The sequence below is a fragment of the Carassius gibelio genome, chromosome B9 (assembly GCF_023724105.1).
Source record: "Carassius gibelio isolate Cgi1373 ecotype wild population from Czech Republic chromosome B9, carGib1.2-hapl.c, whole genome shotgun sequence".
Classification (NCBI taxonomy): domain Eukaryota; kingdom Metazoa; phylum Chordata; class Actinopteri; order Cypriniformes; family Cyprinidae; genus Carassius; species Carassius gibelio.
Window position 1 is genome coordinate 15,587,115 of NC_068404.1, and position 72,089 is coordinate 15,659,203.

The 72,089-nt window shown below is 37.2% G+C and overlaps 1 long non-coding RNA gene across 1 annotated transcript; it reads right to left on the bottom strand.

The window, feature by feature from the left end:
• Nucleotides 1-9,051: 9,051 nt before the first annotated feature.
• On the bottom strand, nucleotides 9,052-41,612 carry LOC127965519 (uncharacterized). The gene is made up of 3 exons (XR_008155316.1): nucleotides 41,501-41,612; nucleotides 9,798-9,866; nucleotides 9,052-9,179 (listed from the first exon to the last, which is right to left on the bottom strand). It is a non-coding gene; the product is annotated as an uncharacterized LOC127965519 (long non-coding RNA).
• Between the last annotated feature and the right edge of the window lie 30,477 nt (nucleotides 41,613-72,089).

A 72,089-nucleotide genomic window follows, 5' to 3' on the forward strand; every position in this document is an offset into this window, starting at 1 on the left:
GCTGGACCGCAGACAGAAGGGAAAAGGGCCAACAAGTGCTAAGCATCTCTCGGGGAACTCCTTCAAGACTGTTGGAAGACCATTTCAGGTGACTGCCTCTTGAAGCTCATCAAGAAAATGCCAAGAGTGTGCAAAGCAGTAATCAAAGCAAAAGGTGGCTACTTTGAAGAACCTACAATATGACATATTTTCAGTTGTTTCACACTTTTTTGTATAAGGATAAGGATAATTATGCTGGCTCTGTGCATTAAAATTAGTACACACAGCAAACATTGGGTATAAACTGCTAGCTTTTAAATGCATTTCTTGTTCTCTTTTCCCAGCTCATCTAGTGAAGGATTTTATCTTAAGCCATCAATATCATGAAAACATGAGACATGAGGTTTTACATTCTGTTTACCTTTTGGAAATGTTTTGGATGACAGTAGGCATCAGCATAGCAGCTGCATTCCCAGACAAATTCAGGGTAGGTTCCCTTTGAGGTCCACTATGAATCAGGGACATTTTCCCCACAAGTTTTCTCAAAGGGATTGGCTCAGTAGGTAAGGTCCATGGAGGATACATGCATCTGATAATGATGTTGATCTCCATGCCAGGAACTGCTGCACCAGTGCTACTGCATGATCACACCACCAAAAAAGAACAAGAACAAGGACGGTAAATTCAGAGAAAGTGCATGTTCACAAATACATAACAGCTCTTTTCCAATCTCAAAGTGATCCTCACTGTATCTGACTCAAAAACATATCTCACTCCTGCATTCAGTATTGATAAAATATCAGAGGTTTGGAAATGACAAGAGAGCCTCCTGTTTCTACAAGACTAAAGCATGTTTTTGGCAATCTGACCACATTTTCAGTGTGTAAGACAGCTATGGGTGAACAGTTCCGCTGGGAGGATCGATGTGTGTTAGATATGATAGATGTTCACGTTCTCAGCCTGTGTGAACTTTAAAATTATAACAGCTGAAGCCTTCAACTGACGTTACAGGAGACAATATGCATTATTTTGATGTAGCGCAAATGTTGTAGCTTTTTATTTTTAACACTCATTATAAGGGTAACATTTGGTACTTAATGTACAACTTAATTTATACTGCCAAATACAAAGGTTTCACATGTTTGGCAAAACAAGGTTGATTTAAAGCTGAATGTGTTTCATAAATTATATACTTCGGAACATTGACACTGTTATTGAACTACTTGTTACTAGACTTGAGTTGAATAATGACACTCTCATCTTCTGTAGAGCTGTTTTACAGCATTTGTTTACAGTTGATTATTTTGCAACATTAACATTGTCATTTGCCTGTGTATTACTGTGAAGCTGCATTTTAACAATGTGTACTTTATAAATTTCTATATAAATAAATGTGACTAAATACTATTTAACAATACAATGAACAAAGTGGTTGGTTTGAGACCTTAGAAGCATTGCACATGATTAGATTCAATCCCTTTGAGCAATAGGAAGCCCAGTTATTATATTCTGTACTGCAATTGATAGAATTCCCTAGCTTTCATATTGAGAGGTGGAGTTTTACATTTAAAACACTGACTTTTTTTTTTTTAAGTTAATCAATGTATTGCATGTTTCTGTAGCTGATAGAGCTGAATTAAAATACTAGGACTGATTCACATCGAAAGCACAATTAACAGATAAACAGTAGATAATGGCAGTGAATTCACCATTGTAGAGCAGTTTAACAGGCCTCGCTTCATCAGTAATGGAGGACAATGGCAAAGGACTGTTTGGCAATCTGTGTAAATGCGTTTGCATTCTGCTGCCCTCCATTGTCTTCAAGGTGGAGTCTGCGTTTGTCGGAAAGTGGCATTTGGCATTTTGTGATTGCTTTATAGATAAATTAAGAAGCATGTGTTTTTGATATCGCTCAGCTTCTGCTTCGTTTACATAACCAACTTAAACACAGTGTTGTCGTCTGTGCGGTATTTGTTTTAGATTAGTCTTGAGGCAGCGGCATGTGCGAAGAAAGAAGGATTATTTTGTTCTTAAACTCCTAAGCTCAGAGCAGCAAATGGAGATCCAAACAGATGAAGACGTTCTTCCCGCAGCATTCCTCCTTCCCCTGTTGCATTCAAGCTCTTCTGAAGCACGTCTCCAGTGGAGCGCCATCATTAACATAATAACCCCCTTCATCTGAATAAAGCAGCTACTGAATTGTGGGTAATCTTCAAAGGAGGGATCAAGCTTTGAAGGTAGCTGTGGTGGCTCAAACACTGTCAACATGCTGATCCCTATGGGCAGCCTGAGCGTGGTGATTGGTCCTTTTCTTGAAGGGGTTTCAACCTTGTGACGTCTTCTCTTGGAAAACAATTAGTCAGATCAAACCTAAATTACCTGATTTCCCATATCAGGGATTCTGATCACACAGAAAACCTTATGACACGGATCTGGATCACAGAGGGGATGATAATGTATCACATAGCGTTATCAGAGCTGTGTCAGATAAAACATTATCCTATTGCTATTTAATGTGGTACATTAAGAATTCAGGATTTAGAATAATGTGATTTACGTAGGTTCATTTGGCTCTCGTAGCATAACATCTAACAGGTGCTTTATATATATATATATATATATATTTTCTGCTTTTATATTTGTATTTATTTCAATATTTCATTTTTCTCTCTACCTTTTTATCCACATCTGACAATGCCTTTATACTGATTATTTTTTTTTTTAAATTGCATCTTTAAAATAATGACAGAGTTCTGTCAAATGATGTAAAAGATCTAGTTGGATACATTGGATTCATTTATTCATTTCCTAAAAAAAACTTCAAAAAACTTTAATTGTATTTATTTATTTTTATTTAATTGGATAATTTTTAGAAGTATTATTTAATATTTTATAGTTACATTAAACATTTTATTTATTATACGTTATAAATATCCCAATCTAAATCTTTTTTTTTTTCCTTTTTTTTTAGTTCAGTTAATTTAAAATGGACAAATGTTCTAAAATTAAATAAGTAATGTCAGTCAGGAGCTATTAGTTTTGTAGCTATTTTAGGTAAAATGTGTTATAATTTTTACTTTGAGACAACGGTGATTATGTTACATTTGTCCTTAATAACAACACAAAATTCACATGCCAGTGAATTTCTTGATGATTTACTGGGGACACGTGAAGCTCTGTCTCAGCAGGTGTTTATTAGGCCTTGTCTCTGACTGACAGATTAAAAGAGATCCACAAATAAATCCCCGCACAATTTCCACAGCACCATGGAAAAGCTCCAAAACAATCAATTTATGCAGCATTCTGCAGTTTGTTGATTTGTAGGAAGAGGATTAAAAGGTACTTTGAGCAACGAACACAAAGATTTTGATAAAGCCGGAAGGCACTTTTAATCAAGCCAGGCTTCCTGAAGTAAACAGGAGGCATAGTCTGGAAACTTTGGAAAGTACTGTGTGCCATTTTAAGAGAAGGACTGGTACAGTGATTGCTTCTCAGTGGTGTTTGTGTCCCTCTGATGATCTGCATATTTATGAGACCCACGCAGACTGAGAAGGCCTTTCATGATTTATTTCAGATTAAATGCTTGAATGCAATCACAAGCAAGTGGAGTGGTATTTATAGGCTGTGCATGTACTGTATGCACTGACTGGCATCTTTAGGACAGGACTTGAAGAGTGTAATTTAAAGGTGGAGAATGTAAGATTGTTTTATGTCATGTCTTCTTAGACAGTTTGCCCCCCCCCCCCCCCCTCCCTTAATAAAAGATGGTGGAAGTTGATGTAGTGTTTGGGTTTCACTTGAAACTCTTCTAACAGGTTATCTGAATTCAAGGTTACGCACATGACCAGGGACTTGGGTTGCAAATTAACCTATTGGCTAGAAACCTTTTATGCAACACATTTACACATTTTGTTATGGCTTTGTCTATGATAATTATGTATGAAACAATGTGCGCTGCATTGTCCCTGGTAAATAAATAACTTAATAATAATGTTAGGAGTGGAATAATCACAATGTGTTAATGATTGTGATAAGTATAAGGGCAATTTTACAATGACTGTTTTAAAAATATTCTTTATTTTAGTAAATTTTGCTAGGTGACACTATAGTAGCACAGAAACCGTATACTTTATCTTTAAATTAAGATCAGATGTTGTACAGCTCCTGGCTTTCCTTAAAAACATACATATGTGACCCTGGACCACAAAACCAGTCTTAAGTTACATTTTTCAAAATTGAGATTTATACATCATCTGAAAGCTGCATAAATAAGCTTTCCATTGATGTATGGTTTCTTAGGATCCGATATTTGGCCGAGATACAGCTATTTGAAAATCTGGGATCTTTGCAAAAAAAAAAAAAAAAAAAAAAAAAATCTAAATACTGAGAAAATGGCATTTGAAATTGTCCAAATTAATTCTTAGCAATGCATATTACTAATAATAAATTAAGTTTTAATATATTTACAGTAGGAAATTTACAAAATATCTTTATTTAATATCCTAATGATTTTGGCATAAAATAAAAAAATCTATAATTTGACCATACAATGATTTTTTTTTTTGTTTTTTTTTTTTGTTTTTTTGCCTATTGCTAAAAATATACTCCAGCAACTTAAGACTGGTTTTGTGGTCCAGGGTCACATATGGAGAACATCTTCTGTAACACAACTCACTTAAGAACTGTACATCCAATCAGAAATATAATGCCTAAAGATTGTTGCTTAATGTACTGTACATATCCCAATCTTATTTGACCTTAAATAATTTTGTCCCTTGTACTTATGTTTACATATTTCAGGATAATTATTGTTATTATTATTATTATTCATAAACATCATTAAGAGGACATTAAGAGGTAATTACAAGAGTTGTTATGCATTAATGATTAAATCACAAGTACTTTGATGAATAGAAATGACATGGAATGGACATATTTTGTAACATTATAAATGTCTTTATTTGGCACATTTAATCAATTTTAATTATATTACATAAATTAAGATCATATCAAAGAAAAATAAAATGAAATCTTACTGACCCCAACTTTTGAATGGTTCTGTATATGTGCAAAACAATACATTTTATAATAGAATACTGTTAAGCAAATTTATGGAAAATGTGCATATAATAATAATTATGAAATGGTTTTATTCTAGTCCAAAATATTATGACCTAACTAAACAAAACTACATTTAGAAAACAAAACAAAAGCCCTTTTTATAAGCTTAATCAGATAGATTACAGATTCTTGGTAGCAATTGTTCAGAATCTGTATATGACAAAAATAGTCATGAGACTGGTCTGCCCTATACTGGGCAATCAACAAACTTGCTATACTTAGCTGAATCACTTTGAATATTTGAGTATGATCATATTGGATTGTTGTTGAAGTAGCCTGAACTAAAAACCATCACCACACAGCACAGGACACAGTCAGACAGGATCTGAATACTACAGCATGTAATATAGCAGTGCTATCCTTATTGTGTTTTGTTTCCACAGTCTGAAAGGGGCACCATCACAAACAGGAAGTCAGGAGAGCCGTCTCTATGCATAATTCAGCCTCACCATGTCAGCAAGTGCATAAAAGCCTCTGAAGGGCTTGAAAAGGCATTTGTATTTCAGTGTGAGCTCCGTTCACAATAATGTATAGTTTCTGGCTTGAGGAAGGTGCACAGCTAAATGCCTGTCTCATAAACAACTCTGGCTTTCACAAAGTCATCTAGGCAAGGAAGCAAGGCTTTGGTGTTTGTCAGATCCAGTGAATGCATCATGCTGATGTGACTCTCTGGAAACTGCGGCTATTTGTCATGGGTTAGTTTTTGAGACTATCTGAAAGCTGGCGGACACGAGGTAAAGTGTTTTTATTCATTTTACCACATCGATGGATCAAAAGAGCTGACTCTTTGATGTGGGTCTTTGCTACTCCATAACTCACACAGAGCGTAAAGGTGATTTCTCTCTAGACCTGGACTAAGCTTCTGATTTTCGCCTCTATGTGAGATTTGATCTATACAAGCAGATATTTTATACAAATGTAGTTTCAGCCTAAGTACCACTGACTGGAGTTGAAAGTTCAGGGCCTAGCACTGGAGGAGCTGGTACAAGTGTTAACTCATAAACTAAACTTTACATGAACAGAACTGAAGAAAATGGAACACAGCTGACCATGAAAACCAGAACTTAAAGAGGATAGAGAATATAATTATCTCTGTTTAAAATAAATAGGAATCTGTGAAAATAGCCCATTTAGCAAAACATGAAAGATAGGGTGAGATTTGGATAGAAATCAAATCATTATGCCTATTTCTTTTTTTCTTTTTTTTCTCAATGGTATCAATGTATGTGTATGCCTGTGTTTTGATCAGTTCATTGTCACTGTAAAGCCTTTTTACCATGTTAATTAAACAACTTTGGTAGAGGAATATACTTATTTATTTATATATATATATATATATATATATATATATATATATATATACAGTGGGGATCGAAAGTTTGGGCACCCTCAAAATGCATCTCAAAATCATAAAGTCACTGCTGGAAAGGGTTCAAATATGCAAAGATGCTGGAAAACTGAAGAATCTGCAGGACCTTAAAGATTTTTCTGAAGAACAGTTCTCAGTTTAACTGTTCAGAACAAACAAGGGACTCATGCACAACCATCACAAAACAGAAAGACAGTCGAGGATCATCAGATGACCACACACAGTACTAAGAACCAAGGGTTCCCAAACTTTTGAATGGGGTTATTTGAATAATTTCAGCATTTTTTTTTTTTGTCTTGTGGACTAAATTTTAATATCTTCTATGTACGATATCTTACTCAGGACAGTACTAAATAAAATATAACATGTATTTAGTATGATCTCTCTTATTTTTTTAAAATCACTCATATTTTCACAGATTCTGCAAAGGGTGCCCAAACCTTCGATCCTCACTGTATATATATATATATATATATATATAATATTTTTTTTTTTCATTGCTATGTGTATGAGGTATTTTAGGTGGCCTTTCGCCTCCACTTGTAAGAAAGCTTTTTGACCAGGATGTGGAAGCAGAAGGTCAACTTTGAGAGCTATTTGACATCTCCCAGCACTGAACCTTCCTGTTCAAATCTATCATCATTTGTTATTATTGTGCAACCTTTGTTACATTACATAAGCACCATTAAATAACTACTGGCAAGTCTAAAAAGGCTGCATTATACTAGTATATATATATATATATATATATATATATATATATATATATATATATATATATATATATATATATATATATATATATATATATATATATATATATATATATGAAGAGTTCAGATGCAAAAGCCTCTAAATGCCATCTGAAATTTTCATCTAAAATTGGGATTTTTATCAGGCTCCTATACTTATGTTCAGTTATTTCACTTTAATAGTCTGGCAAAGGACCTGCACATTGCCATTAAAGTAAAATGACTCAACCTAAGCATAGGAGCTTGATAAAAATCCTAATTTTAGATGAAAATTTCAAATGGCATTTAGAGGCTTTTGCATCTGAACTCTTCATATATATATATATATATATATATATATATATATATATATATATATATATATATATATATATATATATATATATTTATTTTTTATTTTTATTTTTTTTACAGTGAAATCACAGGATTTAACAAATGACTGGTTTTAGCCAAACACAACCATTTTGACTAATATAAGGCCAAATATAATACTCAGTTATGGCTATTTGTGAAACGTATGCCTATGAAATAATGCATTTAATTTATGCATTAATTTAGAATGTATTAAGTAAATTATTCATGTTGATTAATGCATGAATCTTTAAGCTTTTTTTTTAAATGTATTTATTTCACTATTTAAAACCACACTTCTACAGCTTAAAGGGATCATATGATGTGATTTAAATTTGTAATTTCTCTTCGGAGTGTTATGAGCACTTGGTGCATAAAAAACATCTGTGAAGTTGCAAATACTAAAGTCTCAACTCTAAATAAATATTCTTTATAAAAGTTAAAGGGGTGGTTAAGGAATTTTTTTTTTTTTTCCAGGCTTGATTGTGTTTATGGGGTGCAGTCTGACGTGTTCATGTTTAGTGTTTTTTTTTTAAACATTATTTTTCCACACAATTTACTTTTATTTCACACTGATCTGTCCTTTCTCTGACAAACGCCTCAATTTATTTCCTGCTATTATGAAGCCGCTCCCTCAGAAATACACGATGGGCTAAGATTGGTCAGCTTGCTCAATGTATTGTGATTTGCTTAACCATCTTGAGAGCGTCTGAACATCCTGCCCCTCTCAAGCTCAGAATGTGCTCCGATTCTATTGTAAACAATGATGTCCTCCATATTGCTTATACATTTGAGCCTGATTGAGATGCAGAGAATATTAATGAAGATGATCATGCAGAACCTGTACCAGCACGGCTCTTAATACTATGTTTGTTTGTTGTTCCATACACTGTTGTTTGTAAATGCTACTGTTTCTGTTAGATTTTAATATACAGTTTTTATTTTGATTAAAGCTTTAATACATCACAGAAACAGAGAGAGAGAGATGCAGAGCAGGACGACCCGAGGAACAGGATTGAGAACTGCTGCTTTAGAACACTGGTTTTGGAACTTGCGAATCCATTAAAATCATTAGAAGACAAAATTGTGATTTATATATGCACATATTTTTAAGTGCACCCCTAGTTTTCTCTTCCTCTTCTCTAAAGCAGCACACCATGGTCTGGCCCCTTTGTTGTGTGTTCCCTGGAGGTGGGGTCACTGCCAGAATAATAATAATAATAAAAAAAAACAATATCTCTATATGCACTGAACTTTCAGTACTGCTACTTTGCAGCTATTGTTTATGCTGAAACAGCAACATTACAAACTAATTAACGTAAAAAATGTGAAATTGCAATCAACCACCCCTTTAAGAGTCAACCACACAAAGCTAAAATGGCTCCTTCTAACACCCCCACCCCCCACACACACATGTCTATGTCATGATATGGGAAGATTTGCATAATGCTGCCCAAAAAAATGCAAAGAAACAAGGGCCAGCTTTTATTCTCACTGTTGCTGCAGTCGCCATGTTGTGGAGATGATGTGTGTTTTGCTGTGAAAGCTGAACTACTTTTTTTGTCTTGTCACTCTGGGACACACGGCATCATCATTCCAGGAAACTCCTGTAAAATAGATTTTTAATCTCAGTGAGGTTCTCTCCTGGTTAAATAAAGGCAAATTACAGTGGTAAGTGGTGTAACATTTCAATCAAACTCTTGAGGAATTCGGCCAGTCGCAACGCACTGGACAACTGGCCAATAAGCAAAACTCCTCGCTTTTCAGAACGATGAGCTTTGTTAAAATCGACACATAAACATATTGCATTACACCAAATACACAAAATAATGTTATTTTTAGCAATATCATGTGACCCCTTTAAGAAATGTTGGATTAGGGCGTGTAATTAAAAGCTCATATATTGGAACCACATATATGGTTCTATTGTTTAATTATTATCATCAATGTTCCAATGCTTAATTTGAGCCTGCATGTGCCTGGAAACAAGCAGTAGTACTGAGGTGTTAATAAATATATTGGTAAAAGTAAGCAGAGTCAGTTGCATCTGCTCTCACCGAAGTAACTGCTAGCAGGAAGGGTGATAACAGTATTTATGCTTTTCAGTCTAGAGCACTGGTTGGGATAAACCCTGTGGCAACACACATCTTCTTTCCTGAGAAGTGTTCATCTCCCCTGCCACTTCATATTAAAAACAGATGTTTACAGAAGGATGAGATTCTTACCTGCAGTTAAACGTCATGTCTCTCAGGGCTGGTGGTGTTATACCTGAGAAAGACTGCCTTTAGTAGTTCCTGAAAGCATAATGACATAAACAGAGTATTTTAATCAGCTTTATACATTAATCACCGGGGTCTGTGTTCTTTTTCTCTGCACAAAAGGGACATTTTTGTGCATTCAATCAAGACAAAACCTCCTTTACCTAGCTATGAAACACCACTATATATATAAATATATCACAAGATCTTTAAGAAATCATTCTACATTTTACTGACTTTGTACTCAAAAACATCTCAAGGTTACACATGTAACCATGGTCCCCCGAAGGGAACAAGATGCTATGTCCAAACGCTATGGGAATGCCCCCAGAGTGACCACGCTCTGAATCACATGTGTATTCAGTCCAATGGAAAGGAGAGACATCATAGGTGGTTGACATAGCAACCAGGAAGCTATAAAGCATGTGAGGTAGAACCAGCATCAGCTTCATGGAATAAAGCAAGCACTGGCAGGGATGACAGGACTATGGCCCTGAGACGCAGCATCGGAGAACTTCCCCTACAAGAACTCAAGCTGCGTCGAAAAGCTATATGAATGAGAATGCCTATGCTGCCAGACTTGCAAATCCCTGTCTAGTATGGAAGAACACGGCTAAGATGAGAGAACAAAAGAGCCGGAAGTGCCTCGCATATCTAGACCATAGAATCTGAAGAATGTGAGGGCAGTGAACCATCCCCCTGCATTGCAGATGTCCAGCATAGACACACCTGCTAGTTAGGCCTTGGAGGTCGCCATACCTCGGGTGGAGTGAGCCTTGGCCCGCATTGGTGAGGGGAGATCAGAGGACTCGAAGGCAATAATAATGGCATCAACTATCCACTGACTGAGGGTCTGCTTTGTAGCAGGGAGACCCCTATGAGGGGGACCATAGCAAACTGCTCCGGGTGTGTGTTAACTGCTCTGTGTGTGCGCTTTGGATGCGTTAAATGCAGAGCATGAATTATGAGTATGTGCTTGCACTGGACACATGCAATTAAGCTTCTACCAGTATGGTGGACAAAAGTCCTGTAGCACGATAGGCTGTGGTGTAACAGAGGGGACCCTAGGGACATACTCTGCTTTCTTCAATAGGCTCGAATGGAGACTTACAAAGAGCTTCTAAAACCGCAGCCAGGTCCCACGTGGGGATGCAAGATCGTACTGGGGCCTCAGCCTCAGCACACCACGGAGGAAACATGTTACCAGGGGGTGTCTGCCCACTGACTGACGAACAACCTGGTTGATAGACCGAAAGCTGAGAAGTGGTGCCCCCTTCAGAGGCCACACCCATAATTTCCACAGGGTGGAGAATCGTACCCTCCGCCTGTGAGAGGAGATCCCTCCTGACAGGAATCTCCCATGGAGAGCCATCGAGAAGGAAAGTCCGAGAACCATACTCGACCCGACCAGAACGGGGCTACTAGTAGCAGATGGACCCCATCTGGGCACACTCTCTCCAGAACTCCCAGAAGCAGAGTGATTCAGAGAAAAGCATACAGATGAAGTTTCGGCCAAGTCTATAGCATAGCATCCAGCCCCAGTGGACCCAGATGAGTCAGAGAGAATGTCAGTGCAATGTCATCTGAGTAGCAAACAAGTCCACCTGAGCCTGGCCAAAATTTCTCCATATCTTCTTGCTCTGATTGAGCCAAAATTAACCAATTGTTGATATTATTTAATATGCGGATGCCTTGGAGTGCCACTGGAGCTAGAGCAGCATCCACACACTTCGTGAAAATGTGGGGTGAGAGTGCTAGGCCAAAAGGAAGAACTCAATATTGGTAAACTTCGCCCCTGAAAGCAAACCTCAGGAACTTCCTGTGAGTTGGAATGATGGAGACATGGAAATAAGCATCTTTTAGATCTATTGTGACAAACCAGTCCTCGGACATAAACTGAGACACGACCTGCTTGATAGTGAGAATCTTGAAATTCAGTCACATGACTGAGCAGTTTAACTGACACAGATCTAAAATAGGACGCAACCCTCCAAACCTCTTTGTAAAAATGACGTACCGGCTGTAGAACCCGGACTCTCTTTCATGAGGAGGGACCACCTCGATGGCCTCCTTCCACAAGAGGGTGTTTACTTACTTTTCTAATATCAGAACTTAGATCGTAGAAACCTCTTGATGGGCCAATGGATGTTTAATTTAGCTACCGCGCAAGTAACCACCTCTCCTAATACTGGGGTGACTGAGGGGGCGGAGGAAGATAGGCGGAGCTTCGTATGTGCTGATTTTGATACTTTGACAAACAACAGTAAATAAGACTCACAGAACATTAATAGCGACTGACACACACACAAAGCGCTTGCTGAATGATAGAAAGCTGACGCCGGTTCCACCTCACATGCTTTTATAGCTTCCTAGTCACTACGTCACCAACCTATGACGTCTCGTCCTTGATTACACTTACACATGTGATTCAGAGCGTGGTCATGTTGGAGGCATTCCCATAGCATTTCGATGTACCTCAAGTTCCTAAAGGAGAACATTTCTTAATATTATCAACATTGAAAACAGTTGCCTAATATTGCTTAATATTTTTGTGAAAACCATAACACATTTTTTTCAGGATTATTTTAAGAACATAAAGTTCAGAATAAGGGGATTCATTTGAAATAGAGATCTTATAAACATATGGCACTTTTGATCAAATTTTGACCATCCTAGCTAAATACTAGTATCAGATTATTTAGAAAATATTTTACTGACCCCAAAATTTCTAAATGTTGTGTAGATTTGAAATGATTAAAAATCTGAACTTTGACCCCCTTTCCCATGAGTATGAATTGTTAAATAATTTTAAGTAACCTTCACTTGCTGACCCTTTACTAGGGATCACATTCTAAAAATTTACAATTGAGTCAAATCAGATGAATAAATAGAGTCCATTCTCCCAATCAATGCCAATGTGACCTTTTCTACAAATACAGTTCATCCATTAAAGCTCAGTTATTTGAGGCAGGCTTTTCCCAAGTGAGTAATTACATTCATTACAGTCTGCGTTGCTCCTTTAAATGTGGATATTTACTAAAATGCCAACAGAGAAAGTGTTTTTGGTCAACTGTGAATAGGTTATTACCCCAGAGAGAATCCACATTTCTGAACAGGTGTTTGTCTACTGATCCTTAGCACATGCATGGAGGGCTCCAGGTTGCAAAATAATACCAACACACCATATGATACCCAATTCATGACAAAATTACACCTATGAACCATAGTTTTTATGAGTCAGTCAAACCCATTCAGCGACCTTGGTTTGAATCCTTAGTCAGTGTATCATTCAGAGCCATTACAGAGTTCACATCTGTCTTCCTCAATGAACCACCAGTCATTGCTCTCTTATGTTCTATTTAGTATGAACCAGTAATGTGATTTATGCTTTAGATTCAGTCTATTTACTGACTTGTTGTTGATAGGACAGTGTGTAAATACACATATTCACAGCAGAGAGTTATTGTATACATTAGTAATGGTATTTTAAAAGTCATTCAAATGTTTACAAAGAATATAGTTGGTTATTGTTTAACGTGACAGTCAGTAATACAAGGTTAAATCGACATTTGTTTTTCTTTCAAGAAATATTCTTAGAACACTTTTGAACAATTATGTTTAATGAGTGATTCGAGTCATGGTGTCATGCGCATGCATATATGGAAAAAGTCCAAAAAGCACAGCTTTATCACCATCATAGCCCAACAGGTAGCATGTCTTCCAGGTCTCGTTCTCATTTCATACAGTGACAGTGCGTCTACCCCTGGCGTGAGCCGTCTGTATTCACTTACTGTATGTCGGCTGCATTATCCATCATGCAAGGTGTTGATTGGATTACAGCAGTGGGGCGAGTGTGTGGAATGAAGCCGTTTATTCCCAGCGGTGTCAGCACCCTCACGACCAACCACTCACTCCTCGGTTAATACACCAATCCCCACAGGGAAGCTTCTTCACAGGATCCATCAGCTGAGTGCTAACCCAGGAAAATGGTTGCTTAATCCAACCACGTCCGTCACACTGGAGATAAGAGGGAATGTGGCAGCATATGGAATTGTCAGTTAAACATGTAGTTGGGATCCTGTAAAGGTCAATGGAGGGGTGAATTTGGAGGGAAGAGGTGTGACCATTTGAATTTGACCATCTCTTTCTGTTTCACCCTTCTTGTTTTCTATGTTTCCTTGGGTTTGTCTTTTTAATTCCAGAGACACCAAGCTGTTTCTGAGCATATGAACGATGGTGTTTCATGTGATGTATAATATATATATATATATATATATATATATATATATATATATATATATATATATATATATAGGGACGTGAATGAATAATTTTGTTGTTTTCATGTTGTTTTCATTGTTTCCCTTATGAACACATCATCACTATTGTCTCGGGTTAAAAAAGGGACCCCATGTCAAGCGTGGATTACATTTTGCTATAGCTGATTTAATGACAACCGACAATTTATCATATGTCCTTATATGGCATAAAGACATGTCTGTTTTCTATTCCCTTTGGCCTTTCATTCACACTGCAACAGCACTTTGTTTCACTGAATACAGACATTTTTTAAGATATCTAAATGGACACATTTGAAAAAAAAAATGTTTTTTTATTTTTTATTTTTTTATTTTTTTGTGCCTGTTTTTCATTTTAATGTTGCTAAAGATGAATGTTACTTTGTACAATCTTCATATTATATTCCTACAAAGATGCATAATATTTACTTACATTTGCTGTCTGTTGGCAAAAGATGATGGCAGTTTTTACACCATACATACCATGTTGATTTTGAATGTGACCTGGATGCATTAGTGAGTGGTGGGACTTTTGCAAATACAATTATTATGCTTGAAGACTAGTGTGAGAACTTTATGATATCTGGTCTCTCTGTGCCACTTAATTGTGTGTTATGATGTTTTACACATATGCATGCGATTTCAGTGTGGTAATTTAAGATAGTACAGTATGTATGGAGAGCCCTTTGAAGCAAAAACACTGTTTTCAAAATCAGACATCATTCCAGATTGAGTAGAACAAGAAAATCACTCAGCTGCAAACTATAAATTGGATTATATGTTCTGACCCACGTGGAAAATTAGAATCCAAATAGAAAACCATTATTCTGAAATGTATAGAACAAAACAGATTAAGAACTGTTAGATAACACACACTTTAGATGAATATGACATATAATAAGACATGCTCAATAATTTAGCACCAGAGAATGCTTGCGTGAGCACCAACCATGCATCATTCGAAATCAATGGACCTTTGAGTGCCTTTGATGTCTTGAAGCCATATCTTTGTGATTAAGACATCAAATGGCAGTGTGTAATTGGCTGCTCCTAAAGACGTTAGAATGTATATCATCTGTGAATGACAGCCACTCCGAATCTAGCTGAGAAGATGTTTAAATCATGATTTGGAGATCACTGATGAAGTGGAGGATAAAATAATTCAGAGCTCAGCTCAACTGCCATTCTGTTTCATTTGCTTTTGATCTTGAAGCTGGTCCATGTTTTGTACAGTTTTAAAAGAGAACAAGAACATTCAGTATGAGACTGAGAGCTCACATTAGTCTGGTACTTGGCAAGTGTAGAGACTTTCGACACTATGGTTCCAGTCCTTCTCCAAGACAACCTATAATCTGACCTGTTGACTCAGCTATTTTACCTTTTATTTTATTCTTACAATGTCGATTGTATTTTCTTCTATACACATGAATATATAAAAATTGCTATACTGTATATTGAAAAGCCAATCATTCTAGCCCCAAATGCATTTTCTGAGAAATAAATAATCCTCAAAAAAGTGATAAATGGTTTGAAATGATTTTAAAAGAAGTTTCTTATGCTCGTCAAGTCTGGATTCATATTATCAAACTGTATTAATATGGAAATATTGGGAAATAATATTTACCTTTAGCCTACTCCAGTCTTCAGTTTAACACAGTCCTTAAGAAATCTTTTTAAAATGCTGATTTGATGATCAGTAAATATTTTTCTATAAAAAAGCTTTATATATATATATATATATATATATATAAAAAAAAAAAACTATAAAAAAAAAAACAGTTTTGTAGATTTTCATACTTTTTTGTACAGTATATCTCTCCACTGTTTGCGTGAGAGGTAGGCCAGCATAACCGTATCTTCAAGTGTCCTCATTTGACTGACCTTCACAGGACAAGTCATTCATCAAGCAAAGCTCCTTGTCTTCAGACAGCTGTTTCTCTGATCCTCAATGTGATCTTGAAGAAAGATCAAAGTCCTTGTAGCACAGTTTCAAACAAACTTTATTTCCTTTGACCGTCTCCTTTGCCGAGTACAAGTCAGTAACTTTTACTGTAATGTTTTCACTGTCAATGCTCTGGGAATTTGTACTCATTTTCAGAGGAGCTTTATGTCATGTATATTCTCTACTTCTGTACAAAAACAAAGACTACCATAAGTAGGGTGACCATATGCGCCGTTCATACGGGACACGTCCCAGCCAGGATTTTAATATTGCCTAAAATATCCAGGTTTTGGCTATTTGTACGGTGCAGATTGATTGTTGTGAATCATGAGAACTATAAAGAGCAGAGCAGACGGCTCCTTATGCTTTTGAATCGCTTTTACGTGTATGTTCGTTCGTTTGACTTGAAGGATTGTGGCGCACTTTTGTTTTTTTTGGATTTGTGCGCAGCAACGCTTCAAGTCAATCGAACGAACAAACACGTGCGCATATTTGCATAGCTTTGATTGTTCCTTCTAGATCTCACCTTCTCACACGCAGCCCCACGATTGGTCGACTATGTACAATACCTGCATGTTATTGGTCAAGCTGCTCTGGATGTTTAAGGCATTATTAAAATTCTGGCTGGGACGTGTCCCGTATGAACGGCGCATATGGTCACCCTAACCATAAGACTTATTTGTCTTATTTCAGTGTTTTAATATAGTAACGTTTCCCGAGCATCCTGGTCATCACTAGATGATTTCTTATCCAGGGTATAAACAGGGTATAAACAGAGTGTAAATAGTCCATGGAGAGATATGCAGTGTTGCACGTATAAAAATCTAGATGGAAAACACCACAGGAGAGTTACATAAGTCCACACGCCAACACGTAACTGGAAGTCCATTAGAGCCTCAAGGTAGATGAATCAATCATATGCCGGATGACCTCACTCAAAACCTCACAGCTAAAAGCATGGACACGTGGACCACAGTAAGCATACAGTAAATGGCACTGAATATATTGACAGTCGTGTTAACACTGAAAACAACTGGAATATACTCTGCAAATCTCTGTCTGGTAAATAGTTACGCACAGTATCAGCACAGAAACCACTGATTATAGTTAACATAAGTGATAAGTACACCGTATGGAACAGAACTGTGGAATAAAGTGCTACTTGAACTTGAACCAGTATCAAAAATATTTTGCTGTGCAAGATTGTTTTCAGCTTGAACTCAAACATGGGGAGAAACCCTAGAACATTAAATAGAATCTGGTTTCTAACATTACAAATATCTTTACTTTCGACATTGATCAATTTAAGGCGTTTCTGCTAAATAAAAGTATTGAATACTTTCTAAAAAAGAAGAAAGTATTGTAGAGTATGTACTGTATATAGTTATTTTTAGTAAATCAATTATGTGGATGGATGATGTTAGTTAAAATAGTAATAATAATAATTATTATAATATTTGTATCAACATGTTTGTGCCTATCTGGATCTTTACTTCTGTTCATTCAGTATTTGCAAAATGTTCAAGAATTAAACTACATGTAGTCAATTTAAATAACTAAATTCTCCATGTTTCAGGATATACTGTATGTGCACTGACAAACAATTACAATTTAGATCAGTTAGTTCTGAACCTGTTTCCCATTTCTCCAACAGAAAATCTTACAGGTGTATTAGAGTCTGAGGCCCCAGCATCTACCTTAACTGAAATCCTGAAATCATCCCTAACTTAGTGCACAGTTTGTTTAGTATAAGCTGATATTATTCTCTACATTTCGTACATCTCCCTTAATTGCCTCCAGCAGTAAGTATATGATGAGGCAGCCTTTTTTTTTGTAATTGCACCAAAAAAAAAAAAAAAAAAAAATCTCAGCAACATCAATTTGCCAAGTGTGCTATCGTCCAACCTCAAGACTCATTGTGTATTTAATGAAACCATGCACAAATCACTGTAATATCTACGTACATTTTATGCTGAAACCTTTTAAGGCATGAATAAAACATGTCTCTAAGTACCGAAAAGTACAGCTTTGCTGTAGATGTGCCTCTCAGCACTGAGAGAAACACGCTGTAATGTATAATCTCTGTCTGGAAGATTCCCACATGCAAACCTGCGAGAGAGCAAGCTGCTCTGATGATGTGTACAGTAAGTACAGTATATACAGAAGTGTCAGATGAGTTGGTGTCATTGCTTCATTTAGCTTAGTGACAGGTTTTACATGATGCAAACAGATCAACAGTATTATATTATTTAGCAACTCTAACTCTAACTCAACTCTAATGATATCCACCTAGACGACATCTTTATTAATAAAGGTGATCTCCAACCCCAGCCATGCTTCACTTTACATCACTATAAATAATAACATTTTTGCTGCTCTCCATCAGCCCCAACAAAACCTTTATGTCACATGTGAGTCCAAAGAAAGGCCTCTAATGGCCCTCTAATGCTTTTATTAGATTACAGTTGCATCTCCTGTTACCCCAAAAGCAGTTTAAACATTCAGAACAAAATGGTTCTGTGAATGACAAATGTGGCTTGCCTGTTATTGACTGGTTGTTTTATTATTATTTTTTTCTTGTTTTATTTTTATTTTATTTTTTTTGCTGATGCTTTGAAGTGCTAATTGGATTTACCTAAGCAGACCAAAAGTTTTTTTTTTTTTTTTTTTTTTCAGATGAAACACAGATAAGTGGATTCTAAATTTAAAAGCAGGAAGCTTTTAAAAGCCTTTATATTATATTATGTGTTTTATTTTCTTCAGCACAGACACTAGTACAACGCAACTGAAATTTTATTGTTTTCAAATTTATATTAGTATAGTATTTTAATAACGTTCTCTTTACAAGGTTATGTTTTGACAGTTTTTAACTCTGTTGGACAGTAGAAAAGATTGAATAGAGTGCATTAAAAAAACATGTGATGATGTTGTTGTTGATGATGATGTTAACAATATTTATTATTAATTTATTTACTGACTTATTTGTTATTGCATATCCTGAAGATATTAATTACATAATACTTACATTTCTCAATAACCAAGCTAATTGTTTAAATAATTTACCTATATTCATATCTAAAAACCAAGCTCAACACATCCAAAAGTGTATTTATTCTACATTTTTTCTTTGCATTCTGGCAGTGTTTTAGTTTTTTGTGTGCATAAAAGACTATGAATAAAAATAATAATAATAAAGAAAAAAAAAAATAGCAAAAAAGGCAAATTACTGTACATTACATTCTCAGACATTTTGGTAATTTATGACGGATGACATATTTTATCCACATTCTTATTCGAGTATTGAGTGTGACAATTCCAAAAGTTGTAGTAGCATTGCAAGAGTTTTGTAATAATTTTGTTTGTAATGCATATTGAGACATTTTCGGTTCTGCAATTTACCATGATCCTGCTGTTAGCACCTTTTCAAACATAATCCTTGCTCATAAATCCATGAGATGTATATGTTTCTCATAATGAAAGTAAATTGTCTTATATCTTTATGAGTATTGTGGCCAAGTAGTTCTTATTAGGTGCTTCTCATTGATTGGGTGCTGCTGGGAGTCGGTGATGGAAATCTTTGCCAGTCAGTCATTCCCACATGACACTTAAAGAGGCACATCTTAAACCACTCTTGTTGCGGAAGCAATTACCGCACCGATGATGCAGATGGTAGAACCAATAAAGTGCTTATAATCGCTTAAAAGAATGATTTTTCTATTAGCTTAGGTCTTTTGTTTTGTGTTAGAACCACTGAAGACTCAAAGGAGTAGCTAAGAAGGTGCGTGATATTTGAAGATGTGTGTATTAAGGTGTGTGATATTTGACTGTGTGTGTGTATGTGTGTACATTGAGGTGTGTGGTATGTGATATTTGATGGTGTGTGTTGTGGTGTGTATTGTCTGTGATATTTCACTTTGTTTGTTTGTGTATATTGAGGTGTGTAAATGTTATGTCATATGATTGGGTGTTGTTGAGTTCTGTGAAACACACCCATGTGGTTAAATTTGAAAAACTCCTTAACCTCATTCATCAATTCGAAATAAACTTTTGCTACACCAGTCAATAGTTTGAGAAACTGGGAATTAAACTATATTTTGCATCATTTTAGGAGAAATAGGTAGCAACCTATATCTCCCATTCCTTGGAACAATAGTTATTTTAGTTTCTTAAGTAACTCCAAACTGAGTTCTGGAGGAAAATAAATAAGGTTCCAAAATGGTTAGACGATCCATTTTAGTTGCCCCAAGAACATTTAGTTATGTGAAAACATTTTAATTAAAAATAATCATAATAATCATAATAAAATCAATTTGTGCAGTGGAAAAGTTACATGGATGCAGATAAATAACCTTCATTTTAAGAGTGTATAAACTTTACATGTATGCACGCACTAACCCTTCTACAGTATAACTATTAGACACTCACATCTTAAAGCACTTTTATATTTGTATTGATTTGGTTCACCTATATCACTTTTGTCAGATTGTGAAAGATTCAGACTATTGTTTTTGTCATTTTAACCGAACATTATGCAGTTTCTAAAACAATTACCAGCCAAATGAATAATAAATCCATACTTGTCAATTTTTTTTGTCAAGTCATTTTGGCCATTAGAATGTTTTCATTTTGGACCCTGGGCATAAATCCCACAAAAGCGTTGTCATACAGACATTTTAAAGCAAATAAAAGCAGAAATTGATTTCTCGTGTAATTGCAAAATTTAAGCAGCTCACCTCTTATTTGCTATACACAACTGTAAGGCCTAAAGATACTGATATATTAGCATTATAACGTCATGATTTTCTGTAAATCTGACACAATGAAACAATGAAGGAACAAGCTGTATTGTAAAAAGGTGCTATATAAATATATATATATATATATATATATATATATATATATATATATATATATATATATATATATATATATATATATATATATATATATATATATACTTTTGACTTGAAATAGCTGGCAGGAATGTACAGTAATCACAATAGTAGGAAATTATGTATCATTAATTTTTTTAGGTTTAACCACTAGGGGAGCATTAGCCCACAACAACACCCTCCTAACTCTGTGAGGGTGTTTGTGTGTATGCATGTGTGAGTGTAAACATGTATTTGCATTTCTAATGGCTCTTGGCAAACACTCACAATCTGCAGTATGGGATCTGTTGTCTGATATTAGAGCTGTTTGACTTGATGTCACAAACCCTTCATTTAAGCATCATGAACATCATCAACCAAATCATCAAAATATCCTCTATTAGTATTATAAATGCTGGTATTGTTATCAACATACATCAATATACATCAATACAACAACACATCCCTCCATTTGGCAGATTCTTTCTGACTGACTTTAATGGTGGCTTGACCAGATTCTCCTGAGCCATTCACATTTACAAAAGACTCACTAATCAGCAACAGTGTCACTGGGTCTTGCCTGTTAGTAACTTATAGAAGCAATTTAGAGAAGCAGGTTATAATGGTTAGGTCGAGAGGGGCATTTGTGGAAAGCTGAGCTTTGTATCGTACTAGACGCCATTATTGAGACCGTAAATATGCCATTACAGCTGTTAAGGGTGAATTATAGCAGCAGAGGAACGCTAAAAGCTTAAAGTCATGTTGTTGTTTTGGGGTCAGTGGACACACACTCCAAAAATAAAGAGAGTTGACCTTATTGTTTATTAGCTTGTTTCTGCCTGTGGCTGTAGCGCAAATGTTAATATTTGTGCTAATAGCAGCAACTGAATAGTGAGCAGCCTGGAGAGTGCTAATGCAACCTTGATCAAAATGAATGAATCATTAAATAAAATGTCTAAAATAAGCACTTATAATAAGAAAAACTCATTTACAGAAATACTTTTCATGGCAATGCATTCATGATCCAGCCTTACAGGCTCTTGCGAAGAAAATTCATCCACGTTCTTACGTATGAAGCCTCCGGACTAGTAATTTTAAGCATGTCTTTTTTATTGAAAACTACATGTTTTCAGATGAAACACCTAAATCATTTTAATTATTGTATTGTTGTGGTTTTATTATTATTTAACCCTTATGCGTTGTTGGGGACGTAAGTTGAGTCTTATTTTGGCCACAACTTTCTCTGTGTTTGAGCTAATGGAATGATTTTTGGTGACAAATCTTATTTTGACCCATATTTTGGGAAAATGCTGAAAATTTTAATTTTTCAAAAACTTAACGGTACACTCTGGGAAAATTCACTACCCTTTTGTTTTGTTCGTGGATGAAAACATCCACTAAATTAAACTGCTGTAAAAATGTTTTTTTCAATTTTTTTTTTTTTTTTTTTTTTTTTTTGTGTAAATCTATTAACCAACCTCAGTCCTGATCAAAACTACCAAATGTTTAAAACAACATTTGGTTGTTGGTGTTGTTGGTGGCTGTTTTTGCCCCATTGACATCCATTATAACGACATTTTTTTTTTATTGCAAAGCCATGACACCATACAATCATGCATTCTTGATTGTTTGTGGTTTTCCCTTTTGGGAAGAGGTAAAATTTGTTATTTTTACAGTTGACCAACAATCAAGAATCTCACATACACAAACACTATAATTTGTTGTTATACTCCATATAACTCCATATACAAGCCAGAAACGAAGCCTTTTTTTGCACAGGCCTATCTAAAGGATTAATGGTCCCACCTAGTGATCAACTGTAAAAATAACAAATTTTACCTTTTCCCAAAAGGGAAAACCACAAACAATCAAGAATGCATGATTATATGGTGTCATAGCTTCACAATCAAAATTTTTTGTTATAATGGAAGTCAATGGGGCAAAAACAGCCACCAACAACAAATTAGGGAGAAAAAAATGTAAATCTAATGCTGCACAAAAAGTAAAAATGCATCAAAGCCAATGTTGTTACTAAACTTTGACATGCCCAAGACTGTTATAAAAAGTAAAAAAAAAATCCAGCCACAATTACTTTTATATTGAAAATAAGTCACTTTGTGTTTTTTTTCCCCCCCAAATCAGTGACATCATTTATGAACTTTGCAATTAAAGAGTTAAAATTTTGGATTTAAAAAAAAAAAAAAAACATTTGGTAGGTTTGATCAGGACTGAAGTTGATTAACAGATTTATGCAAAACAAAACTGAGAAAAAATATGAATCTGACACATTTTTACAGCAGTTTAATTGAGTGGATGTTTTCATCCCGGACATAACAAATGGGTAGTGAATTTGAACAATGTAATTACCTTAAAATGCAGTGTGTAACAACTCTAAGTGAATGAAAACATCCTGCAAAGTTTTAAATCTAAAAGTGCACCGTGTTTAAAGTTATTGTCTCTGAAAAGACAAGGGAAGTCCTGGCCTAGTGGTTTGACTCCTAACCTTAGGGTTGTGGGTTTGAGTCTCGGGCTGTCAATTCCATGGCTTAGGTGCCCTTTTTTTTTTTTTTTGCATTCGTCTGAATGAAAAAGCTAATAAATGTTTTGCCACTAGATGACGCTTTTGGAGCAGTAAAATATCGGTTTCCCCGGTAATGCTGTAGCTACACAAAGCAGCTTTATCAAGCATTAAAGGCATGATTAAATGAGACAAATCGGACCAATCACTGCAGAAAAGCCTCACGCAAAGGAAGGGTTTGGAAAAATGAATCGCTGAGCAAATCATTTAGGAGTCGCTGAGCAAACAAGGTAAGTTAAATGCATATAATAAGACAATGAAAGTGTTTTTGAATTGGCACGCATATCAACCTGTCAACATGTACTCCAAAAACCAGAAACTTTCATTACCCCTAATAGGCGCACTTTAATAATAATAATAATAATAATAATAATAATAATAATAATAATAATAATAATAATAATCATCATCATCATCATCATCATAACAATACATAATTGTAAAAAAAAAAAAAAAAAAAAAAAAAAAAAAAACATTAAAATTTCAAACTGTTTTTCTTTATAGCAATAGGTTTATATATATCAATACAATCACTGGTTCAGGTACGTTATATTTTGTAGTTTTTGCCAGTTAATGGATGCTGTTATCCACAGTGGCTTATAGCTCCCAGTGCAAAGTGGTCTCAAAAGCCATTTTCAAGGTTTATATGTCTCCTGTACATAGTAAGCTCCTAGGACCCGCAACCTTTGCTTTGGCAGCACAGATATTTAATCATTACACACAATATTTAACTCTTCTCAAACTCTGTCCATGTTAAACCATAGATACAAAGTAAAAAAAAATCTAACACTTTGTAAGGCTAAAATTGGGCCAGCACACAAGGTCCTCGGTCACCCATTAATTATCTTCTCTGAAGTGCAACAGACCTTCATTTAATATTAAACCTTCACAGTCCACTGTTTTTCTTCAAACATGGCTGGGGACATAAAATACATAGCAGATCTGACTCTTGTGATTAATATATAAGTTTTGTCCTATCAATCTCTGGATATGAGTTTTCCTTTGGAATGTGGGGGTGATTAATATCAGTTCCCAGTGCTCAGATCTCCCTTTGTATTTCATTTAATCAAAATGGAAGGAGGGGATTAGAAAGAAAGAGAGAAAGATGGGAACGGGAGCTGCGTGAATAATGCCATTTCTGGAGAGGCCTTATTTAATTTACTGCAGGTCGATGGAGGTTCTCCAATTGCCTCTTCTGGATTAATAAGTAACCCACACGAGCTGTCCATCAGTGCCCATCTCCCATTAGATCTCTGAAATGGGCCCCAAATTGCCTGCTTGGGACGGACCTGATGGAAAGTGCACTCTCTTGCCTCCTGCTTTCCATCACTCACTCTTTCTCCCTTTCGACGAGATGTACACATTCTCTATTACAGTCAAAAAGATTGAATGGAGATAGAAGGAATAAAACCATGCCATCTCATCAGTCTGCAGAATGAACTACATGGAACAGATTCAATATTGAAGATGTGGGCTGCTGTGCGATTTAATCGAAATGAAGCAGATTCTTCAAAGCCTTCAACTCGCATTTGGCTTGTTAGCACAGGCAAACTCAGTAACAAGCTCTGATTGAAGCGTTTCATGATAAGCATCAACAAATCAGGCTGCTTTATTTTCGTTGAGTCTTTTTATATCAGTAAACAGATTAGCATTAATTCTGTTGCAGGTCAAGGATGTAATATATACATACTGTACTTCAGAAGCAAGCCAGTGTTTGTATTCCAACCCATGAGCCATGAGTCCACAAGCAATGTATTTATGTTTTGCAAACCCATCATCAACCTGTGAATATTATCACAGATTTAATGCCCATGAAATCCCTCAGGTACATGAGGGTCCTGTTTATTTTCTTCACTAACAGTGATATCATGGCACCTGCTGCGGCATCAACATCCTACAGTGTTCAAAAGTCATTAACTAGTAAGGCAACAATGGCAGGTCTGGAGGACACATGTTATTACTAATGCAAGCCTGGGTTTAATTACCATCATTCACTGTCTTTGTCTCTCGCTCTCTTTTTCTCTCACACACACTCACTTACTCACTGTATTGCACACTTCCTCTCTGTCTCTTATACAAAAACACAAATTAGGCCCAAGCAGTAATTTTACAGCTGAATCTGATAAGATAAAACACAGATGAAAGGGGCTTTCTGAGCTAGTTTATCTGTTTAGGATCAGAATCGATGCACATTACCTAGCCATTGTGTATATCGCGTTTCACAAGTTTGGGACCAGTAAGATGTATTCACCAGGGATGCATTCAGTTATTTTCTAATCAAATGGGATAATACAAATATTTATAATGTCCCAAAAGATTTCTAATTCAAATTAATTTTTTGAATTAATCTAATAAATCTTTTTTTTTTACTTTATATTCATTAGAGAATAATAATAAAAAAAAAAGTTTCACAAAACTGTTAAGCATTTTGCACTGATAAAAAACATGGCTGCTTAAAATTCAAAGTAGGGGTAACTGCAGCCTGGAGCAATGGGCGTGGCAAAAGGTGGGCGTGTCGAAAGGTTTCTCATTGGTGGAAAGAAAGGTAGGGGGCATGGCAAAAGGTTTAGCGGAAACTGGCTGTTCCGCCTAAAGGCGCTATTGGCCTAAAACCAATTGAAATTCATCCAATGTAAAAACAGCGTTAATGACGTAAAGAATATTTATTTGAATTACTTTCGAAAGTATCTTCAAAACGGCTTACTGACGTAATCACCACCGCACGTTTAGGTCTTAGTTTATTAGTAATCAAAAACAGATTACAATTATTTTTGAGAATACAAACGTCTCTTAACACGGTTAGTCGCACTTGCTGTTCTTAAGTTAAACTAATTTAAAGTCCGCTGTATTTGTTAACATAAGTGAACTAACAAGAACAAACAACGTACAGCTGTATTTTTATTAACTAACAAAGTTTAATAAATACCGTATCAAATGTATTGCTCATAGTTAATGTTAGTTAATAAATCAGTCAACAAATGAAACTTTATTGTAAAGTGTTACACTAGAAAACTAGGTTTTGCCTGATGGAGAAAAATTAGTAAAAATTAAAAAACTAATACATTTAAAAATTAGTCAGAAGAGTTTAGTAACCTTGTTTTAAGTGACATTAACCAATTAAGCAAACAGACACAGCTTTATCTACTAAAACATTTATTTAGCTTTCAGTTTCAGTCACCAATTCAAGTAAATAGATAGATAAACCACTCATTCATTCATTCATTCATTCATTCTGTAGTAGCAGTCCATAGAACAGAATCCAGCAAACTCTTTATCTGAATAGAAAGCTGTGAAGATGCCCTTCTTTCCAAGAACACAGTATCTACAGGATTCACATCTGCTGAGCTCCAGCTCTACTCTGTATGTCTTCCTCACATCTGGACTGACAGACTTCCAGTCAACCATTCCTACACAAGAGAAAAACAAATGTTGAGAGATTCAAACAAGAAGTAACCAATAAGTAGAATAAAATATCCAATAAAAAAAGAAGTGCAAGTGTCTGAGAGTGCAAGTCTGCAGCCAGACCCTTCTCCATTATATTATAATACAACTGTACTACTGACTCTTCCCTGAGTACCAAAAGTACATATTCTTCCTGTGCATGGTTTCTAAAAGAATGGAATCAGAAAAAAGTTGACTGGCACTCATCTATACCACAGGTTAAACTAATATTTACATTTACATTTATTCATTTAGCAGACGCTTTTATTCAAATCGACTTACAAATGAGGACAGAGTTGAAGCAATCAAAAACAACAAAAAGAGCAATAATATATAAGAGCTATAACAAGTCTTAGTTAGCTTAACACAGTACACGTAGCAAGGGCTTTTAAATAATATAATAAATAAAAAGAAAACAGATAGAATAGAAAAAGAACAAAGCTATTTGGTTAATGTGCATGTGTCACTCCAACATGTTGTATTAACTTCAAAAGAGTGAATGTCCTTCGAGTGCACTTTGGGCAATGGTACAGTCAAGGCATGAGGATCTAATACAAGAGGCAAATCATTCGGAGGAAAGTTACTGACAGTGCTTGTCTCCATCTTCTAATGTAGACAATGTGCCTCTAAAGGAAAGTCAGTGTCTTTCTCAGGTATGGTGGATATGCAATGTTGAAAGCAAAATACATCCACAAGGCTGTTATGAAGCTTCATCACGGCTGATGCACTGACACACATCTATTCCATCTTCTGTCACCACACTGAGCCCTCGAACTGTGATTGACATTTTACAGTCAGTATCCATCAGGTGTATGGTAGGAAAGGTGTAGCGGGGGGCCCCCTTTCATAAAATAAATAAATAAAAAGAATAATAACAACAACAACAATAATAATAATAATAATAATAATAATGAGAAGAAAAAAAAGAAAACCCTTTTCAGATTCATCAGATTCTGTTGCATCCTCTTTGGCTCAGACAGTGTAGCTACATACAGTGCAGAACTGCAGAAACAATCAGAAGACTAATGCATAAGATTCACAATGTACAATGCATTTCATGTTCTTGTATACACTGATAAATCTTACATTGCTTTCTAAAACTATTGCTTTAAATTTTTAACAGATGGGCTAAAAAGGTACAGAAGAATAAAATATTACCTGAAAAGATTTGAAACAAGATATTTTCAAGGAGGATACATCCTCCTCAGACATTCCTTCCGTGCTTTCTCAGCGTTTCCAGGAGAATGTTCCTGCCGTGTGGTCTTTGACCGTCGAGGGGTCTGGATGTTTTTCTGATACTCACTTTGTAGCACATTCACATGTGCCTCAACAGACATTGAATCCTCCCCAAAACAAGCTTCCTTCATCAGAACAACAGAAGCAGATCATGCTTACACCATGACAGATGTGAAAAACATCTAAATACTTACTGAACAAGGTGCTTTAGATATAAAAATACTAAAAACATTGAACTGCGTAAACATTAAGATGATGAGTGAAGAAGTGGAGTACATACAAAAATGATTTAAATGTCTGTAGTACATTGTCTTCCTTACATTAACCTGCACTAAATGAAAATGTAAAATTGATTAACAGTGCACAAATAAATGATGCATATGGCAGTGTGCTTACATATTCTACAATAACCTGCAAGTGGAGCACATTCTGCTTTACATTTCAGGTTTAGGGATGTGTCAGATGTGCTTAAAATACAAATTTGACTGATTGTCATTTTCCAGCAAATAAAGATTACAACATCTTGTTACTACAATATTGTGTGTGATTATGTTGATAGAGATAAATCAATGGTTAAAAAACAATTTAACTTACACAGTCATTTATTTCTACATTTCTCCGGAAAGGGTTCTTCACAACCAGTGTGTTGGCAGCTTGAATATACTCTGCATTAGTTGCACACCTGGCAGAAAGGTAGAAACAAACTCTAAATTAGAGTTTTTTTTATTTTGTCTAATCATCTTCAGATCGTGAATTGATCATAGTACAGTTGTAATAGCAGAGGTGGTGATAATTATTATACTTACAGGATGTATTCTGTACTCTATTGTACAAAAAGGATGCAGATATAAACTATCATCTCTGAAGGATTTGCCGTCGATGCGGTCATCGTTTTGTCTCACTGTACATATGTCTGTCAACAACAATAAACTAATTACTAAAGTTGCAAGATATAACGCAAAGGAAAAATTATGATCGTATTGTAACAAACTTATCTTAATATACATATTTGTGGTATATAAAGTATAGATAAATGTATAAACGATGAATAATTACCTCACGTCTTATCGCCGCCACCTTGTCTAAGGAAATTACGTAAATGTATATTTACTGCTGATTGGCCAGCACAGTAAAACTCCTTTCACCAATGAGAAACCTTTTGGCACGCCCCTGCCTTTTGGCACACCCCTACCTTTCGGCGCACCCATTACTCCAGGCTGCAGCTACTCCTATCTCGAAAATTCAGCTTTGCCATCATATAAATAAATTACATTTTAAAATATATTCAAACAGAAAGCAGTTATTTAAAATGGCAATAATATTTCATAATATTAATGTTTTTACTGTGTTTTTGATTAAGCAAATGCACCCTTGGTGAGCAAAAGCGATATTGTGTGTGTATTTCTATAAGGGCATGTACACTTTAGCTTAATCGTTTCTAAAATCTGCAATAAGTTCATCCTGAACTAATATGGGTTGACACTGATGTAGCCATTTGGATCATATTTTAAAAACAACGCCAATGACAATTTATCATAAAGTGTCTTTTACGCTGTGGCACACTTAATTGTGGGGTTTATTAATGTGCTGCTCTCTGACTGGATCAGTCTGCAGTGACAAACTAATTCATTAGACCTCAGTGATGTAAAACAGTTTTACCAGCCAGTCTTAAAAAAGGTTGTGTTTGTCTGTTTTGAATTAAAGAGAAATTAATATTAACATTAAGAAGATTTAGTGTTTGTTGTGTTGTTCCGATGCATATATTTAACCAGTTTTAAAATACATAATTTACAGTAAAAATATTTATATATAGGTCTCCAGTGGTTAAAAACATTGTTAACACAGATATCTCTGGTTTGATCTCAGGGGGTGAATTGTTATAACACCTTTTACTTCTTCACCAGTGTTTATGCACTTGAGAAAGACACTTAGTCTATGGTTACTTGTTAATACAATACTGTACTGCAGGATACGGTAAAACACACTGTTGACTATATTAGATTAAGAAGGCATAATTCAATTGTTTCAGTTGGTTGTGTTAGCTTCTTGACGTGTCTGTTAAAATATCTTTCTAACACAGATAACTAATTTCAAACTTCTAATGATAATATGTGCAGTAGTATGGGCCAAAGTGTTCTATGGATCTGTATATATGTACATATGTATGTATATATCCCTGAGCCTAGACTAGGGTCGTAATAATATATACAAATCTTGAAATTGACCAGTGCTTGAAAGCAGTGGTTAGTATCTTGCCTTGATACATTTCATACATAGAAAGACAAAAGCCAGTTGCATTTCATGAATAGTAAAGTCTGCACTTCTTTTCAAAATAGGTTTCATGCATGAAATGGTATTGAAGCTGACTTAAAATTTCTGTTGATGCAGTGCAACTGGCTTATGCCTTTTTTTTGTATGAAATACATTAAAATTTAAAATAATCTTGTCATGAAATACTGCATGAAATATCCATAAAATAGAGACACCCAAACTTTGGGACCCAGCTGTATTTTGGGAACTTTCTATGCCTCTATGTGACCTCTATGTATTTTAATGAATTTGTATTAATAATTAAAATGCTGAATAGTCTGGACTGGACTAAATCAATCACTGGACCGAATCCCTTTAAAAAAAAAAAAAAAATTATATATATATTATTGTTGTCCTACAACAACTCTAAATGATTTATTTGTCATACTTTTGGTGCTCATTCCTTCATAAGCTTTGGCAGTGATTCATAGTTTCTAAGAGGACTCACTGAACCATGGCTGGGGCAAAAAGAAGTCATTGTCTTTTAGCCTGATAGGTCTCTGCTTTTTAATCATCTCGCTGAGTGAGTCTGGAAACTAAGCCGGTTGAGGTCATTATAGCCACAGGCGAAAGAAGCTCCTCCTATAATGGTTTGGTCATCATTTATCACTATCCATCATTAAACCGAGGATGAAGAGATATCTGAAAAGAGCTACACCTCAGAGGTAAAGATAAAGTGAGATGCAAGGAAAGTGACTGCAAAGGTCAATGAGGAGAGGAAAAGAGTAAATAGAGAAAACTGGCAAAGAAACAATTGAAATAGAAAACAATCACAAGCAGAGTTGAATATTTTTGTTTTGCCCTTCTCATACAACCATCTCCGCATTCTATGCTAAATGATCATTAAAAATAAAGCATGCCATCTCAGAAGCATAGATACATTTAGAAATGTTTTCCGCAGATTTTAAATGTTTGGTTAACACTGCAAGATTGCTTCAGATGAAGACACCTGATGAAATGGCGTTGGCGGAGGAGGCTCTGCTGGAAAACAAAAGATTTATCTGTGAGAAATCAAGATGGCAGCTGATACGGATCCTAGTGTTTGCTTAATGAGGAGAAAACCATGGGGGAAAGAGAGAGAGTCAGTCGGTTGCAGGAGAGCTGAATTGGAAATTAGAGGAGACAATACTCAGCAGACAACCCAAATGTCAGAGAATGAAGAAAAACAGCGTCTTGTGTACGTGCATACAGGGATATAAATTATTCATTTGAAAGTATTCCTCTTAATTTTGCAGTGTTTAATGACACTTCTGTGTCAGTGGTCATCAGTGTCTTTCTGGCGCTTTTACCGAGTCTCTGTTCTAAAGTTTAGACTTTGAAAGTAGCACAATAGCCCTTCTGACACGGTTGTATTACTTCCACTTCTGAAAAAGGTTTTATAATACTCAATAAGAGCAATGTAAGTGGACGCATCTGTGTAACGTTATTGTTTGAAGGTCTTTGTTAATCCATTCGCCACCGTTCCCTGCCAGTTGTCACTATTCCAGATTGTGCCCTGAAAACACAAGTCACATCAATAGAATATAAATGAGATACTGTAGGGTGAGGCCTTGGAGGTTGTTGAAAAAGCTCTTCAGACACCCTTTGCCAGGATCTTTTTATGTGCTGCTGCTTCATCAAAGCAGCCTCGAGACTCTCGGGAAGATTATGAGGAGTGTGTCATGTCAGACTGCCTGAGCTGTCCATAGTGGAGATGCCAAATAACCCTGCAGCTTTACATTAACCTCACGTCACATTCATTCACAATATAAGGTGTTACACTGCTGTGTTTACTCTCTCGGATTTGGCTTAAATCAAAGTTCATACATCTATCCAACTGGCTGGATTTATGGTTTACCACATGGACCTTCTGGCCTACTCCTCTAAAGCTATAAGTGAAGAGAACTTTAACACTAATGTAAAAGAGGTTAACTCCAGCGTTTCTCAGATTGGGGATTTCAGGTGCAACCATCACAAATAACTGCCAGCAGCCTGGGTGATACTGTCATTTTCCATAGATATATATATATATATATATATATATAAAAAATGCCTTGGACCAAACTAAAATCATAATGTTAGATCGGATCTCCACACCAGATAACAATTAGCCCCGGATGCAGAACAACTAGTCAGCAGCACTGTTAATACCCAAACCCTGTTAGCAGCAAGTCTACCCAAAATCAGCGTTTAACAGTCTTATGTCATTCAAGAAGTTGACAGAGGAAAGCCAGAGAAGAGCAGAAGCAGGATACAAAGTGATGATGGTAAAAAAGTTTTAAAAAGTTTATTGAACAATCTTAGTTGCGTATGTCTCAATGTTCAAACTTCATCTGACCAGCACAAATTTAGCATGTGCTGTTTTACCAAAACTGCAGCATCCCATAAACCTTGGGTTTCCATAAAAATTCTGTCTTATCCATCTCTTATTCATACAGACAAACAGTTCATGGAAACCCGCAAACATGAGATTGAACAACAATGAAAATGCATAAGCAAGGACAAATGAACAGGAAATGTAATATACAGAAACATAATAAATTAATAAACAAAATAAATTAATAAACAATAGAAATACTTACATTATATAGTGAAAATCATAAAAACAATCAAATAAAAAATAATAATCAAATAATAAATCATAAGAATGACTAATGATTATAAAATGATTATGTGAAACAAAAACAAACATAAAACTAAAAAAAAAAACACCACACAAAATTTGCACATGAGGATCTAAGGATCCTTCAATAATTTAAATGCTAACTGGAAACCAGAACTTTTTTGACTGCAATATCACACTAACAAGAGTTGTGCAAGTTTTTGTATCTATTTTTACTCCACCAAAGAAAATAATATGATATTAAATCAGAGAATCAAATGATAAGCGTCTCAGGTAAGCACATGAGTGTTTCATCCCTAATAAATATCTGTGCTTGATTAGTTATTTTAAATCCGATTTAGGAGCATTAATTGGGGTGTAGGAGTCTTGTTTTATTTCTGAATAAAATTTATATTTTGCATATCTCCTTTGTCTGACACATCCATTTCAGGTCTTGGAGTCTCTACTAATGAGCTGATGATCTGAATCAGATGTGTTTGATAAAGGAGACATAGACAACATGCAATGTTGGGGGGGCTCCAAGAATGTGGTTGAGAACCCCTTGTTTAGAGAATTATGGAGTAAAAACTCATAAAGACAGTTACATTGCATTCTTAAATAAACAGGTTTTTCTGAATGCATTTCTGAACAAATGACATCAAAAGCTGTAATGAGAATGCAGGACTGCAGAGTTGACTGACAGTGGGGGGATGTGCAATGCTTTTTGCTTGTACAGAGTCTGTGCTGCAGTGTGGGGTTATGAAATGGGTCTTTGGGTCTAAGGTTTAGTTGTTGGTATGACTCAATATGTATACAGTTTGTACAGTTATAGCAGTGGTTCTATTTTACATCTTAATTATGAAGTATGCACTCCCCAGGCATTTTATATTGTCAAAAGATAAAGAACCATAGTTTTAAAGCTGTACTTACTTACATAATACTCCAAACAAGTGTTGTGTTATTTTCTTTTTTCTCCACAGACTAGGACACCTCAGTGCTTCATCTAAACACCTGAAGAGATGATGGCTTCTCAACACAATGGTTAAGAGCTACCTGTCAGAACTGTGTCTAACTTAAGTGAACGCCATTGAAATTCTGTTGTAATTGTGTTGTTGTGAGTGTGCGCGTACAATAAAGTACACTTATGCAGCAGCACTCTTTACTTATCTCGAAAGTTTCTTCATTATTGTCCCCAGAGCTGTCCAAAATTCTCATTAAAGGGGAAGGTGAAATAAGACTTGATGAGTCTGTTTTTCAACTACAGCATTGATAGTTTTTAGTTTTAAGGTGGATCTTTGTAATAAAGACCATTTTAGTTATATTAATGAAACTTTGGCATTGGTGAAGAGATACTATAGCCTTACTAATTTATGTTATGGTGCTAGAAAAAATATGGAAACATTGTACAAAAAATATTTCTGTGATCTAATTTTGTGTATTTAAAAATAAATCACTTAAGTTAATCTTTACCTGGGAGTTACTATAGTTGTTTATATTGTTTGACTTTTAAATATCCTGTGCGAATCCCAATGGCAGCTACCCTGAAGCATTAATCTGTGCTGTTGCCCGATACCAAAGCAAGCACTCAGCGGTCAGTCTTCTCTCCTGCCACCTCCACTATGTGCTATTAGATTAGCCAGCCCAGGATGTCCTGGGTAGGTAAACACTGCTAAAGGTCAGGATGGAAATATCGATGGGCTCAGCTCAACACAGTGACATTTGAGCTTGGCCGTGTAAGGGTTGTATTAAGTGTTCGATATCCAGCTGTTGTGATGGTGATTGTAGTGAATGTGATGGTTCTCTTGGATGCATGAATCTGAAAGATGCACAATTATAAATAGAAAGACACTTCCTTTCAGTGATACGTGAGCTTCAATGTCAAGAGCTGAATTTTTAGCAGACATTATTCCCTTCTTCAGTGTCACATTATCCTTCAGAAATAATTATAATACTGTATGCAGATTTGCTGCTCAAGAAACAAAGGTAAATGTTACCAATGTTGAAAACGGTTGTGTTGCCTAATATATTGATGAAAAAATATTTTACTAATAGCAAGTATCTGTAAAAATCATCTTGTAAATCTGAAACTGTAAAGTATAAAAGAAGGCTAAACAGAAATGCAAAGGACCATTTTAAACATTTATTTAAAAATAATAATAAATAAATACATAAAAGATACTTGACTGGCTGTCCTATATCAAAGACTGTGGTTTTCTTCCTTCAGCAGGAAATGTGAGGCATTTCAAGTTAACATTCAAATAAAGGTTGACTGAACTGACAAATAGTATATTGATCAAACAGGTGTGAATACAGAGTGCTAGTTAACAGACTGATGGGATGTTTATGGAGGAATTCTTAAGTATGTGAAAGGTTGTGCATGCAAAGGTCACTTGCGCTAGAAACAAAGTGCCATCTTTTCTGCATTAAATAATGAATGAGGAACTTTTAATCAAGATGTCTTGATAGCATGCAGGTTTAATTTGTTTTTCTCAACTCCATGTGCCAGAATCTGACAGTGTGTTAATAGTAATTAGAATTGGGGACATTGAGGGTGAAGAGGTCACACTCATGTTCAACTGTCTTGACCTAAAGACATAATTATGTCTTCCCTTCCAGTTGGCACAGTGTTTTAATGGGGTGTCAGTCTACTAAGCTTGATGCGATACATAACTGCATCAACATTAACGCAATTCTACACAGGTCGAAATCTTAATTGTAACCGTCAAATATGTTTGGCTATAAAAAATAAATAAAATAATAAATCAATCAATACATAAATCATTAAAACATCTCGATCCTGATTTACAGTTTGGATTAGTAAAAACATCTAGATCTAGATGCTTTATTGCTTTATTGTTTATTGTCGCATGGCTCCCTGGGATCCCATTGTTTTGTTTGGATTTATGTTCTCAGCAGATGTTTTCTTATCTAAGCGTCTTTTGTGCTCAAATCACATTAATGGAAGTTCTACATAACAATACCTTTTTTTCCATAGAGTGTTGTGCTGTATTTCAGTACTTATACTTATTGTTAATTACTGTGCAGCAGTACAGCTGAGCATCGTTCATCTTTAACATTAATATTAACCCTGTATAACCTACAGTATAATAGTTTAAGAAATTGATTTTTTAACCATTAATTGAACCTTTATACAAAATATATGTAAAATGTATGAATCAATAAATTAATAAATAAGTACATAAAAAGTTGGTGCAGTTGCTGATGCTGTTTTGCTTTATGCGGCCAGAATGTAAGATTAAATTATAATATAAAGCTCAACGCATTGCAATTTAAGAAAACTGAAATTGAAAAAACACCACCAAAAAAAAACAACAACAACATCGTCATCAGTTTGACAACACAAGTGTTGCAAATCCTCACCGCACATGCATATAACGAAACACGCTGCAAAATCTCACAACACATGAATATAACAAAACACTCTGCAAATCTTTCACAACACAATTTCATTTGCTGGTGTTTTTTCAATTTACATGTGTTTTCTTAAGTTGCAGCGTGTTGAGCTATATCGGCCACTGTACTAATAGCTTATAATGTAAATCAGTAAGAACTTTATAACAGTATCTCAGACTGCTTACTCAAAAATGTATATAGTAAATATAATTTAAAGGGTTTTATAGCAACTCTGTATAGAAGCATTGAAATGAGGTTGCTGTATTTTCCAAATAGGAATATTTAAAAATAGCTGAAAAATATTAGTGCTGTTTACCAATACGTTCCAGAGAGCCTTTATAGCACTCACTTACCCCCAGCATGTGGTATTGAGTGTTTTTCTCTGCATGTGAACCCTGATATGGTGTGAACAAAGGAAAAATAGACAGACATGCAATTTCAACATACTGTTATCTCAATCAAATCCCGCTTTTTTACATTTCTATGTGTGCTGTACTCAAATTGGATTTTAACCACAAATTAATCTGGTTGTGGTTGTTATCACCATATTTCCAATCATTTGAACTTCATTCATTTCTTGATTTTAATTATGCATTTTAGAGTTAGAGTACCATGTAATTTGCTGCTATACAAGCAAACAATAAAACACATCATAAACTGTTTTCGGGTATTAAATTGACTATTTTAATGCAGTCTTCAATAACTAAACTCAAATTAATTTCTGTAAATTAAACAAATTCAAAACAATAATATAGTATATAGCAACCATCCAAAAAGACAAAATTGTTCTTTTTTTTTTATAAAACAATGTAATTATAAATCACCAACTTATACAGTAGAAGTCACTGTAAAGATAACAATGTTCAAAAAGCCTGTTTTTGAACATCTGCTAATGATGTGAACACATACATTCAGTTATTGTCATGTTGAATGATATGTCAAGATTCTAATGGATCTTGATTGTTGGAGACACCCAAGAAGCCATCAGGAGTTTTAAAGGGCTGAACATTTGTCACTTTTCCCCAATTAAATTGGATTTTCAAAGCACACGAGCTACACAAGAGTATTCTGCTCCTCCTGTTTTTAAGTCTAGCTGGAGTTATTTACATCTGAGAGATGAGTTTGACAGCTCAGCTGATTTGACATCACACCCACAGGGCGACCGCGACACCTTGCTTGTCCTGTATTCCCTCATTTTAGCACGTCGTTCACACCAGTCTCTTGCGTGACTTCAGTTGTTTTTGTAAAGCTCAGTAGTGTTCATTTTGTTTCTTCTGTTTTTAATTAATCACTTATTCGGAGACTGACCTTCAGTTTGTTTTTCTTTAATCTGGTTGTGGTTTTTAGCAACGTATTTGCATTCATTTGAACTCAGTGTTTCTTGATTGTAATTATGCATTTTATAGTTAGAATGTAATGTATGCTGCTACAAGAAAACTGTAAAACATTTCATAAACTGTATTCGGGTATTAAATAAGTTATTTTAAAGCAGTCTTCAAAAACTAAACTCAAATTAATTTCTAAATTAAATTCAAAACAATAATATAATGACATATTTTTCTATTTATTTATTTTTCTCAATACACTGGTTTTGAATGACTGTCCAGATGGTAGGGTAGGTAAAGCACCAGCAGGGACTGAGTGAACCATGTTAGCCAGCCAAACCTGACCCCTTTGAGGCATTTTGTTTATGCCTTGTATCCATTTTACTTGGATTATATAAAGATCGCCTGAAAAGCTTTGTGCACATTCCAGTCAGACAAGAGCTATAAGACATAAAAAGGGCAAATTCTAAGCTTACCACTGCAGTCCAAAAGTACAGGGCATTATTGAGTTCACCTAAGTAAATGATGTTACCATGGTGACAAATGAATGGAGGGAAAATACTGTTGAACAAAAATAGCTGTCCCAAATGGATGCTAATTGGACTGATTCAATTTACATAAACTCAGTGCCATGCTGAACAGTATTTAAATGGGTTAAATTGACTTTATTTGAATCCTCATCGTCATGTTGCAGTTGCACTTCTAATCGGACTTGAAAAGAGATTACAGGCTCCTTACAGGTTCCATACAGTATATGACATCTTGTACATTTATTTCTCTGAAAATTATGTAAATTACTAATGTATTGTGATTTTAACAATAGAGCAAAAATCCAAAAAGAGAAATTGTGATTTTATTTTACTTATTTAAATAAAACCATATGTTTATAAATCATCAACCTATAAGAGTCACTGTAAAGAAAACAATGTTCAAAAAGCCTGTTTTTGAACATCTGATAACGATTTTAACAATTATTTTAATTTTGAATGATGTTTCAAGATTCTAATGGATCTTTTTGGATCTGTTGTTGGAGACACCCAAGAAGCCATCAGGAGTTTTAAAGGGCTGAACATTTGACACTTTTCCTCTATTAAATGTGTGATGTCTTTTGTGAATAGCTTGTGTTGTGTTGCTGGTGTTTGAAGGGCATTGAGAGTAATCATGCTTATGCTTATGCATACTGCATAAATGTAATGTTGCAGAAATTTGATAACTTATACTAGTTGTCATATTGTTTTACTCTAGTGGGTTGGTCAGTGTTAACAGATTATCTTTTTAATGTTTTATATTTTGCTTAACAGCCTTGATAGGAACACTGAATGACAAACTAAATAAATACTATAGTATAATATATAAATGATTAAATGTGCTAAATTACTTGTTAACTGTAGTAGTTTATTTTATAATATTACTGATTAAATCCATGTTGGAAAAAAAATCCAGTATATGCTGGTAGGTAAATTTTGCAGTATGGCTGCTGGTCATGAGCTAGTTTAAGCTGGTCATGTGCTAGTCCTATGCTGGTCCTGAGCAGGAGCTAGTTGCTTAGGACCAGGACATGACCAGATAAGAACCAGCTTAAATTAGCTCATGACCTTCTAAAGACCAGTTTAAAGAAGCTCAAACCAGCAGCCATGTTTCAAAACATACATAACCAGCATATGCCGTTTTTTTATTTTATTATTATTTTTTTTTTTACTACATGGATTTAATCAATAATGTTATAAAATACACTACCACACTAAAAAAAGTAATTTAGCACATTCAGTCATAGATGTATTTATATATTTTGTCATTTAGTGTGCCTATCAAGGCTGTTAAGCAAAGTTTAACACATTAAAAGATAATTTATTTAAAATGCGGGGCCTCAATATCTTGTCACTATCATTTCATCAGCAGCTGTCCATAAATGTTTGCATCCAGATAAATAACAGGGTATGAAATGCTTACAAACAAGCACTCTGCCTCTTCTCCAGACACAATGTTTTATACATACTTGAAGCCTTAAGGATTTAAGAGTTTGCAAAATTAGGAACACGCACTCCAAGGCCAAACGCCAGTTTCTGGACATTTGGGCCTAAAGTGCTATTAATGCAAACTCCTGAGGTTCCTCAGGTTAAGAGTTCAGCCATGAGTGGAATATTAAATGCATTATCTCAAGTACAGAATTTGTCCTTTGCAGCCAATGTTATCTAGACCAGGGACTCTCAAGCAGGGCCTTCTGAGTCGAACTTTAAAATAAACAAATTGTGCAATACAACTGATAAAAATACAAATGGTGAAATACAATACATACAAGTTGTGAAATATCAAATCATGATTATCATGTCAAAGGTTGAGATTTATGGAAGTGTATATTCAGTTGCTCTGCATGTTTCAGAGTATGAGCTGTACTGTGTTCATTTACATGTGTGCCGCTTTATAATATTGTGTTTTCAGAGCAAAAAAAAAAAAAAAAAAAAAAACAGTTTCTGGGGGGGGGGGGGGAAGTCAATGCAACTCTAAAAATTAGAGTAAAAGCCTGTTGCTTAAGTGTAAGATGATTTAACATGTAACAATGAAATATTGCAAATGTTTTAACAATTTTACTGTAAAATACTTTCAATACTGTGTTTTGTGTTAAATTGTCTATTACTGTTTTATTTGTATTTTTACTGTAAATTTCTGACATTTCTTTTTTCATAAATTTCACAGGATATTTTTGATATTTCAGTGTAAAAAGTGAACCCAAATGCTAACACCCTTAAAAGTAAGTATTTTCATTAGCAATATTGTATTTTTCATTGTATCAGAATGACTCAGCAGCAGCAATATGAAACATTTTCATATGAAACTAAATATCATCAGTCACAGTTCAAATTTAATTCTCAGTGTGTGTCTAATTTAATTACTTCATCATTGGCCAAGTCGTGTAGCCATATAAACATCATTTTAAAATAAACACAAGTAAAATAGAACTCTTACTCATTATCTCTTTGTTATTTGAAAATTAACTGATATTAGAGAACCGTGACCATGCCAATGTTTCAATAAATTGCTATTAAAAATCTTATGAAGTATACTTCACATAAATATTTTCCATCATTTCCATCAAAGGTGTTCAGTTTCCAAAAAAAGTTTGGGAACCTCTGATCTAGATGATGCACTGTTCAGCTACTAAACTTCAAATTCCGAGGCGATCGGCTGCATTTGTTCCCAGGCCATTTAGTGAGAGGGATCAACACAAGGGACGAGGAGATTAAGCTAATTGTGGTGATTTCCACAGAGGCATTATAAGGATGTGCTTGATTTAATGGAACAACATTGTTACAGCATTAGACAAATCCCTCTCATGATGATTCATGACATAATTGATTAAGGCTAAACACAGATGTTTTTATTCATTCTGTGAGTGCTAATGATGTTGTTTGATCAGTGTTACCTAAACCAAAACTAAAAAAAAATATATATTTTTTTTAAATCTTCCAAAACAGGTGGATCTGCACACTGATGGTGGATGAGAAGAGACCCCTTGACAATGTAAAGCGCTTTGAGTGCCTAGAAAAGCGCTATATAAATGTAAGGAATTATTATTATTATCATTATTAATTATAAAACTAAAGCTCTGACTTTATCTCATTAGTCAAAGGACTTTGTAGCCATGTTTAGCTGTCAGTAAAAGGAAAATAACTCACTGTGCTTCATTCTCCGTTTTCCTTCGCATCCTCTCTACACAGCAGTCCTGCTCCTCTGTCTGAAACCTCCCCTCCGACACGCTGCCTGTCGTTTTGTCCCGTAATGAGTCTGCTCCGTCTGTCGCTGCGGAGTATGATGGTCAACACCATATGTGTGTGTTCTCTTCCTCAAGGCCACGTCCGAACACACAGAAAGAGTGTGCAGACCTGTTTTTTTTAAAAATGTTCTGTCCACAGGTAGCCATTAGTTATTGTTAAGACCTGTTTTTCACCACCATCTGTTGTGCATATCTTTCCCTTTGTAGAAAGTTATTTAGGTGAATCTTTTATTTTAAATACTGTATAAAATAAGATGTATTTGTAAATCAATGACAAACTTCTTTTGTCTATCATTACATTTATTCAAAAACAACTTGAATACATGTTGAGAGTGTTTTTAATTACTTGATCTTATATCTTAGGTACCTAGGCATCTATAGTATATATACTCTCTTAAAAATAAAGGTTCCAAAGGGGTGTTTTGTACATTGCCATAAAGGAATCGTTTTTGGTTCCCCAAAAAAACCTTTTAGTTAACAGTTTTAAATTCTAACAAACCTTTTTTTTTTTTCAGTATAGAACATGTTTGGCAATGGAGGGGCTCCCTGAATGTTTATATATATATATATATATATATATATATATATATATATATATATATATATATATATATATATATATATATATATATTTTTTTTTTTTTTTTTGGCCAGGCAGGAGGCAGCGCATTAAAAATTAAAAGCTTTGTGTGGGTTGGCAGTGTTGGCGCACAATGATACACCATGAGAAACAAAGGAACAGAAATAATAAGAAAAAAGAGAGAGACAGGGGAAGGGTGAGAGACATATTTTACCTTTGTTTAGATTTTTCTCACTTCAAGGCATTAGGTGGGAAATTACTTTTTTTTATGTAATTTATTCATGTGATGTCAAATCAGAATTTTCAGCAGCCATTACTCCAGTCTTCAGTGTCACATGATCCTTCAGAAATTATTCTAATATGTTGATTTGCTGTTCACTAAGCATGTCTTATTATTATAAATGTTGAAAACAGATGTGCTGCTTAATAATTTTGCGGAAAACATAATATATTTTAACATTTTTTTTTTTTCAGGTGTAATAAGGAGGAATTATTTCACACAGATTTTCTTTGTAACATTATAAATGACTCTGCTGTCACTTTTGATGGATTTTGAGTTTAATTGCTAAATTAGGGTTCTCAGTGTTATATTCTGCTCAGTGTTCTCAGAATATATTGGTTGCCATTATATCATGGAAACAAATAACTGTGAAAGTTCATTTCTGAATGTGTGAGATGTGTCCATCTCTTATGTTGTTTTTCAGATTATTTCTGCTGCAGTTAAATGTGTCGCTTGCTGTCATCTAGTTTTCAGTCGTGTTCTTTCTCTCTGGTGGCTTTGAATTTGGATTTGCTTTTGCCACTCACGCATTGATTTTGTGCTGCAACACCCTCTCTTGGGTGTTTCTGAAGTAATGGAAGGAAGATTTGTTCATATTTTTCATTCCCTCAGTTGGGGGTTTGCTGGAGAGAGCTTGACACATGATGTCTAGTTAAACTGAATATTGTGTGCTTGTCTTTTGTATAAGCAGCAACTTGCCGAGAGGCTCTTTTGGGCCCATTTCATAGAGAGAACATTGATTGTGGATTATGTGTGTATGTGTGTGTCAGAGAATGGGAACATAATCGCAGAAAAAAGTTTCCCTACCTATTTTTGCTCATTTTTAATGAGCACAAATCATAGGGGAAATGTGTGTTTAAGCTGGAGAGTGAGTATACGGCACAATAAGAAAAAAAATCCCACTCTTGCCTTTTACCTCAAATAATAAAGAAAAATCCAGTGAATATGTGTATTTATGTGTGTGGGTGGTTTTAAACTGCAATGACAATAGAGTTTTCTGCACTTAGACTAAAAAATGAAGGAAGCGCACTGAAGGTTTTTTAATGGCCAGGCAGGAGGCAGCGCATTAAAAATTAAAAGCTTTGTGTGGGTTGGCAGTGTTGGCGCACAATGATACACCATGAGAAACAAAGGAACAGAAATAATAAGAAAAAAGAGAGAGACAGGGGAAGGGTGAGAGACATATTTTACCTTTGTTTAGATTTTTCTCACTTCAAGGCATTAGGTGGGAAATTACTTTGTAATTGAATTGCAAGGTTGTTTCATCAAAAACGTGTGCTCACACTATATGTTAACATCCAGTTGTTAGCATTCAGAAGAAAAAAAGACTTTGCCAATATATTTGTAAAGAAACGTGTGTGTTAAATCGCAGCTGAAAGGGGCTGTGTGGGCTGCTCATGAAGAGCATTGGGACATGCTGGGGTCTGATTGGAGAATAAAGAGTCAACCACAGAGTGAGGACAGACTTTTTTCAATACCCTGGGGTCAGCTAGGGACAGCTAGGGCCATAGGTAGCAGCAGGATCTTTATCAGCTTTAGGAAGAAAATTTGTGCAAAGTAAATATACACAAATTAATTTTGTAGAGCTTCACTTGGTGTTCAGATATGTACTTCTTGTAACTCAACTGTTTAACTCTAGGGGAGTTGGAAAATTAGCCTTTTTATGTATTTATTTATTTATTTTTAATGTGGAGTGTTCCTTTAACATCTAATGAATCTAGAATATAGGAAAGTTTAACTTTTTCAAAAAAAAAAAAAAAAAAAAAAAAAAAAAAAAAAATATATATATATATATATATATATATATATATATATATATATATATATATATATATATATTTAGATGCACCTGTATATACAATCAGATTGATAATATTCTGTAATTGTTTCTATTATAAATACAAATTCTCAAAATGCTGGAGAAGTCAATTTCACAAAAGTCTTTAGTACTGACAATTTAACAAAAACGTTGTTAAACAGTTTTTCCTGAATTTATTGAACATCTTTATTTGAACCGTCTCTGTGATTTCAAGACTTGTATCTTTCCAACCATCTAAATGTTTCACTGTTACTTTTTTCTCTGTATTAAATTGTGTTGCCGGGCTGCTTTTTATCCAAGCCTATGTCTGAGGTCAACAGATGTCTAACAAATGTCCTTTATCATATCAGCATAGAGGACAAATCACTGAGAAGTTGATCTATTGGCCCTGATTAGACAAGTCACAGCTTCCTTTCAGGGGCATTCTAGTAAGGTTGGTAGGACTGTACAAAAACATATGCTACAAAGATGGAAACTCTTAAACACACATCTGTCATATTTAATGTTTACTTTGAATTCTGGACAACTACAACCACATCTGATTTTATTTGACTTAGCAAGGCAGGTTTAAAATTAGGTTTGGACATGTCAAGATAACATTACAGAGCTCAGGACAGCTGGAATGGAGTCTAATCAGTATAATAGAATGGAGAGCCCTTGAACTGGTCCTAGAACAGTTGGAAGCAAGCATAATAAATTCAGAAGGAATGGGTGTCCTTTAGCTTTTGCTCAAGGATAATACTCTCTTTCTGGTGTCTGTAATCATTATAGTTTCTTATTATTTCAGTAGATTAGTTTGTTTGAGTGTTGGTAAATTGACCTGCACATAGACCTGCACACTGTGCTGGTACACAAGTATATTGTGTTAAAAGTGAATGCTACTAACTAGAAGCATCTAAATAGACTGATTATGTTGTCTAGACTGTTCTTTCATGAGTAGAGTGCATAGTCAAGTACAAACAAAAAATGACACAAACATTCAGGCGACATTATGGCATCTCATCTTTTGTTCTTTTTCACATGAGGGCAGCTTATGCTTCTGTTTTCAGAGTTACACATTCTGCAAAAACAGTACCCAGTTTGCATTCTCTTGGCGTCCAAACTCAAATATGTGTGTGAATGTCTCCAACTGTGTCTCCAACTGTGTTCTAGCTCGTCGACTCCGGTCACCATGGAACACTGCTCTGAAACAGAAGACATCACCCTGTCTGCCACACTCTTGTTGGAAGATGTGTGAGAATTCTTAGAAAGGTTGGGGCATTGTCTGAACTTGTCTTCTTTTACTTCATACTCTGGCTTTTAAAATGCTTCTGACTCATCCATTATTCTGCATATTTATTATACTATATCAGAGTGCTTTATAAGTGTTGTCAGCCTGAATGCTTATCTCACACATAAATAACAGACTTAAAGAAACTTACAAGAGAGTTAATTCAGAAACTAATAATTTACTAACCCCCTTGTCATTTCAACCTTGTATGACTTTCATACTCCTTAGAACACAAAAGGAAAATATTCTGTCACTTACATTCAATAAAATAAAAAGTGAATGAGGAAAAGTACAAAAAACAAACATAAAATTATCATTAAATGGGTCCATAAATCTTCTCAAGCATTTTGTTAGAGTTTAATTTGAGCTATTATTCACTGAAGATTTTAACATCCACTCATTAGTAGTTCTATACGGTGTCTCAGTGAAAGTTCAAAGCGAACTGGAATATTGCTTCGATAGAACAATCTACTTCAAGTGTAAACTAAATGAGCCAATGCAAATTGGCATGCAATTATTGTATCCAGCTGCAGCTGATCACAGTGGGAGTATAAGAAGATAGCAGATGCAATGCGTACCAACTTTTTGCTTCAGAGCCCAGCCAGTGACACAATTGCTCAGCAGTGGTACAGCAACCATGGCAATGGAACGCGACTTCTCTGTTCCCTCCTTCAGGGAACGAGGGTTACCATACGTAACCGAGACATTCCCTTTCAGTCAGTCACCTTTGACTTCACATCGGTGACCAATGAATTGGGATCCCTACCAAAACGCCATGGGTGCTGCCCCTTCCAGTGCCATGTGTGAGTCACCTGCACCCCTATTTAGTGTAGGCTGGGGCTTGGAACAAGTAGTTCCACTCACCATTTTCAAAGCACTAGCTCACTGAGTGAGATTGGACAACACTGGTAAAACATACTTGTTCCACTTGGAACAGGGATGCTGTGGAAGCCCCATCCTTCTCCAGTTTTCAGAAGCAAATACACATATAGCATCCATTTAGGTGTATATGGAGAAATTGGAGGTGATTGTAACCCTCTTGGAAAGCAGAAGTCTGCCGGGGAAACACTCTCTAAGGCTATGCCATGGACTACACACATATGAGTACAACTAAGCTCTCATTATGGAACCCAGCCTTCGATGGTTCTCACAGATTCATCATGAAGGCCTGGAGCCGGACATTCCACCACTTCTGATTGCCGAAGGTGATGGAGGATCTCAACAGGGTCTACAAAACGGACACTTTGGAGCAGTTTTAGCAAGCCAACACTAACTGGAGCCCCTCTGTGCCACTACCCGTTTGAGGTGAGAACACAGGAGGATAACGGATCTAAACGAAAGCTATAGAATCTAGTGAACATATTGGGGTCGCCCAGCCCACAGCTCTACAAATATCTGTCAGTGAGGTGCCACGAGCCAGCACCCAGGAGGATGCAATACTCCTAGTTGAGTGAGCTTGCAGGGCAGGGCACACCCTGTGCCTGATAAGCCAGGGTGATGACATCCACAGTCTAGTGGGCCATCCTCTGCTTAGAGATGGCATTCCCCTTCTGCTGGCCTCAATGCGTGCAGGTTCCCTGCCATCTTGATGGATGCAAGTGCAAGCAGGAGCAGAGATTTCCATGAAAGAATCTTTAGTTCAACTGAATGCAAAGGCTCGAATGGGTCCTACAGTAGTGATTTTAGCACTAGAGACAGATCCCAAGAGGGTATAGAAGGGGACCGGGAAGGATTTAACCTCCTGGATCCTGATGACAAGGTCATGTTACCCAAAGACTTCCCATTCATGGGGTCATGGTACGCAGTGATAGCAGCAACCTGGACTTTGAGGGTGGAGACAGCCTTTGCTCCAGCCCTTGCTGCAAAAAGGAAAGCATGACCACAATTGACCATCTCCTGGGATTGTCTTGGTGAAAAGAACATCCCTCGATTAACCAGGTTCCTCTTCAAGGCTTTATGGACCACTTCACGTGTCTCGTGGATGGTGCTCTCGCCAAAGTGATAGTGTTCGCTACCTCCTGGAGTAGGTCACCTAGAACCTTCATGTCCCATCCAGAGACCAGACATGGAGTTTCCAAAGGTCTGTACACGGGGTGCCAAATGGTGCTCCATCTCTATGTCAGTAGATCCTTCCTCAGAGGAATTGGCCAAGGAGGTGCTGTCGGGAAGAGCACTAGTTCAGGGAATCAGGTCAGAGTGGGAACACGCCACTAGCAAGACTTGCTCCTCATCCTAGTGGACTTTGTGCAGTGTCTGTGTGAGAAAGCTCACCTGGGCAAATACTTATTTGCATTGGCCCAGCGGCCAGCTGTGTGCCATTGGTCAGGGAGTAGGAAAACTGGCAGTGAGAGGTCTCTGCAGATAGGTCTACCTGAAACCTCTCCAAATCATCGGGACTGTCTGGGGATGGAGTCGCCATTCTCCTGGGTGCATTGCTCGAGTAAGTTTTGCGGCTATACGGTTGAGCAGACCCGGAATGTGGACAGCACGAAATGACCTCAGAACCTTCCGACTCCATAGGAGTAGGTGGCGGGCGAGTTGCGACATGCGACGGGAGCGAACATTACCTTGTCGGTTGATGTATCGCTGAGTTGTCCTTTTGGACCAGCACATGCTTGCATCGTGAGTGCCCTTTGAGACCGTTCAAGGAAGTGTGAACTGCTAACAACTATAGGCAATTGATGTGCCAACCTAGCTGTGGGCCTGTCCAAACCCGAGACTGCATGCCCATTGTACGTGGACCCTCAGCCAGTGGTGGATGCATCCGTGTAAACTACAGCATGCGTGGAGATCTGTTCTAGGGCACCCTAGAACCAGCAAAAAGCTGGTATGCATAGCACTAGCTGCATTCTTCTACTCATGCTGTGATCAGCTGCAGTTGGATGCAATAATTGCATGCCAATATGCATTGGCTTGTTTAGTTTGCACTCAAAGTAGATTGATCTATCGACGTGATATCCCAATTCATCGGTCACCGACGTGACATCAAGAGTGAACAACTGAAAGAGAACACTTGTTTTCAGATAAAGGCTGGAATACATTACCAGATTTTTGTGCCAATGCTGCTGTTGTTGATTATTGATGTTGTTGTGGATTATTGCTGCAGTTGCTGCAAAGCAAGTTAATGAACTTGCTGATACCAATGCATACACTGATAATCCATAGCACACCTATAAAGGTGGAGCTGAGAAAGGTGTAGGGTTTTAGAGGAACTCTGAAGGTAGATGCAAAATGCTCTAATGAATGCTTAATGTAAAACAGTAAACTTATTGGCTGCATATGCAACATGAACCAATCAGCTTGTGCCAAGTCGTTTAACTCTCTGAATATCATCAGTTATATTAACAACCTGTCAGCCTGCACCATCTAGAATTTAATGACTGAACTATACATTTTATCATTGTGATATCGGATAGTTTACAAAATCAAATGATCGGAACACTTTTTATCATTGAAATTACTTGGAAAAAGCATCCTCATCAACCTGAATTCACCAAATCATGATTGCATTACATTAGTTATTTTAAACCCCAAATATTTTACTCATAGCTTCATTATATTTTACTTCTAATTTATTAATATTCTTCATTTACTGTTATTCGGTTATTTGTAATGTTAATTTTTAAATAATAATAATAATAATAATAATAATAATAATAAGTTTCAGTGTAGGTTAGAAAAATTCTATGTTTTGATAGTAACTTGTAGTGTAGAAGTAGCTAGCTACTTTTTCAGAAGGGTAGCTTGACTGTTGCTTACATACATAATTTAATCATGAACATCTAGATAGCACAGGCTGACGGGTTTTTAATGTAACTGGTGATATTCAGATAGTTAAATGACTTGGCACAAGGTGATTGGTCCATGCTGCCTATGCAGCTAATGAGCTAACTGCCTTGGATTTGAATGGCTGGCTAACATTCACTAGAGATTCCTGCAGCGCGCTTTTCAGAGTTTCCCTGAAATCCTCCACCTTCCCCAGCTCCACTTGTACAGATCTGCTCTGGGTTATTTTATATGCTATATGTGCAGCAGCAGTATGTCTTAAATACTCACTGCACCTCTCACTTGCTAGTGCCAACCCATACACTGATACAGTTATTTTATATGCTATTTGTGCAGTAGCAGTACAGTATGTCTTAAATACTCATTGCACCGTATCACTATATGCAACATGCAGAAGCAAGTTTATGTACTTGCTTGCAGCAGCAGCAATAATCTACAACTACAGCAATAACCAACAGCAGCAGCAGCAGCAGCAATGTAGTAGATCTATTCTGCAAAGACCAAATACATCAACATTGTAATTTCCTCATCATGATAAAATCTTCTTAGAGTTGTCATGATTAAAATACTTTAATTTATGAGTAGTTTGTAGCTGATCAAACTATAGTTTCAGAATAGCTTCCCCAATACTGCCCAAAACCACATTTTTAAGGTGAACTACTCTAAGAGTTGTTTTACTGATCAAATACTTTAAAAATAAGATTTTTTTTGTCTAAACCTTTAAAAAAATAAATAAAAACAGAAACAACCAGAGACAAACTTTTAATATATGAAGTCTTCACCTTGTTAAACCTGTTTGCTTTATTACTGAAGCTCTTAATGAAAGTTAATGTTGTCTTAGCTGGGTTTGTTTATGAGTTTTTAATATGGAGAGGTAACAGTTTAATCTCTGATGGAATCTGGATCCATCTCGGCACTATCGATTGACTGCTATTGTATTTTTATTGAGACATCCATCTCACCCCTTATCTGCGAGTCTGTGTGTATTTGCAGGCATGATTCGGTAGAGCGATAATGTCTGACCATTCCATCCACATAATCGTCTATTGATTTAGTTTTTGTGCATGGAACAATAAATTCCCTCAGCAGTGTGATTGAAAGTGCACCAGAGCTTCTCTCAGAACAGATAGATTCATCTACAAACCATCTGTCCAGAAAAAAACTGGGTAATACTGTACCTCTTACGTATTAAATATTTACATGAATAGATCATACTGTAACAAATATGTTGTTGGATAAAAAATGTATAATAAATATTCACTGAGCCATTTTCATTAATCATATTAGTTAGTATTTGTCCCAATGTCATAATTAAAGGGTTAGTTCACCCAATCAAAATTATGTAATTAATAACTCACCCTCATGTCGTTCCAAACCAGTGAGACCTCCGTTTATCTTCGGAACACAGATATTTTAGATATTTTAGATTTAGTCCGAGAGCTCTCAGTCCCTCCATTAAAGCTGTGTGTACGTTCTACTGTCCATGTCCAGAAAAGTAAGAAAAACATCATCATAGTAGTCCATGTGACATCAGAGGGTCAGTTAGATTTTTTTGAAGCATCGAAAATACATTTTGGTCCAAAAATAGCAAAAATTACTTTTGTTGATCCTGGATCAACATTATTAATAAAAATATAGATTTAACCCAGTCCCTACCCCTAAACCTAACTCTACCCATAATTTATTTCTAAAATCATTGGGAAATTTAGCTGGTTAACAAGAGTGTAAGAAGCACCTAACCCTGATTATGTCATGATTCTGCCCTCGTGTCCTTGATTTTTCCTAGGCTTGAGGCAGGATCATGACAGACCCTTGTTTTGTGTACAAGCGCATGGCCTGGTCTTTGGGCCATGTGCTTGTGTTGTCTCGTTCCCTTGCCCCGCCCCCCTTGTTAACCTAGTCGTGTCTTGATTGTCCTATCTGTAACACCTGTCGTGTCTTGATTAGTACCCCTATTTAGATCTCCTAGTGTGCTCTGTCTTGCGTCGGTTCATTGTCATTGTGATTTGTGTACTACTTATGTGTTCTACACTTGTGATTGTACCTCTGAAGTCCCTGTATAACCGTGAGTGTTATTTGTAGTTAGTGTTCTCTAGTTTTGAGTCTTTGTTTACCTTGTCTGATCAGTCCTGTTTAGTATTTGTTGTATCTGCCCTAGTCCTGTTTTCCCCCTCGTGGGTTTTTTATTTTCCCCTTTTTGTAATAAACCCTTTGTTTGAGAATCCCTGTCTGCACCTGAGTTCCTCCCTTACCAAAACCGTGACAGAATGAACCGACCCAAATGGAACTCAGCAGACAGGAGGCAATGCTGGATGGCATCAGCCGGCCAGCGAGATTGTTTTGAGGGCTCTCGCCTTGTGGTGTTCCGGGGGACCAGGGGAGGTCGTTCCGGAGTGAGCGGGCGAGAGGAGGAGCCCCAGAGGTCCCCACCTACCCAGCTGCCCACGGTCCCAGAGGGTCGTGTCCTGGCCGTGGCAACCCTGGGAGATCAGGCAAGTCCCCCCCAGAGTCCTGAGGCACCTCCCACTACCTTCAGTCTCCCCAACAAGCGAGGGAGACGGTTTTCATGGGAGTCGGCTTCAGAGTCTTCGGCGTCCGAGTCTGCCCTGTCCGAGACCAAACTCCCCCAACCCGCCTCTGACCCAGCTGTAGCCTCTGCACCGCGCCCGAGGAGGAAGAGGAAGAAGAAGGGGCCTGCCGGTCCTGTGACCCTGTCTCCTCCCGAGCCAGCAGTGGTGAGCGTGCCCGTGCCAGCAGCGGAGAGCGCTGGCGTGCCCGTGCCAGCAGCGGAGAGAGCTGGCGTGCCCGTGCCAGCAGCGGTGGGCGTGCCCGAGCCAGCAGCGGTGGGCGTGCCCGAGCCAGCAGCGGTGGGCATGCCCGAGCCAGCAACAGTGAGCGTGCCCGAGCCGGCAAAGAAGAGAGCTGCAGTCGTGAGAGCGGAGGAGAGAGCCGCGGCCGACTCTGCAGCAAAGACTCTTGTACAGTCGGTCTCTTCTCATAAGGAGATGCCTATTATCCTTGCTGCTAAAGCCTTTTCTGATTATTTGTCCCGTCTTGTCCAAATTTTAGAAGTCCCCGTCAGTCCTGTTTTGTCCCCTGACCCTGTCCCCAGAAGTCCTAAGTGTCCAGCCGTTGTCTCCCCGTGTCCTGTTGATGTGGTCCCGTGTCCCGTTGATGTGCCCCCGTGTCCAGTAGATGTTGTGTGCCCAGTAGATGTTGTCTCCCCGTGCCCTGTAGATGTAGTCGCCCCTCGTCCTGTAGATGTAGTCGCCCCTCGTCCTGTTGATGTTGCCCCGCGTCCCGTAAGTGTTGCCCCGCGTCCTGTGTCTGCTCCTGTCAGTTATCCCGAGAACCCTCCCCGCCCCTCACCACCCAGACCTGCCCGTACCCCCCGTCGTCAGCCTTCGTCCTGTCCTTCTAAGATCCCTACCCCTCCCACCCGCCCTGGTCTGTCCCCCATGAACTTTGTGGTCCCGCCCCCTCCCCTTCCCTGTTTGTTTTTTTTGATTTGTCACCCCAACCCTGCCGTTGTGTACTCATGTTTGCCTTTATTGTTATTTGTCATGTCTTGTTGGTTTGTGTCTGTGTCCCAGTCTGTCATGTCAGTCATGTCCCGTGTTTGATGTTCCCTTGAGGAGCGTCTGGAAGCCGCTCCTTAAGGGAGGGGTTCTGTCATGATTCTGCCCTCGTGTCCTTGATTTTTCCTAGGCTTGAGGCAGGATCATGACAGACCCTTGTTTTGTGTACAAGCGCATGGCCTGGTCTTTGGGCCATGTGCTTGTGTTGTCTCGTTCCCTTGCCCCGCCCCCCTTGTTAACCTAGTCGTGTCTTGATTGTCCTATCTGTAACACCTGTCGTGTCTTGATTAGTACCCCTATTTAGATCTCCTAGTGTGCTCTGTCTTGCGTCGGTTCATTGTCATTGTGATTTGTGTACTACTTATGTGTTCTACACTTGTGATTGTACCTCTGAAGTCCCTGTATAACCGTGAGTGTTATTTGTAGTTAGTGTTCTCTAGTTTTGAGTCTTTGTTTACCTTGTCTGATCAGTCCTGTTTAGTATTTGTTGTATCTGCCCTAGTCCTGTTTTCCCCCTCGTGGGTTTTTTATTTTCCCCTTTTTGTAATAAACCCTTTGTTTGAGAATCCCTGTCTGCACCTGAGTTCCTCCCTTACCAAAACCGTGACAGATTAAGCCTAAAACAGATATTTCCAGAAAAGTTATATCTGAATTCTGATTGGTTGATTGGAATGTTGTTCCAGGATCAACAAGGATGTTGATCCAGGAACATGTTGCGAACAGCCCCTAACAGGAATTACTCTGTATTTCCATTTTGTTTACATAATTTAAAAAAAATGAATTACTGTGGATGTGAAAAATAAAACCGATTTTTTTTTTGGCAATAAAATATTAAGTAAATATTTAATATAACTGACTTTGTACTGTATGGAACAGACATTTTTTTTTATTGCTGAACATTGTGGACAGATGCTTTATAAGTTTTAGGGGTCATTTATTCTGAGGTCAAAAAAAAAAAAAAAACACAAGACGTCGCTAACAAGAGACATTTTTATGACTTACTGACCCACCATTATTCATGGCTGTAATTATGTGTGTATGTGAGTGTAACATCCTTCCATACATGCTGCCTGATGTCCCTTTGGGCTTGATTTTCCATTCTTCTTCTGTCCTGATGGTGAAGGCAGTGATCCCTGTCATTAATGGCCAATGATATAAAATTGTGGTCAGGTTTTATGAGCTCTCATGTAAATTGGATGCTGGGGCTCGTAAATGTGGTCATTGTGTCTAAGGTGAATGACAGTGATTGCGGAAATGAATGTGTGAGGTCTGCCCTCAAGGTCCTGCCGGATGGCAAATGCATAAACCCAGTCAGTACACCCACAGACACTTAAACCTACTCATGTGCTCATGCAAATACACTTTATCTCTTTTTCCATCCCACAGACTCTCTCACTATATCCAATTTTTGTCTTTCCTCCAATGCAAGTGAATTATTGTTTTATTTTGCTGAACATATGCATCTCTAAAATTAATTTCAGGGAGGTAGAATGACCTATCTGGGGGAGCTGTTGATTTATACAGATGAAATGATTGCTTTCAAAATGACCCCAAGTCAGTGATTGAAAATGGAAATTGTCATGATTTTTTAATGCTTTTGTTTGTTTGCTTGCTTCTTGGCACAAATATATCATTCTGGTTATGAATGCAATTACATATTATGGATTAGGGCAATAAAACATTTTAGCAGGATTTAATTTACACAGCCATAGTCCTTTACAAGCCAGAGACAAATTGAGTCTGTACTTAAGGCCTAAATAGAATCGTTAATGAATATTAAATACAAGAAAACACATTGCAAAATATATGAGGGTAAAGCAAAGGGTGCTTATTGCGTTGTTTGGATACAGCAGTGCAGTCATCTTTCTTCTATAATGAATAGCTTGATTAATGTGCCATTTTGTTAACTATTGGCCAGTATTAACTTTCATTATCGCGGTGTTACAAATAGCTAGTCTATGGTTTATGAGGCAACAACTTTATTCATGACTTCAATACATAAAACATAACTTAAACTTGACTGAAAAGCTAAATCATATTTTATAGCTGGTGTGATGAGGTAAACATCTTTACACATTTAGGAGTGATAATGAATAATAGCCTGTCATGCGAGACAAATTATTTCTGCAAAATCAGGAAAACACTTTTTAACAGTATGCATACAAACTGAACTATTGTTTACATTTACCCAAGTTAATGCCTGTCCTTTTAAAAAGATGACAGTGGTTTGATTGACTTTTCTTCTTTTTCGATGAAAATAAAACTAAACTTTAATAAATAAATATAGTCACTTATCATCACGGTGTGTCAAGTTTTCCAGGTGCAATACTCTGGCAACAGAAAATCCAGTCAAAAATCCCACTCGCATTGGCATAAAAAGGCAAGGAAATGAGCAGTGCTTTCCAATCTGCAATGAACACAGCAGATAAGACAGACAATAGGACCTAATCACACCGCTCTCCACAACAGACCCTCATGAGGTTCCCTGGAGCAGATGGATCATTTGCATAGACACAGGCAGGCTGTGATTGTGTTAGGTATTACAGTAGGTGCATTAAAAATATCACCACAGGAAAAGTGATCATTAGCTGCTTCAGATCTCTATTCAAAGAGAAGATTTTTTTTTATGGTCATAAATGAAGTCTGCTGAGCTGGATAAATACTATAAGAGAATGATTAACTTTTTAACATTAACTCTTCACTAAAATAAAGTATGATATTGTTTAGATGTACAGCACTACAAAAAGAGTGTTGGGGTGTTACTCACTAAAAGCTGGTTATACAGTGGCAGTACTTTGTGAATCGATTCATCCTGAATGTTAATTTTTCTCAAATGAGTAGAGTTAGTAAGTATAACTAATTTTAGTGACTCGGTTCACCCTGAACAGTTCTGTGTCTGTCATATGAGTAGAGTTTGATTGATGAATTTGATTGACATGAACAGTTCTCATATTTATAGTCTGAACGTTTGATTCATTCAGAATAATAAATCAGACAGTTCATGCAAATTGCCTATTTGAGCCCCCACCTCTTAGTAATAAATGTTTATTTATTAAACATATTAATAAATGTTCAATGTAAACATGTTGTGTGTTAATTTTAAGTGAGAAATACAGTCATTTTTGAGCAATAGTTGAGTAAAACTACCCAGAAGGTTGTTGGGTTGAACATTTAATCCAACTGCTGGGTCAAAACAACAGATTAGTTGGGTTTATCTATATTTCACTTAGCACTGGGATGATTTTAACCCAGCAAGTGTTTAAGCTTAATTGTGTGTCTTTTGTTAGTATTAGCTTATGTAGTGTTGCTAGCACTGATCTGTGGATTTTTCAATATTTATTGTAGAAGACCAAATGAGTGATTGGAGTCGAGTGTGGCAGTGAAAGGTCCCTTGACCCAAAACCTTATAATGTTTATTGACTCACCTACCACTTTAATTTCCCCAACAATATGAGCTTCGGACAGCCTGGCTATCCATCAGTGTCTGGCAGCTCAGCTCGGCTCGGCTCTGAAATATGTGCTACCAAAGCATGTTGGAAAACTAATACCTGGACTGTAGTGTAGTTATTGTGTAGTTGATTGTGATCAGATCAATGAATGAATTCTGGATCAGATTGTTATAGTTAACAAATAAATAAATAAATAGCTACTTGAAATAGATATGAATGCTAAAAGATTAGTTCACTCCTGAAATAAAATTTCCAGATAATTTATTCACCCACTGTGTCATCCAAGATGTTCTCTGAAAAGAAATAAAGGATTTTTCTCCACATAGTGGAATTCAGCAGTTGAAGGTCCATTGATTTATGCAATATATTTATATATTTATTATATATATATATATATATATATATATATATATATATATATATATATATATATATATATATATGTATGTATGTATGTATGTATGTATATATGTATGTATATTTGAAGCTGCTTTGAAACTGCAATTTGGACCTTCAACCCTTTGATCCCTGTTGACATCCACTATATGGAGGAATATACTGAAATGTTTTCCTCAATTTCCTCTTTAATACCTTTTCGACTGAAGAAGGAAAGACACATATATCTTGAATGACATGGGGGTGAGTAAATTATCAGGACATTTTAATTGTGTAGTCAGCTAATCATTTTACTGAAATTAAATAATTAATAATAGTAATATGACAATAAAAACTAACCAAAAATATGAATGATAATGATGCTAAAATAACACTATTCTTGATGAGCTACATAGTTTTTAAGAAAATAATTGATTAACACAAAATGCAGAACAATTACAGCTTTCCCAAAACAACAAAATAAAATTAATATAATAATAAACTAAAAACAAAATAAAATAAAATGTAAAATATAAAAAAATATATATAAATAATAATTAAACTAAGTGAATTTTCGATATAAGTACGGTATTATTGTTTATAACAAAAAAAATAAAATAAAATCAGACAAATAAATAAATAGATAATACAAGTATTGAAAAATCATAAGCATTTACACAACTACACATGGGCACAAACCTGATGCTGCTTTTCATGGCAGTCAGCACTAATCGTACCGCAGGCTTTAGAGGAAGAGCTGCCTGGATATCTGTCCATCATTTCTTTCTCACTGATATAGAGTCATCCTGTCCCTCCTCTAGCGGTGGAACAAATCTGATAATGAGAGAACGAGTGTGACAGTGAGGTAGGGCTGAGCTTTCAGCAGATGAATAAACACATGTCTTGCTCACAGAAAATGTGATGTATGCCTAATCTGCCTAACCCTGCATTTGTCCTAATCAAAGCAAACAATTATGAACATGGTGGCAGTATATCCAACTGGATTGCATAAGAGTATAACATAAACTATTTAGGATCTACATAAGGCCTTAGACATGTTGTGCAATCTTTAGCATCATGTTTTATGTGAACACCGGTTTGCCATTTCATGGTGTCACACCGTATTTATTTCTCATTAAAAGCATCTAATAGTTCTTGCCTAAAAATCCATAACCTTAAACTTGTCATTATGCACATTATCAGCAGTTTCAAGCCCATCAAAAGAAACAGCAGTTGTGTACTCCTCTCGTTATCTGTGTTGAACCTGCAGTCCCAGTCTATCAATTCATGACACTGTCTCAGTCCATAACAAATGAGTTCTTTACACCACACAGCACGGGCATAATTAGTTGTGTCTTGATTGATTGAATGGTGCCTTACTACTACACTTGTTTTACAATAGCACAGCACTGTAATTCATTAAATTGTCAATACTTCATATGTTTGATGTGGTGGGCAAGCCTATTGTTAAATATAATGGTATGTTGGTAATTATGCAATATGGAATATTATATAAACAAAAGGCAATTGACTAAAATGTCTCATTATGTTGTACATACTCAGATTTTACTCGAAATAAAAGCATGATATCTTAACAAGTTCACAGAATATATCAGGCATATTTAAATCAACATTTGATGATTTAGTTGTTGAAAAATACTAAATAAAATATTTTTTGTAAAATTATACATTTATATTATTTAGCTAAATTGAATAATAACATTCAAGTAGTCAGTAGGTTATGATGAATAATGAAGTTAATGAAAAATATATGTCTAATTTTTATGAAAGCGTTAAATAATTCCATTCATTATAATAAATATTAAAAGCTCAAACACACAACATCCCACTATGGCCTTCTGTCCCAATTATCAGGAGATCTGTTGTACCCTAAAGGTCTAAACTACCTTTTCACATGAAAATAAAAACAACACTTGTATAAATTTAATTCACTTTTAATATCTAGAATAACTTAAGTACACAGTTTACTATCCAGTAAGATATAAATAAAATAAGATGAGGGTTTGTAAATGATGAATTGGGGTAAAATATACAGTAAATGTTCAGTTTAAATCCCAAAATTAAGAGCTTAGCTATCAATAATGTACTGACAAGAGATTTTGTAACTTTGTGAGATTTAATGTCATTGAGCAAGACATTTTTACCCCAGGTTGGGTTGGATCTAATCTTACCCTCTCTGTTCTCATTTTGCTGCTTCTCTGGTGTGACTGAAGCTTGTAACTCATTTGTGGTCTCATATTCATTGTTCCTTTATGCCTTTTTAAATCTCTGCATAAAAGACAGTAAAAGAAAATAATGTGCCCAAAGCACGTCTTCAGCAGACACAACACAGGCTGCCATGCTTCAAACTGTTCAGGAGATTCTATGAAATAGACTTCTTGTTTAAAAACACCTGAGACTCTGTGCGTCCTGGGGACAGTAACACTGACAGCTGCTGGACACACACTCTCTCTCTCTCTCACTCACTCACTCACTCACTCACTCACTCACTCACTCACTCACTCACATAAATAAAATATGTAGCAAAAGAATACAGGTACAGTGCTGTATTATAATATAGGAGATATTAACAAAAGTAGTAGTCAGAAAAAAAAATAGACTGTTGTTATCTAAGCACTGATTATGTGATCATATTGCTCTGTCACTCTACAGTAATTGCCCACTCCCTGTGTTGGGATTCAACTTCATATGCTGATGCCCATTAGGCCAAATGGGACTGCGATGCAAGCTGGACTGACCCTGAGCTGCTTTAAAACACCATGTTCTGCTTACCCACCATCTGTCCTCAGTGAATGCCCAGCCTTGGGCACAAATCTGGAATTCATATGGAAAGTACATCTCAAGCATCAGCAGTGCTCAGATAGCTTGAGCTTAACACAGCTTCCAGTAGTATTTATCAGAAAAAAAAAAAAAACATTGTAAAAAAAAAAATGTAAATTCTAATTCTAAAACTAACTAACATGTAGTTTGTTTCTTCATCAGAACAGATGGATGAATTAAGCATTGTATCGCTTTCTCACCAACGGATCCTCTGTGGTGAATGGGTGCCATCAGAACAAGAGTTACATCATCTGATAAAAACATCACATCCAAACACGTGGGGATTACTTGTGGAAAATTTTAATGTTTTTATCTGCTGTCTGAACTCTCATTCTGACGGCACCCATTCACCACAGAGGATCTATTTGTGAGCAAATTATGTAATGTTAAATATATCCAAATCTGTTCTAGTGAAGTAACAAATTCATCTACATCTTGGAAGGCCCGAGGGTGAGTAAATTTTCAGCAAACTTTAATGTGTGGGTGATTGCTTTAATACACTGTGATTGCAAGAATTACATCCTGTGAGCCATTAATATTTCAGATCAGTATATAAGGTTTCTATGTTGACATCTTAAGGCCCTAAAGGGTTTAGATCCTGCGTACCTAACTAGTCTTTTATCACACTACACTCCATCCTTCTCCCTAAGGTCATAAAACTCTGGACTTTTGGTGGTTCCTAGGATAGCAAATTCCACTAAAGGGAATAGCACTTGTTCCTATTTGGCTCACAAACTCTGGAATAATCTTCCTTATAATGTTCGGGGTTCAGACATAATCTCTCTGTTTAAATCAAGATTAAAAACACATCTCTTTACCCAAACATTCACATAATGTATCTCATACCCCTGTACTTCAGTTACATTTGATCAAATGCAGATTATATTTATATTTGCTTGGGTTGAACACATCATATTTTGCTTAGTCGAAGTAGCAGCTAAACCCATGTTTCTCTATTACCTTCTCTGGATTGGCATCCCATGGAAACTAGGAATTACACACACTTCATTCCTGATCCACCCCTTACAAAGACCTGAGACGACCAAAAACCTCAGAAGAGATTATGCCAACCCCCAGAAGACCACAGATGATGCCAACCCTCTGAGAACATACAAAGCTACCAAATGTGGCAATAATGGACATCAAGTTGACATATAGTAGTCTCCACTGTAAAGCTATCACTACATATTATGTAGAATCTTACATTTTCTGTAAAGCTGCTTTGCAACGATTTGCCTCATGAAATGTGATATACAAATAAACTTGAATTGAATTAAATTGAACATCTTTAAAGGTTAAACAGTCTGTGGGACTGTGCGAAAAGATGCAAAATTATCTCATTTGTCATCCTCATGTCCCTTCAGGTAACAGGTGACATCTTTGTATAATGTCCTATAAACAGAAATCATTTCACAAATCTTCAATCTAGTCTTGTGTCATGCAAATTGTGGACTTGTGTTGTATGAAAATGTATAATTATAATTCTTTGTGAGCATTTAGATTATATGTTGTTATGTGAACTCATTATGAGCTGTTCATGAATGCGTATTATATTATACTATCTCAAGCGTAAAGAAATGTATAACATGTCTAGGCATTTGCTTCTAATTACATCAATTTTAAGAGGCCTCACAGACAATAAATTAGAGCTCATCTACATACACACCGTACCATGCATGCAAGCTGCATTGTGGCACTTCTCATAAATAAAAGGACAACTGAACAGGAGAGTAGACACCCGGAAAAAGGTTTTCGGTTTAAAAAAAAGAAAAGAAAAATTAAAACCTTTCAGTGCTGTCTTCGATAAGAAGAATTATTGTCTTTATTCTTGAAACCTAGCATGTTTGTATTTCTTTTCATACAGTGAGGAATGATGAGCGGTCATTTCCACTGCCTGGTATTGTGTCAGAGTCAGCAGAGAGGAAAGACAATGTCTTCTCTTATAATAGCTGTCATCAGTGCTGAATTCTAATTTGCACATTATAGTTTACAGTGTGGTTTCAAATAGCATGCAGATATTTCATGAGTCACTTCAGTTAGTTCCATACTGTATCTCTCGGAGAACATGAACCTAAATGTGAAATGTGTTTTATTTCCCGACAGAAGTAAAGAGAATAGATCAGTACAGAGCAGTTTATTGTTATTAAAACTTTATATTCCCTGGTTGGTGCCACAGAGAATTACATCTCTTTTACAAGATAGATACTCATAGAAAATAAAATTTACAGTGTTTTAAAAATATTCAGTAAGGATACTGAAATTCGGTACAAAAGACAAAAGAAGAGATTTAATATGATTATGTAAGATTATATATTTATATATGCTACACAGTTGCTCTTTCTACTTTTCTACACCAGGAGGTGATGACAAGTTACTGTTATTATAGGTTAATTATTCTATTCTATTCTATTCTATTCTATTCTATTCTATTCTATTATATTCTATTCTATTATATTCTATTATATATTTTACTTAAAGGGGTTATTGGATGTGATATTCCCTTTTACAAGTTGTTTGAACTAAAATGTGTGTCGGCAGTTTGTGTACTCAAGCACCCTGTAATTAAATAAAATAAAGATCTCGTTAAATAATTTGCCCTTTCTTATTCCCATTCTCAGATACCTGTCAGTGTGATGTCACACAGACCCAGGCCTTCCCACGATTGTGGATTGACACTGGTGTTTTACCTCAGAAATGCCCTAAGTGAGCTGTCATCAGTCTGCCATTGTTTAGATGCTGGAGTATATGTAGACATGAATGTCTCCTAAGCGATTGAGGTGTTCTGTTGTTGGATTTGATAATGAACATAGCAGTTGTCATTTACTCCCAACATCTGAGCCACTGAAGATGCAGTGCATTACCTTTGTTTTCGAAGGGAATGTGTCTCTGATCTACCTAAATGTGTTTATGCTCGCATTTGCGATCCAGCTTTGCCTACAAAAGAATTGAGAATAAGGTTCTTTTATGTATCTTGGCAAATTGCCTTTCCTAATAATGTGCTAGTTAGCAAGTTCTGTGGCTAAAGTAAACAATATCATGAGAACGGCTTGTCATCCCACAAGAGAGGGGCAGGGTGAGCAGTGCTTATTAGCATTTAAAGATCATGGAACAGTGACGTGACATTCAGCCAAGTATGGTGACCCATACTCAGAATTTGTGCTCTGCATTTAACCCATCTAAAGTGCACGCACACAGAGCAGTGAACACACACACACACACACACACACTGTGAACACACACCCGGAGCAGTGGGCAGTCATTTATGCTGCGGTGCCTGGGGAGCAGTTTGGGGTCTGATGCCTTGCTCAAGGGCACCTCAGTTAGCCGGCCCAAGATTCGAACTCACAACCCTAGCTAGGGTTAGGAGTCAAACTCTCTAACCACTAGGCCACGACCTCCCCCAGAACAGGTTGCTGAAAACAGAGCTGGTTTTGACAGGGTAAAAGGGGTTTTGTTTTACACTACCATTGAGAAATGCAGCACAATCCCTCTTCGAACTGTTGCCATCTGGTAAACGCTACAGAGTTTTGAGCACCAGAACTACCAGACACAGGAACAGTTTCTTCCCCCAGGCAATCTATCTCATGAACACTTGATTATAACTGTGGAACACACAACACTTTTTATACACTCATACCCTTATTTATCTAACACACATACTTAGTCTACACTTCAAATTTGCACATAATATACCTATACATACAAAACTGTCTATTGTAATATACCTGTACATACAATTGTCAATTTGTATGTTATTATTCCTTACTTACTTGTTCTATTTTTATTGTTTTATTAACTGTGTTTTTGTTCTGTCGCTGTCATTCTGTTGCACTGTGGAAGCTCCAGTCATGAAAACAAATTCCTTGTATATGTAAACATACCTGGCAATAAAGCTCATTCAGATTCTGATTCTGAAAGCTCATTCTGATATCAGCTTGTGGAAAATGGGCATCCAATTACCTCTTTAAGAAAAATGTGCCTATAGCTTAAGTTAAAATAAATATAAATAAAATATATATTTTTATCATTTTATTGAAAACTATTTAATGTTTGCTAACTACAGGAACTGTTCTACTTGTTAAATGCTTTGCTAGGAGGCATATACAGTCTATTGAGAACAATCTTAGATCAAAACTTTTTTTAAGACCATAACACAAAGTCACATGCAAATTAGTCCTTTTGCCTTTAGTTTTAGAGTGAAAACATATCACGGAAACAAAGTTTCTTCAAAGGATATGGAGGCTATAATATGAGGATATTAATTATTCCCTGCTTATTCTGAATATGTTGATCCTTAAATGAAACTAATGTTAAAGGATACCCCTTAGTCTGGTAAAATCAAATTCTGTATTAGATGGCCATTGATATGGATTATAATGTGCAAGACATAAATAGTTTTGAAATGGTATCATTGTAATGGCTGAAAATATTCTTCACTGTGACTCTGGAGTGGTATAGCAGCTTTGTGAATGCAATTTTCTTTACAAGCTATGGCAATGTTGAGGGTCTGAAGCTAATGTTGTTGACGCTTGCAAGCCAAGAGCCAATCCATCAGGCATAGGTCGGAGGAAAAAACAACGACGGCGAGGTACTTCATCGTTTTAAAAGGCTATTCATCACAGCAGTCGCTGCTGTCAGCTTCTGCTCCAATATTTCCAGGGGAGGAATCAGGAACTAGCCAGACTCCTTCCTCGGTTTCCCCAAGAAGAGAAACAGCACATCACGAGCTTGCCAGATGCCAGGAAGAGTCGCTGTCTCATGTGTGCTCTCACACACTCAAAAGCACACACTCTCAGTTGTTTTCCCATGAGCCCCAAGGGTGTGTGGGCCACACGCATGTGTTTGAGAGAGAAGAGCAGATAAGCAGGGATCAAAGAGCCATTGCAAGCTTTAAAGCCTCATAGAGAAACTGAGCTGGATGCAGTTCCAAAACAGACAACAGACAACGCCGCTTCTCTGAATACATACAGATATTTTTATAGCATCTAGTTCTGGTTCTTTTTGGCATTAGTTTTAGTTTTACAATATTGTTTATTTTCGGTGCAGATTGTGAATGTTTGAGATGTTTTACATTATGCAGATTAATCTGAAGAGATTACAATGTTTGCATCATTCCAGGCATATGTTTTTTTTTTTTTTTTTCATTTTGCAAACAGATTTTTCAGTGACTTGCTGTGCAAATTACATAATTACACCAGTAGGTGGCGACAAGTAACTGCCTTTTTGTGTGAATCATTGACTAATTTATTAAACTGATTCATTGAGGAATGGAACAAACGTATTGTCTTTATGAACAAGTCATTAAATCTTTCTCCAAACTGACTATTTTGTAACGAACCCCTCACTACTGTGTGTTGCAGCTTTTTCTGAAACAATTTTCAAGGTAATCAATATATTGAGTATATATAATTAATATATAATTTACTCAGTATTCATTTATTTATTAAGCAACTTGTCTCAGAAATTGTGGTTACATAATCCAAGTTGCCACTGCACAGTTCTAACTTGAAGTTTGTGTTTGACCGTTGCACTTCAAGTTAAAGGGATACTCCACCCCAAAAATTTACACCATTTTCCATTCAATTGTCAATTCAAGTTTATTTGTATAGCACTTTTTACGAAACAAAACATTACAAAGCAACTTTACAGAAAATTACGTTTATACAATATTTAGTAGTAGCTTATAAGTGGTGACTGTCAGTTTGTGTGCATATGACAGGACTTTTTCCGAAAAAATAATACAAGACATAGTCAGCCAGACGATGAACATTATTAACAGCAATTATTATATGATGCAATCACACTTGTAGCAGTATTTGTTAGTTCTGTTTGTTGATTCGAGGTTAGCATCATCTGAGGTCCTCTGAGGGGTCAGCATCATCTTTTCTCAGGGGTTCTGGATCCAGACTGGAGCTTTATGTAAATCCCATGGCAAAACAGAGAAACAAATAGAGACATCATTAGCATAGCTACTGTTCCAACAAAGTAAAATTAATTTGTTTAACCCAAGCTAAAGAATAAGAATGTGCATTTGATCAGATACCATTCACAATTTAAGAGATGCATTATTCGAAAGCTTGGTGTGGAAAAAGATACGTTTTTAATCTAGATTTAAAGAGAGAGAGTGTGCCTGAACCCCGAACATTATCAGGAAGGCTATTCCGGACTTTTGGAGCCAAATGTGAAAAAGCTCTACCTCCTTTAGTGGACTTTGCTATCCCAGGAACTACCAAAAGTCCAGCGTTTTGAGACCTTAGTTAAATACGTAGGAGCTAAACCATTTAGGGCCTTATAGGTAAGTAATGATAATGTGTAACTGACAGTGGTGGACAGTAACGGAGTAGCTTTACTTCGTTACTGTACTTAAGTAAATTTTTCAAGTATCTGTACTTTACTGGAGTAGTTTTATTTTGAATAACTTTTACTTTTACTTAACTACATTCCAAAGCATAAAATCGTACTTTTTACTTCACTACATTTCATAAAGCATATCGTTACTCCCTATAATATATCACGTGCTCCGACACGCAGAAGCGGTGTCTGATTCATCATGAACGCACTGAGTCTTTTCAAAATAAACTTTTAAATCGGATCGCAAATATTGTTAGCTTATAATGCTAACTGTCTACCGAAAAAGGTTGCTGGTGCTAAATTGAGGTCATTTTTTATAAATAATGTCCAAGTATTTTTATTCAACCATGTAAGACTCCTCTTGTAATTACTCTCCAAGCCACTAGGGAGCGCTGTCTGCTACCACATGTAATTACTCTCCCAACCATTGGTGGGCACCCCCCTGCACCTTAATGAGAACCTTCCAGGCCACTAGGTGGCACTAACGGCCGTGAACTCTTTAATTAAGACTGCTCATTAAGTTAATGTTTTCCACCTGTTCTTTGACCTATTTAAGTTTGGCAGTTTCATTGTGCTGTGTTCAGTCTTGAGCCTACCCAGTATGTACTACCTGTGTTGTAGACCTGTTAAGTTTCATTTTCCAGTTGCTTATTGGATTACCTTCTGTTTGGTGCTGTAAAGCTGTAACTGATATTCTGTTTATATTTTACTACTGAGATCAAGTAAAGACTGCCTGCCTTTGGGTTACCTGAGCCTCTGAGTTTGCCCTTCCTTCTGCACATGGGTCTTCTAAGAAACTGTTTTTCCCAGTAGACCAGAGGTAGAGAACTAACTTACCCTGACTGGGAGACCCGGGTTCGAGACCCACCTCAGGCACCTCGTGCCAGTCCATCGTGACAGCAAGACTGAACCATGGAAGTAGACCCAGCAGAGGAACAGACTCCTCCCTCCAATGTGGAACGGATACTATCTGAGCTCTCTAGTCAAGCTGCGGCCATTCATAAACATGAACAAATCCTGACTGAGATTCTGCAGCGTCTGAGACTTCAATCTGTATCTCAAGCCTCTACAGACCAACAAACCCAGTCCATACCTCAACTTACTCCAGTTCTGCCAGTCCTGTCCCAAGGTACTGCTCCACCACCTGGTCCCATGCTTGAGCCTAGACTTCCAGCCCCTGAGAGGTATGATGGGAACCCAGAGAGGTGTCGAGGATTCATTACCCAGTGTACCCTTGCTTTCCAACTGCAGCCTAACAGTTTCCCTACAGAGAGCAGCAGAGTGGCTTATATGACAACCCTTCTTGTGGGAAAAGCACTGGATTGGGCTACAGCTCTCTGGGAGAGGAGGTCTCCTCTCACGTCCAACAGTGATCTCTTCATAGCTGAGATGAGGAAGGTCTTCCACCACCCTGTTAGTGGAGCAGAGGTTGATCATCGACTTCTTCAACTTGCACAAGGAACCCGCAGAGTTTGCTATCGAGTTCCGCACCCTGGCTACCGAAAGTGAGTGGGATCAACGAGCCCTGAAAGCTGCATTCCATCGTGCTCTATCACGTGAGTTAAAGGATGAGCTGGCCTACAGAGACCCAGCCCCTGATTTGGAGTCTCTAATTGATGTTGCCATCAGACTGGACAACCGCATTCGAGATCGTCAAAGTGAACGTTGTCATGAGACTCGACTACCCGCGATCCACACCCCCACTGGTTTTGTGGAACCTTCCTCACTGATTGGGTGTCCTGAGGAGCCAATGCAACTGGGAAGAACCCGGTTATCACAGGCTGAGAGGGAGAGACGAATGAGAGATAAGTGTTGCCTGTACTGTGGTGAGTCCGGTCACTTTCGGTCCAATTGTCCTGAACTGGCGGGAAAAGGCAGCTCTCGCCCAAGACGAGGGGGCCTGGGACGAGAGTAATTACTTACCCCCGACCAGCAGCTTCGGGCCTTTTGATTGATGTTTCAATTTCCTGGGGCAATGAACGTCACGAGCTCATGGCTTTCATAGACTCTGGTGCTGCCGGAAACTTCATGGATTCCGCATTGGCAACACAGTTAAAGATCCAGCCCATCATTCTCCATGATCCCTTAACTGTTACCGCATTGGATGGAAGGCCCCTAGGTTCTGGCCAGGTAAGCCAGTGCACCACATTGCTCCATTTTCAAGTAGGTTCTCATAGAGAAGAGATACAGTTTTTTTAATTAATTCTCCCGAGTTCCCTTTGATCCTTGGGTATCCTTGGCTAGCTCTGCATAATCCAAGAATTGACTGGTCTTCCAACCAGATAAGTGGGTGGGGGCCTAATTGCTGTGTGTCTGGTTTGTCTCTCTGTCATTCTCTTGAGCCACAGGCAACCTTCCCATCCAAGGAGAGCCTGGCTATATCTGGAATGAGACAAGTGGCTTCCACAGATCTCTCTACCTCTCCCGAGTTATCCCGTGTCCCCCAAGAGTATGCAGACCTCTGTGAAGTGTTCAGCAAGGAACGTGCTGCCTCTCTTCCTCCCCATAGACCTTATGATTGTGCCATTGAACTGCATCCTGGCACCTGTCCACCTCGAGGGAGGCTATTCTCTCTGTCTGCCCCAGAAAGAGCTGCTATGGAGGAATATATCAACAAGGCTGTTGACAGTGGATTCATCCGCCCTTCAACCTCACCAGCAGGTGCTGGGTTTTTCTTTGTGGGAAAGAAGGATGGCAGTCTCCCTCCATGTATTGACTACCGGGGTTTAAATCGTATCACTGTAAAGAATCGTTACCCACTGCCATTGATGACCTCCGCCTTTGAACTTCTACAAGGTGCCACAATATTCACCAAACTGGATCTTAGGAACGCCTACCACCTGGTCAGGATCCGTGCCGGGGATGAGTGGAAGACGGCGTTCAACACCCCAACTGGCCATTATGAGTATCAGGTAATGCCCTTTGGTCTAGTCAATGCCCCAGCCATCTTCCAGGCATTCATTAATGATGTTCTACGAGAGATGCTAAACAAATTTGTATTTGTTTATCTGGATGACATCTTAATCTTCTCCCGCTGTTACCAAGATCATGTCCAGCATGTCCGGCAGGTTTTGTTTCAACTGTTAAGAAACAAGCTCTTTGTGAAGATTGAGAAAAGTGAGTTCCATGTATCAACTGTCTCCTTCCTTGGGTTCATTGTCTCCAACGGCAGCATTCAGATGGATCCTAGCAAAACCCAAGCAGTTCTGAACTGGCCTCAGCCTTGCTCTGTCAAACAGGTACAGCGCTTCCTTGGGTTTGCAAATTTTTATAGGAGGTTTATAAGAAATTTCAGCTCTATTGCAGAACCCCTTACAGCCCTTACCAAGAAGACCTCAAAGCCATTTCAGTGGACTGAAGGGGCTAATCAGGCATTTGAGCTGCTCAAGCACCGCTTCACCTCTGCACCCATCCTGACCCTCCCTGATCCAGATTTGCCTTTTGTAGTAGAAGTGGATGCATCAGATGTCGGCGTGGGAGCTGTTTTGTCTCAACGGGCCAAGAGGGACAATAAGCTTCATCCTTGTGCCTTTTTTTCACGTCGACTCACCCAAGCAGAAAAGAACTATGATATAGGTAACCGAGAGTTACTGGCGGTGAAGCTGGCACTACAGGAATGGAGACACTGGCTAGAGGGGGCCAAACACCCATTTGTCATTTGGACAGATCACCGGAACCTCACATACATCCGGGAGGCTAAGAGGCTGAATCCACGCCAGGCCCGATGGGCTCTCTTTTTTAACCGCTTTGAGTTCATTCTCTCTTATCGACCTGGCTCAAAGAACTCAAAACCTGATGCCCTTTCGCGACAGTTCGACATGCCAGATGTGGAGGACAGACCTGAGCCCATCATTCCCAGCTCCAAGGTGGTGGCAGGGGTTCAGTGGGGAATAGAAGTGGCAGTAAAGAAGGCTCAACGACAACAGCCTGACCCAGGTAATGGCCCCCCAGGCCGCCTTTTTGTTCCTAATGTTGTACGCTCTGATGTGTTGCAGTGGGGACATGCATCTCTTCTTTCGGGTCACCCTGGAGTTGCAAGAACTTTGAAGCGCATCCAGACACGGTTTTGGTGGCCCAGTATGCAGGTGGATGTCCGAAGATTTGTGTCTGGCTGTTCTGTATGCGCCCAGAATAAAGAGTCTAAGACCCACCCTCAAGGGCTACTCCATCCTTTACCCATCCCAAGACGTCCATGGTCCCATATCTCCCTGGACTTTGTTACTGGACTTCCTAAATCACAAGGTAACACAGTCATCTTGGTGGTAGTAGACAGATTCTCAAAAGCATGTCACCTGATACCTCTGCCTAAGATCCCCACAGCTTGTCAGACCGCAGACCTCATGATGCAGCACGTCTTCAGGATCCACGGGTTTCCTCAAGACATGGTCTCTGATCGGGGGTCACAATTTACTTCTCGATTTTGGAAAGCTTTTGGCCGTCTAATTGGAGCATCCATCAGTCTGTCTTCTGGTTTCCACCCTCAGTCTAATGGGCAGACAGAACGGGTCAACCAAGAGATTGAGAAGACCCTCAGGTGCCTGGTGTCCAATAATCAAAGCACCTGGAGCTCCCGTCTGATCTGGGCTGAATTTGCTCATAACACCCTACACCATTCATCCTTGGGCATGACTCCATTCGAATGTCAATTTGGGTTTCCCCCAGTTTTGTTTTCTGAGCAGGAACTGGAGGTCCAGGTACCTGCTGCAACTCAACTAGTCAAGCGGTGTCGTCAGGCCTGGCGGAGAGCACGTACAGCCTTACTGAGAGCATCACAACAGCAGCAGAAACAGGCCAACAAGCACCGTAGAATTGGGCCATCACTACGTCAAGGTCAGAGGGTGTGGTTGTCAACTAAAGATCTTCCACTTCATCTAGAGTCTCGGAAACTGGCACCCCGATTCATTGGTCCTTTTAAGATCCTTAGGAAGATCAACCCTGTGTCCTACCAGCTACTCTTACCAAGGTCTATGCGCATCCACCCCACTTTTCACATTTCACGTTTGAAACCGGTTGTCTGTTCTCCTCTGTCCACAGCCAAGAAGCCCCCTCCATTACCCCAAGTCGTGGGTGGGCAGCCAGTGTATACGGTCCGTCGACTGCTAGATTCACGTCGAGTCCGTGGGAGTGTGCAATACCTAGTGGACTGGGAGGGTTATGGCCCAGAAGAGCGGTCCTGGGTGCCAGCTAAAGACATCCTAGATCCAAACCTGATCAGAGAGTTCCACCGCCATGACTCCAACCAGAGCCAACGGAACGTCAGGAGCCGTTCCTGAGAGAGGGGCTCCTGTAAGACTCCTCTTGTAATTACTCTCCAAGCCACTAGGGAGCGCTGTCTGCTACCACATGTAATTACTCTCCCAACCATTGGTGGGCACCCCCCTGCACCTTAATGAGAACCTTTCAGGCCACTAGGTGGCACTAACGGCCGTGAACTCTTTAATTAAGACTGCTCATTAAGTTAATGTTTTCCACCTGTTCTTTGACCTATTTAAGTTTGGCAGTTTCATTGTGCTGTGTTCAGTCTTGAGCCTACCCAGTATGTACTACCTGTGTTGTAGACCTGTTAAGTTTCATTTTCCAGTTGCTTATTGGATTACCTTCTGTTTGGTGCTGTAAAGCTGTAACTGATATTCTGTTTATATTTTACTACTGAGATCAAGTAAAGACTGCCTGCCTTTGGGTTACCTGAGCCTCTGAGTTTGCCCTTCCTTCTGCACATGGGTCTTCTAAGAAACTGTTTTTCCCAGTAGACCAGAGGTAGAGAACTAACTTACCCTGACTGGGAGACCCGGGTTCGAGACCCACCTCAGGCACCTCGTGCCAGTCCATCGTGACAAACCATCTATATATATATAGATAGCTAGAGAGAGAGAGATCATGTCATATATTACTGTGATGGTCTGTAAAACAACAAACTTTAAAATACTTTGTTCTTACTGGTGAAAATCAGATGCTCATCTCTGTTTTCTCTCAGGTACATCACAGTGTAAGCTTCACAGTGAACATTACTCTCATCACCGTAGTCCATATCAAGAACAAAAATATATCTTGACTCCATATAGTGGTTATTTTGGAAAAAATCCCAGGTATTTTGAGCAGTAGGATTATAAAAAAAAAAAAAAAAATGTGATAATATAAAATTAAATTAAGTAGCCTATATAA